The sequence below is a fragment of the Bos indicus x Bos taurus genome, chromosome 17 (assembly GCF_003369695.1).
Source record: "Bos indicus x Bos taurus breed Angus x Brahman F1 hybrid chromosome 17, Bos_hybrid_MaternalHap_v2.0, whole genome shotgun sequence".
Lineage (NCBI taxonomy): Eukaryota > Metazoa > Chordata > Mammalia > Artiodactyla > Bovidae > Bos > Bos indicus x Bos taurus.
The window spans coordinates 5,635,738-5,706,870 of NC_040092.1; the positions used below are offsets into that span (position 1 = coordinate 5,635,738).

At 52.1% G+C, this 71,133-nt stretch overlaps 1 long non-coding RNA gene across 2 annotated transcripts; it reads left to right on the top strand.

Moving 5' to 3' along the window:
- Positions 1 to 21,049: 21,049 nt before the first annotated feature.
- On the top strand, positions 21,050 to 22,982 carry LOC113875109. Of its 2 annotated transcripts, none has more exons than XR_003506162.1 (3): positions 21,050 to 21,130; positions 22,604 to 22,730; positions 22,874 to 22,982. It is a non-coding gene; the product is annotated as an uncharacterized LOC113875109 (long non-coding RNA). The 2 variants fall into 2 exon arrangements; XR_003506161.1 differs by having other exon boundaries at positions 22,604 to 22,686.
- The last annotated feature ends 48,151 nt before the right edge of the window (positions 22,983 to 71,133 follow it).

Here is a 71,133-nt window from a genome sequence, read left to right on the forward strand (position 1 = left end):
CTAAAAAAGAAAAATAAAAAGACCAAAGCCCTAAGTTTTCAAGTCAGGTTGCGTATGTTCAAATCTTTGCTCACTCACTTAGCTGTGTGACCTTGGGGAAATTACTTAACTTCTCTGAAACTCATTTTTCCTTATCTGTAGAATGGGAATAAGAATCATACCTGCTTCACAGCTGTCTTGAAGGAGGTGACCAACCACATCTTCCGAAGGCAGTCACAACGATATCCCTTAGCAAGAGACAGAGTCTAAATCCCCTGTCCTTGAAACTGGGTGGGCATTTGTGATTGCCTCAACCAGGTTTAATCCCTAGGTTGGGAAGATTCCCCTGGAGAAGGGAATGGCAACCCACTCCAGTGTTCTTGCCTGGAGAATGTCATGGACAGAGGAGCCTGGCAGGCTACAGTCCATGGGGCGGCAGAGTCAGACATGACTGAGCTGCTAAAACTTTCACTTTCAACCAACAGAGTACAGTGGAGGTGATGCTATGACTTTCAAGCCTAGGCCATAAAAATGCCATGTACTTGTGCCTGGTTTTCTTTGGATATTTATCCTCAGAACCCAGCCACCGTGTTGTGAGGAAGCCCAGGCAGCCTACAGAGAGGAATGGAGACACACTCCCTCCTGGCTACCCAACTCTGTCTGGGGTACAGCCCCAGCCCATTTGCCAGCAAATGGCTGGGACCAACCTGCCAGCCATGCAAGTAAGCCCCTTTGAAAGTTGCTCCCCCAGAGCACAGCTGAGTTGTCTCAGCTGATGCTATGTGGAGCAGCTGTGGAGTATACGTGTGGAGCCCTGCACAGATCACAGATTCAAGCACACACAAGATGTTCTTGTTTTAAGGCACTACGTTTTGGGGGCATCTGTAATGTAGCAGTAGATCGCTGCAACCAGAGATAGCTGACACCAGACACGCAGGGGCTGAGCCCAGGAACATGTGCATGGGAAGCACTTTTCACAGAGAAGAGAGTGAGCACAGAGACAGTGGTGAGCTGGCCCAGGGTCACACAGCTCCTTGCAGCTTTCCATCTACTGCTTCTTCTCTGCATGTAGAAGACAAGACTGTCTTCCACCTCATCCCAGGGGTGGGGCCGTAGCCCCTCTCCCCAAAGATTTAACTTGCTCCCGTTGCTCAGAGCAGGGTTTATCAACCAGGCTTGGGGACCTCCAGACAGATTTGCTGCAAACCATCTCCTCCTTGGGGCTTCCCTGGTAGCTCAGCTGGTAAAGAATCCGCCTGCAATGCAGGAGATCCCGGTTCGATTCCTGGGTATCTGCTGGAGAAGGAATATACTACCCACTCCAGTATTCTTGGGCTTCCCTGGTAACTCAGCTGGTAAAGAATCTGCTTGCAATGAGGGAGACCTGAGTTTGATCCCTTGTGTTGGGAAGACCCCCTGAAGAAGGGAAAGGCTACCCACTCCAGTATTCTGGCCTGAAGAATTTCATGGACTGTATAGTCCACGGAGTCACAAAGAGTCAGACATGACTGAATGACTTTCACTTTCACTTTTCATCTCCTCCTTGACCCCCGATGGCTGCCCCTGGGAGTCAGAGCCAAGGGTCCAGCTGGGCATTGGCAAGTAAAAGGCCCCACGGGTGGGGAGGAGGGCACCTCTTGGCATCAGCCCTTGCTTCCTGTCTGCCTGCAGCTCATATTCACAAGCACGAGTTGCTATGAGAAAGGATCTGGGTGACTCTTTCCTCTTGGCATTAATAATACTGTTAATTAAGCGGCCAAGAGAAGAACACGGCTGGCGCCAATAAGAGGACAATGGTCTGCAAAGGGAACAGAGAGACGCATCAACAGCTTCCCATGCAGGGCTTTCAAAAGAGCAGCTGTGGGGAGAGGGCGACGGAAAACAGCAGGGACGTCGCCAGAGTGGCGAACACAGTGCGGACAGGCAGTGCTGCAAGGGACCGATGCCAGCTTCCCAGCTGTGCTCCTCCCTGGCACCCCAGCCTGCCCAGCCAGACAAGGGCTTCTCTGGAACTTCTGGAGAGGCTGGGTAAAGCAGGCAGCCAGAGGATACCAGCTGGTCCACATGGACTTCTCCCTGGACCTTCTTTAGCTGCCACTTCCTCATCTGCAAAACAGGCTCAGCTAAATCTCATCTGTTCTTCCATGCTGATGTTGATTGGAGGTGGCTGCCTGGGCTGTTGACTTAAGAATATAGAGACTGAATCAGGGATCCATGGCCTAGCATGCTGGAATTGACTTGTGATGTCTGCCATGGGCACTGGATTGGCAGCTGGGGGCTTGAGTGCTAACCATGAATTGGTTCTCCAGTGCCCATTCATTCATCCAATCAGTAGTTTTAAAAAAGTACTCCCTTTTCTGTGCTAGGTTCTCCAGGGGGAAGTTTGTTCTTTTTCTCTGGGCTATGGAGATAAAGTGAAAAGAACTTTCTTTAAGTAGGAAGAGTTAAGAAAGAGGACACATACTCTTGTCACTCCACATGCCTCTCTCTCTTTTTAAAAAAGTATTTTATTTATTCGGCGCTACCAGCTCTTTGTTGTGGCATGAGAGATCTTTAGTTGTGGTATGTGGGACCTAGTTCCCTGAGCAGGGATTGCACCCTGGCCCCCTGCACTGGGAGCAGGAGTCTCAGCCATTGGACCAAGAGGAGTCCCCCCATACATCTCTAATTTGAAGCACTCTACACAGTCCACAAACATTGTCTCTCCCAGGACTCTGTGAGCTCCTGGTTGGGCCCCACACTCACTTGCACACTTCTTTCACACACATTCCCACACTCAGCCTATTCTATGCACCTACATGCACCCACACGCACAGGGACACCTAGCCCTCCAACACAGGCACACGTACTTACACCTTCAAAGATCCCTCTGGTCCTGCCCCTGCCCCTGCTTGCACACGTGTGCCTGGAGTCACGTATCCTGCACACACACGGGCACGCACCCCATGCTCACACACAGTGGCACACACAGGAGTCAGGACACTTGCTCCCTCTCAGGTGACATGGTCTCATGACCTCCTGCTTTCTAGGTCTGAGTGTCTGGCTCTGGCCCACTTGAGCTTAATGGTGCCACACCTCAAAGGCAGGCTGGTGAGTCTGCTTTTTTTTTAATTTTTAAAATTTAAGTATAGTTGCTTTTACAGTATTTCAGGTATACAGCAAAGTTTTTGTTCAGTTGCTCAATCATGTCCAACTCTTTGCCACCCCATGGATCACAGCATGCCAGGCTTCTCTGTCCTTTACCATCTCTTGGAATTTGCTCAAACTCATGTCCACTGAGTCAGTGATGCCATCCAGCCATGTCATCCTCTGTCGTCCCCTTCTCCTCCTGCCCTCAATCTTTCCCAGCATCAGCGGCTTTTCCAATGAATTGGCTGTTTACATCAAGTGGCCAAAGTGTTGGAGCTTCAGCGTCAACATCAGTCTTCCCAATGAATATTCAGGGTTGATTTCCTTTAGGATTGACTGGTTTGATTGCCTTACTGTTCAAAGGACTCTCCAGAGTCTTCTCCAGCACCACAGTTCAAAAATATCAATTCTTTAGCACTCAGCCTTTTTTATTGTACAGCTCTCATATCTATACATGACTATAGGAAAAACCATACAGCAAAGTAAGTTTTTATTTTTATTTTTTGGCCAAGCTGCACAGCACGTGGGATCCTAGTTCCCTGACCAGGGATTGAAACCACACCCCCTGCAGTGGAAGCATGGGTTCTTAACCACTGGACCACCAGGGAAGTGTCTGGTGGATCTTCTTGAAGCCTTACTTGGAGCCCACCAGGAGCCCTGATGCTGTGGTGCCTCCATAATTGGCAGCACAGGGCGGATCGATCAGCCTCTGTGTACACTGGCCATGGGAAACATAATTAACGGTGTTTGGGATCTGTTAATTGCACTGGTTAGGAATTCCAAACAACCTAATTGGGGACTTGGCTTCTGAGTGTATCTTCACCTCGACAGAGTGCAAGAGACTGAAACTGGCTGCAGAGGGTGATTGAAACGGGTCAGCAGCCAGCAAACCTGGACTCAGGCCACGTTACCGTTATTGCTGTTGCTATTATTTACCTTTGTCGTCAGTCTAGTCAATGCCACCGGTCAGCGGCTATTATAGGCTTATCTTCTTTGTGGAATAGGATTTCATTTGTCCTAAGCTTTTTAAAAGCTCAGGTCTGAGGAAATAAAAAAAATCAATGTGGTGGTCTTAATGGCACTGAGAAAGGTGATCACCGAAAATGTTTTGAGCTTCTTAACCTCTGATACATGACTCTCTCTCTGAAAAAAAAGAAAGAAAAATTGCAACGTGGGTTTTGTAGTCACCTCATGCATAATCAAACCAGTCAGTCCTAAAGGAAATCAGTCCTGAATATTCATTGGAAGGACTGATGCTGAAGCTGAAGCTCCAATACTTTGACCACCTGATGCGAAGAACTGACTCACTGGAAAAGACCCTGATGCTGGGAAAGATTGAAGGCAGGAGGAGAAGGGGACGACAGAGGATGAGATGGTTGGATGGCATCACCGACTTGATGGACATGAGTTTGAGCAAGCTCTGGGAGTCGGTGATGGACAGGGAAGCCTGGTGTGCTGCAGTCCATGGGGTCACAAAGAGTCAGACATGACTGAGCAGCTGAACTGAACTGAACTGAACATGCATGTATGAGTTCCTGCATCTCTAACCTTCTCTAAGATGCTGCTGCTGCTACTCCATGCATGCCACTTGGTGCCACCAGGCCACTGGGCACCTAGGGTGGGCATGGGGCCCACCAGGGCTCACCCAGCTGGGCAGTGCCAGGAGGAGATCCAGGCCTCAGTCCCCAACTCCAGAAGCTACCACAATCCTGGGGTCCTGGTAGCTCCCTCGAAGGCCCCGTTCTCTGCCATCCCCTGCTTTACAGGCTCTGCGAGGGCAGCTCTGGCATTGAGGGGCATCAGCGGGTGCGTTTAATGTGCCTGGGTGATTCTCAGAGGTCTTATACTGGTAGCCATAATTTCCTCGCTAAATTATGGCCATAAATTTCCTCAGAGATGGGTCCCCAGGCAGGTTGGGTGGGTTGATGCTGGTATCACTGAACCGAGTTCAGTCTTCTGTCCTAATTAAACGGCAACTCGGGCCTGAGAGCTGAGCCCTGCTTTCCCTGGAGCCCCATATGCCTGGGCACGAAGGTGGCGGGACGGGCAGCTTGTGATGGCATGGGCAGAGGAGGGAGGCTCTGGTGTGTGTGTGTGTGTGGAGTGGAGGGAACCAGGAGGCTCCATTCTAAGCGTCACTTCTGATCCCACCTGCAGTGAATTGAATGGCGAATCTCTCAAATGTGTCCTTGGAAGCATGCACAGCACTATTTGGAAAAAGAGTCTTTGTAGATGTAATTAGGTTAAGCATCTCCAGATCAGCTTGGATTAAGGTGGTCCCTAAACCCAATGATAAGTGTCCTCAGAAGCAGAAGGAGAAGTGACACAAAGGAGGAGGCCACGGGAAGACAGAAGCAGAGATCGGGGTGTTGCAGCCATGAGCCAAGGAGCTCTGGAGCCCCCAGAAACTACAGAGACAAGAGAGAGATTCCCCCTGGAGCTTGCAGCCCTGCTGACACCATGACTTTAGACTTCTGGCTTCCAGAAGAGTGAGAGCATGAGGCCTGTTGTTTTAAGCCATGGGGCACTGATAGATGGCAGTGTGACTTTGGGCAAGTCCCTTAGCCTCTCTGAGCCTCAGTTTCCTCCTCTGGCAGGTAGGGTTCATGTTATGCCCTTTTCCCAGGCGAGGTGTAGGCCACAGTTCAAGGATACCTGCAAAATGCCCATCAGAGCCTGTGATTGGCAGCTGGGATGCTTCTAGGACATGGCTGTGGGCAAGGGCCTGTGAGGTGGGGTCACTGGGCTTGGGGGGCACCAACCACAGCCATGCTTGTGGGGGGCTTCTGTAAACTGTGACTCAGGCACGTGCTCATGACCAGCTGTCCACAGAGTGTCCCCATTTGCCCCGAACAGAGCCCCTGGGTTGGGGTCTCCCCTATATCCACACTCACCTTCCACTCACAAGTCTCCCCAGTTCCAGTTCCACCAACACCCACATTTATTCAGTGCTTTGCCTTATGTCAACTCATTCTTTCCACTCCAAGGAGTGTATTTACAAAGGACATTTTATACGGCTGCAGTGAATGGGAAGTGCGTTCCACTTGCCCTAAATAGAAGGCGCCCTTCAACCAAAACGCAATGAAAACAGAGCAGAGTGATTCTTTGAGAATTCCGGCCAGGCGTTGCAGGCCACAGAAGGCTCTGAGCCCTGCTGGAGTTTTGTTAAAAAGAGGGTAGCCAAAGGGGAGGCGTTAAAGACACATCCACACCAAACCGAGACTCTCTTCTTAGAAATCCCGGAAGTGATCAGAAAGGAGACAATGTTTCCATTAGGTAATTCTTAATGCTGGATCCACATATACTCCTAAAATAATCTCTCAGGGCGCCCCTCCCCCCTGCCACATACTGTGGGAAACCATGCTCTCCTCCAACACCCTCCCCTGTTTCTTCTCCTGGAAGACTGAGGCCAGGGCAGGTGGTGGGATAGACTTAGTTGAGATCGGAGTTAATAGAAAAATTACCACTAGAATCTTTTAATTCCCGATCCAGTGCTCTTTATTGTTTTTGTTCAGTGGCTCAGTCATGTCCGACTCTTTACGACCCCGTGGACTGTATCACGCCAGGCTTTCCAGGCCTTCACTATTTCCTGGAGTTTGCTCAAACTCATGTGCATTCAATTGGTGATACCATCCAACCATCTCATCCTCTGTCATCCCCTTCTCTGCCTGCCTTCAGTCTTTCCCAGCATCAGGGTCTTTTCCGGTGAGTCAGCTTTTTGCATCAGGTGGCCAAAGCATTGGAAGTTCAGCTTCCGCATCAGTCCTTTCAATGAATATTCAGGGTGGGTTTCCTTTAGGACTTATTGGTTTCATTTCCTTGTTGTCCAAGGGACTCTCCAGAGTCTTCTCCAGCACCACAGTTCGAAGGCATTAGTTCTCTGGCGCTCAGCCTTCTTTATGGTCCAACTCTCACATCCATACATGACTACTGGAAAAAACCATAGCTTTGACTATACAGACCTTTGTTGGCAAAGTAATCTCTGCTTTTTAATACGCTATGTTGGTTATAGCCTCCGTTCTAGATTCCCTTGCTCTGCGCTAAGGAGGCCTTTAGGCAATGGGTTCTTTGATCACAAATGGGTGAGACCAAGGGTGGGATTTTAGGTGCCGAGTGGTAGACAAGTCATACTTCCTGTGCCTCACAACTGGGTCAGTTCCGATGACCAACCACCCTATAGGAGTGCAGACTGGTGTGCCTGGGACTGGGCCTGTGCCTTCACCTCTTGGAGCCTTAGTTTGTCTCCCTATGAAATGGGCAGAGTCACCCCATCTGAGGAGGAGTATTGAGAATCTCAGCAGTGACAAACGGGAAGAGTACCTCTCCAACAGTGTGGCTTACAGAATTCAAGCCACCTTTGTGACGGGCGGTGGCCTGAGCCTGGGGCTGGGCTTTCTGTGTCAGCAAGCATGGTTTACCAGTGAGCCATACTGGTTTGGTGGATTTGCAAATCTCTGCGGTTTTGGCCTGGAGGTAGGAAGCCCCTGCCGTTCCAGGTGGGCTCAAAGGGGCTGGGTCCGGGCAGTGATTGTAGCCAAGACACCCCAGAGGATTTTGTGGCTACCGGAGAAGCAGCTCTGGACACAGGCAGGGCAGCTCCAGTGTCTCTGCTCTACTCCAGACTCTCTGGGATCCTGGGCCCGTCATTCCTCCTCTTGGGCCTTGCTTTGCTCATCTGTGAAATGGGGATGACCCATCACCAGACGTCCAGATTCTCCCTCAGTCACTTGTTCAGGCAACACTGAGTGGAACCCTCCTCCTTGTGGGGTCAGGTGCTGGAGCAGACAGAGAATAACAACCCTATGCCCAAATCCTCACCTTAAGGGACAGGAGTGAGAAATGCCAGGAGCCCTGAGGTGGATGGTGGCCTGATGGGGGTGGCAGAGATCTAAGAGATCTTGGGTCTGGTATCCAGGGACCCCAGGCAGGTCAGTGCTGAACTGGTGGCAAGCTTAGAAATCATTCCAAATCTTCCTTTGTGGGGAGGGGAATGGACAACTGATTTTGAGGGGTTGAGGGTGAAATCCGATATAACTCCAGCCTTGCAGTTGTTCCTGTCATATGAACGACATCTGACCGCTCCAATTTCTGTAGAATGGGAAGAACCTGAAGAATGCTGTCTCTCGTTATAGACCTGAAACACGGCGAGTTGGGACAGCACCTGGGGATTCCAGACGGGCCTGAGCTCCTCCCCAGCCCCAGGCCCACCTGGGTACCACTCCAGCCATGAAACCCCTCTTAGGTGGTGCACAGGGTTCAACTACAGAGGTTCTTCAAGGGAGAAGATGGTTCCACTTGAAATCTACTGTCAGGCCCTCCGTCTACACGAAGGAGAATGTGTGCTCTTGTGTCATCGCAGGAGTTCTCCACTTGCGTCACTGGCTCCTCTCTAGCGTCCACTGAGCCCTTCTCCCCTTACATAAAAGACATGGAGGCAGGCCCCCTGGTTGGGCTCGTGCGGCAGACAGCAGGACTTGTTGTCTGGGATTCAGCGACATTCTTTTGTTTCCTTGGATTTGTCTTGACTTCCTCTTCAGGGTCTGTTATTCTGCGTTTCCAGTTTTCTCTAATGCTGATATAAAGTTTTCTTGAAAAATAAGTTTATTTAAGGGAATCGATATGAAGGAAACATAATGTTCAGACTCTGTTCCTTTGGGCGCCCCGGGGATGAAGCAGGACTTGGGAAGATGGGACTGGAGTGTGGGGGAGGCTTGTCCCGGATAGCAGAGCCCCGGCAGGTCTGGGAGCAAGGGGAGGTGCGGCCCATGACTGTCTCCCTGGAGACGGCAGGGACCTGGAGTCAGGCCCAGGTCTATCTGGAGCCCACGAGGCCCCAGGCCCCGAACTTTGACGGTGATGGAGAAATATAGAGAGACAATAAGTCAGTGAACCGTGGCAGAGGGTTTATGGGGCGGCCATGCTCGAATGGTCGAAAGTTAGGGAAAATGTATTTATTACAACACTTTTCATGGGCAAGTTATCATTTTGTCAAACTTTATTAGAGGGACTAATTAATGGGTTGTAAAGAGTACTAGTGCGTGGCCAGAGAAAGAGCCGGTCCCGGGGACATCGGCAGCACCAGGATTTATGACCCTTTGGTTCCCCATTTATTAATGCAGGGAAGGCGCATGGAGTGGGTTATATATGGGCTCCTGCAGAACTGCTCCCCTCCCGGGAGGCTGGGAGGGGGTGCGGGCAAGGGTCCTCCATCCACTGCCCTCTGAGGAGGTGGAGAGACAGGTGGAGTGGGGCCGGGGCTTGGACCAGGAGGGGGACACATGGCCGTGTGACCTTGGCTGACATTTTCCTCTCTGAGCCTCAGTTTTCCTCATCGACACTCCTCAGGGTAGATGGGAGGAACTGAAAAAGTGTCCTGAGGAGGAACAGGCCTTGTAAACTATGATGCACTTTGCAGTATGAGACCAGCAGCTGAAGGGTGGTGTGGCCACATCGCGGAGGGCCAGGCAGAACTCGAGAGTGACCTTGATGGAGCCCCTGTCTGTGGCAAGGGCTGGGCAAAGCCTTCTCTCGCTCTGCTCGCTGTAACCCATGTTCCTCCCCCAGACTCTTGCAAGGTGGCTCCTCATTTCTGAGCTCTCAGCTCAGGGACCTCCTCCTCCAGGCAGCCTTCCCTGACTTCCCCACAGGCTGTGGTCTCCATGTGGTGTCCTGTTCCTTTCTCCCATGCCCCACGCAATCTTTACTTATTAATATTTAGCAATTGGTTTGCTTATCTGTGTATTGTCTGCCTCCTCCATGAGATGATAGAGTAGGGACTGTGTCCAACTTCTGCCCAGCTCTGTCCTAATGATCAGTGGATGTGCTGTGACGGGCTGATGGGGACATACGGGTATAAAGTCTGGGAGGTGAGATCATGACGGCTACATGCAAGGAAGGGACAAAAAGACCCTCCCTGGGCATGGTGACCACAGTAGGTATTCAATAAATGCAGGTCATGGGGTGGGAAGATGGAGTTGGGCCTCGTCCTGACCCTCCCCAGCCAGCAGCTGAGTGAACTGGGGCTCAGTCTTCTGGCCCCAGTTCCCTCTGTTTGTGAGGGACAGGGATGGCTCGGCTGGGTCCTGAGAGGAGGAGCTCTCGGACCCCCCAACCCCCACTCCCTGGTGGAGACAGACGAACCCCAGGCGCCTTGGGTAAGAACCCACGTCTTCATTTGCCGTTTCTCCCAGGCCTCCTTGCTGTACACACGGAACCACAGTGCGACCCTGGGGGAGGGGAGGGCATGCCCTGGCTGAAAACACCACCAACAGAAGCTGCCAAGGCGAGGAAGCCAGGAGGATGGGGACGGTCACGTCCTGCCCACTGCCCCCCCACCCCCCACCGCCCCGTGGCTGTGAAACCTGGGACCCATCCCTTGACACTCAGCCTCACTTCCCCATCTGTAGAGTGGGGATGCTCAGGGCACACACTGTGGCGGGCTGGGGTGGGCATTTGAGATGACGTTTGGGAACCTTGTGGCACCCTCAGGAACTGGGGTTGCCCGGCCCAGTTCTGTCTCCACTGTGGCCTGGCTAAGGGCAGAAGGCAGGAGCCTCGGTGACTCTTGGGCTCAGCTTTCATTGGTGCCCAGCCTCGTGACGTCCGTGAGGACAGCTGGCCCCGGACTGGGGACAAGTTCTCCTTTCGGTCTCTTGACCTGTGTGGTATGAGGTCGGCGAGTGTTAACCTGGCAGGGACGGGCTCGGCAGGGTCACAGGGAGGATAGAAGGGGAGGAAGGTGGCTCTGAGGATTGCGTGGTCTGCACTTGTGCTGGCTGCCTTTTATCCCAGCAGGAGTCTAATGCACTGTCACCCTCACCCCCTGCCAGGTGGAGGCCGGCCCTGCTCGGTGCTCAGGCTGGGGTGAGGTGTGGCTTCTCTTTCCCTGTTCATCCTCCTTGAGGGGTTCCACATGCCACGTTTGTTTCCTCCTCCCCACGGTGCTGGGAGGTTGGTGTGATGATCCTGTTCTCCAACTGAGGAAGCTGAGACTCAGGACTTTAAGGTGTGTGGTTCCAAAGGAGCTCCTGGTACTGACCGTGACTGACCATGAGGGTGTCACACACAGTCCCCACCCTTGAGAACCTCCCAGGCCAGTGAGGGAGATGGAGCCAGAATGACAGACCAGAATCAGAGACAGACGCTCAGGACAGAGGGACTTCCTGGAGGAAGGGACATTTTAGCTGGGTATTGAGCTTAAATTTTCCAGGGTCAGAAAGAGAGGAATGATATTCCAGGCAGAGGGACCAGCACGTGCAAAGGTGCAGAGGATAAAGAGGAACCACTGACTGGTCTGGAGAGACTGGAATCCAGGAGGGAAGTTGGGATATGAAAGTGGAGACAGGCAAGCTCAGCAGGTGCAAAGTCATGGAAAGCCCTGGAGGGCTGGCTGAGGACCTCTGCTAAGAGGAGAGATCTTCCTGGAGGCCCATCGTCAGGAGTTGGTGACCCCACCCAGTGGCTTAGTCCTACCCACAGAGGTAAGGAAGCCTGATCTGTACTAGCAGCTGTTGGTGGCAGAGGGCACATTTAATCCATTTAGGAGAGCAAACTCCCTGAGGGATTTTGGCACCTCCCATATCTGCATGCAGAGGGATGTTGCAGCTGGAACTTGGGCTCTGTTAAAGCAGCCCACAAGGACCAATTAGGAGGCTTTTGGCAGTGTGAGTGCTTTCTGCTTTCTGGAGGATGCTCTGCTTTATCTAACAGGCTGATTTACTCAGTTGGCCACCAGACAAACATTTATCCAGGGTGCCCAACATGCCAGGCCCTATGCCAGACTCCAGGGACACAAGGTAAAGGACAGGAACACAGCCCTGCCTCCATGGGGCTGACATTTCCAGCAGGAAGACACGGGATTACAGCTGTGTTAGGTGCTGAATGGAGCAGAAGGAGTGGAGGTGGGGAGAAGGGGGACAGTAGGTATGATGTGGGACTGGCCAGTGGGGACCAGGTCACCCAGGAACTTGTGGTTTATTCTGAGCAAGAGGGCAACTGATGGAGCAATTCAAGCAGGGGGGTAATCTGATTTGCATCTTGGGAAGATCTCTCAGGCTGCTGGCTTTAGGATGGACCAGTTGGGTCAGCAGAAGAGCCAGGCGAACTGTGTTCAGAGCAAGGTCTGAGTTGATTTCTGGACAGAGGAGGGATTGGGGGGACAAGGTGGCAGGGCTTGAGGAATATTTAAGTGGAAACAAGAAACTTGGTGATAGATGATGCCAGCAGAGGAATTAAAGTGGGACCTCCCTTCTGTTGGAGGCAATTTTAGGGCATGGACCCTAACTATGCATTTTAGATTAAGTAGCTGATCATGTATATGAAGACATCATTGGCACATAGGAAGGTTCTATGAAGTCCTGTTCTATGAAGCTTTACTAAAGCCAGTGGCCACGGCCATAGTTAGCAAAAGTAGAGTTGGGAAGCGGTCTTGGAGTGGGGGCTGGGGCCACAAAAAGCTATCTTCTCTCCCTTCCTCTTTCCCCATCATTCTCTTGAATCCCTTCCCTTCTTTCCTTTCAACTTAAATATCTCTTACTTTAAAATGGGAAGAAGAAAGCAGCATTAACTCATTTTAACAAACTCAACCTGCTTCAACTTATGTGTTAAGTGAAAAGCCACAGCTTGGCTCCACTTCATCCGTCCACTTACTACTCTTCAAAGGCAACCACTGCCATCAGTTCTCCCTGTGTCTTGCCAGGCATTTTTGTGGTGGTTTGCTTTCTCATATGTTTTACAATTTGGGATTGTGAGCTCATCTTTGGTATGGCTGTTAACTGTGGGAATCCTGGGTGCCATGGCTGACGATGTGTCTGGTACTCTTGGGGCGGGGGGCTTAGCATTCGATTCTGCCTGGTTTGCCACAATACTGTCATCCCCAATCTGTGGATGATAAAGTTCCTACATCATAGAATTCCTGAAAGGATTAGATGAAGCAATAAATGTGATATATGAAGCCCTCAGTCACTGCTGGGAATGACAACAAATGTCCTTTTGTTTTTACCCAGCTGGGAGCATAGGAAGTTTATTGTTCTGCATCTTGCTTTTTCTGCAGATTGTTGCATTTCACTGCAAAGCACTCCAGGTCATTCTTTTTAATAACTGCATAGTACTCCCTTGCATGAATGAACCAAAGTTTATTTAACCCATGCCCCATTGGTAGGAATTTTAGATGTCTTCAGTTTTTCTCTATGACCAGCAGCCATGTAAAGTCCATCTTCACCATTCACTCATTCCAGTTTACTTCCAGATCAAGTCCAGGAAGTTATATTGCTGGGGGAAAGCTAAGCCTCTTTCAGTGACAATTTCCCTCCATCTTCACTTCTTTACTCTCTTCCCTGACCAAGATTCTGGAGATACAATGGCTGAGGGGAAATGCACAATGAGGGACCTGAAAGTTGCATGCATGAACGTTTCCCCTTATCGTCTGTCTAATTTTTTTTCCTAGAGTGAAAGATATCTTCATTAGACAGTAATTAAGAATGTTTTGGACAGCATGAAGCACTAACAGCCTCCCAGGTGCTTAATAAGTGCCAAGGCTGCCAGGAGAAACATTTATTTAGCGTCATAACAGGCTTTGTGGTTGCCAAGTTTGCCTTCAGCCATGGCACAGTAATGCTGGTGAATGGAAACAGGGTCAGGGCTCATATGCCCGCTGGAGAGGGCAACCGAGACCACAGTGTGGGAAAGGCAAGTACGCTAGGTTGGGAGCCAGACGACTCTGGGTTCTAAGCCAGTCACTGCTGCATACTAGTTCTGTAACCATGGTCAAGTTATGGACCTCCTATGAGCCCTGGTGTCCTCACTTGTAAATCAAGGCTTGTAATAGCTACCTTATTGGGTTGTCTGGTGGGGAGGCATGGAGTGTAGCAAGTAAGAAGGTAAACTCTGGGTTCTAATGCAGATACTTCCATTTATTAGCTGATTCAGCTGATTTTATTCCAAGCTAGCAGGCTTCTGAATGTTTTTGCGTGTCAGTTCCCTCATCAATAATTGGGAATAATAGTAATAATAATCCTGTGAGTCCACTTTATAGAACTGTGGTTAAGACAAAGAAGAAAATAGGTGCAAAAGACTTCACCCAGATCACCCCAGATTTGGCACAAATTAAGTGCTCAAAACATTAGAAACTTGTATTATTGGTGTTAGAAGTTTGCTGAGTACAACTGAAAAAATATATATACAGTGTATATGTAATAGTTAATGCAATGCTAGCTGCATGGATATAGTTGATGCTTCTGTGTTTTAACACAGTAAAAGTTGATTTCTCACTAATGTCACAGCCTCCTGCTGGCATTTCTGGTTGGGTGGCCCTCCTCCATGCAGTGATTCAGGAACCCAGGTTCTTTCTATCTGTGGCTCTGTTATCTTCAGCATGTGGCTTGGAGTCTACCCCATTCAGTTAGCAGGTAGGGAAGAAAGGACAGGGAGACACACCCACCTGTTAACTACATCAGTCCTGAAGTAATACACACCACTTCCTCTAACAGACTATTGGCCAGATCTAGTCACATGACCCTAACTAGAGGCAAAAAGTGCTGGGAAATGTAGTCTCAGCATGATCCGCTGCTTCCCAGCAATGACTCTATGATATGGAAAGAGAGCAAGTCTCCTTGGTGGTCACCTCAACTCAGCCCCGCACTCTCATTTCCAGAGGGTGACCTGCAAATGGCCTGAGAGACGGACAGTCTTGCCCAAAGTTATCCAGTGGGGCTGGTACTGGGGCTGTTTAGGGATGTGTCTCCCCTCCTCGACATGGGGTGATGTTAGAACTGGAATCACCATCATCTCCTAGACAGACCGTAAGGAGAGCTCTGATTCCTACTGGAGCCTGCAAGACACAGAGCGCTGTTGTGATCACAATCACCCCTAAACAGCCCATACAGAATATTCTTATTAGTACCATCGCCTCTGTCACAGATGAGAAAGTTGCAGTACACACAGGGCCATGTGCCTTGCCCAAGGTATCACAGTGAGGCAGGGGCAGACTCAGGACTTGAACTCAGATCTTGAGGTGAATATGGTCATCTTGGAGGCCAGGGTCATGCAGAGGGTCCCACTCTCGGGGCTGGGGAAAGAGACCCTCCACCTCCCCCCTCCTGCCAGCAGATTTCAGACACCAAGGCATGATGGACGACGTCTGGTTCCTACGACGCTGAACAAACAAACCAGCAGAAGAACAAAGAGAAAAGATTGTTCATTCCGGAACCTCTAGTTTGTTCTTTGAGCAGGTTAAACATGCCCCTGCGACCTCACTGACCCTTTTCATCGGCTCTGTAAACCCTTGGGTGGCTGTCATGGGTATTTTTGTCCACCCAGCACTTAACCCGGAGCCAGACACACACCAAGAGTCTCGGCATCTATTTGTTGAATTAACGAGAAGAAAGCCTCAAGGGAAAATTTATCCAAATGACAGCTACGGTCCCATTTGTGCGCGTAGCTGTGGGCTGTGGGGGTTGACAGAGCCGCTTCTGGGTGCTGGGCCCCTGAACCCACACTTAGCCCTGGGAAGCGGGCTCCGTGGATGGCAGGGAAACAGGCACATCCTTGCAGCTGGGCTCTTCACGCCTTACCCTGTCAGCTGCTCTGCGCTGCCTCTTGTCATCCACGTCCTGCAGAGCCGTGTGTAAATGGGAGCGGGCCAGCCTGCGGGCAGAGACCATGTGACCGTAGGGAGAGCCTCCCTTGGGTTGGTGTCCTGAGCTGCCTTGGCCCTGGTCCTGAGTCACAGGGACCTGGAAAGTGACCCCTGGCATCTATAATTAGGCCTCGCCTGGCGTCAGGGGTGACGGATTTTCTGTCTTGGCTCATGTTGGCTCAGCACTCACCCCGTGGCAGGCACTGTGTTAAGCCCTTTGCACCCTCACTCTGACCCTCACTCTAAGCCCCTGGCAGATGCTCGAGTCTCTCCATTTTCCAGTGAGGAAGCTGTGGCCTGGCCCGGGGGGAGCCTTGTCTGAGATCACTCAGCTGGGAAGCAGCTGAAGCAGGATTTGAACCCAGACCCCTGTGGTTGTAGCCTGCAGAGGGTGACTAGCAGGCTCTGTCAATAAATGGTAGCTCATTTACAGATCAAAGCAAGGTTTCTGCTGAGCAGACAGGTAAGAGGCCTACCGAGGGCACTGACCGTTCTCCTGTGCTTTTCCGTCAGCCTGGAATGCCCCTCACTTAGATCTGCCTGTTTGGCTCCCTTCCCTTCCACTGGATGTCGGGGTAACTATCACCTCTGCCAGGAAGCCTTCCCTGACTGCATCCATCCCCATTCTGCCTGGATTATTTTCATCTCTGAACTGATCTCCAGGTGAAATGGTCTCTGCTTGCTTATTTCTTATTTCCAACTAGATGGAAACTTCATGAGGGCAGCCTGCATTTCTCTTCTTCCCGGTGATCCTGGGGACCCGAATTGGCACATGGCAGGAGTTCTATGGCACCCCACTCCAGTACTCTTGCCTGGAAAATCCCATGGATGGAGGAGCCTGGTAGGCTGCAGTCCATGGGGCCGCTAAGTAGGACATGACTGAGCGACTTTACTTTCACTTTTCACTTTCATGCACTGGAGAAGGAAATGGCAACCCACTCCAGTGTTCTTGCCTGGAGAATCCCAGGGACAGGGCAGCCTGGTGGGCTGCCGTCTATGGGGTCACACAGAGTAATACACGACTGAGGTGACTCAGCAGCAGCAGCAGCAGGAGTTCTGTGGGCTTTGCTGGTGGCTTGGTGGTGAAGAATCTGTCTACTGGTGCAGGAGACGCAGGTTTGATCCCTGGGTCGGGAAGATCCCCTGGAGGAGGAAATGGCAGTGTTCTTGCCTGGGAAATCCCATGGACAGAGGAGCCTGGCAGCCTACAGTCCCTGGGGTTGCAAAAGAGTTGGACGCGACTGAGCGGCTAAACAACAGCAGCAAAGGTATTCTATAAATAGTTGTTAAGCGAGGGATTGAGGATGAGGGATCCTCAGGTCTGAGAAGTCATCAGGATGGATGGATGGGCAGGTGAATGTTTGCGGGGAAAGAACCTCAGGCCATCTGCAGGCCCTGGAGAGAGGCTTCCTCTGGCTGTGGGGGAACAGGGAGCAGGATCCAGTCTTGGGAGACGGAGTCGGGCAGGCTCAGGGGTGCTGCAGGCAGCCAGGTCCAGGTCAGGGCCAGGGGACCTCTCCTTCCCCAGCTCAGCTGGGGACTTTGGACACCAGTGGCTCCTGATGCAGAGCCAATTCCTGGGTTGGGGGCAGGGTCTCCTGCTGAGCTGCTGGTCTTGGTTGGCACTGGCTGCAGGGACCCGTGTGGTGGAGCAGCAGCCAGGCAGGAGGTGGGTGGGACCTGGGAGTCAGGAGAGAAGGGTGTTTGCTGTGACTTGGCCAGGATGCCCCTTCTCCAGGCCTGGCTTCTCCATCAGTGGAGCTTGTTAAGGGCATCTTTAAGCAGCGAGGAGGTGATCCTAGACAGACTCTAAACTTCTTCTTTAGCAAATGTGAGATGCTTAGTATGGTTCCAAGTGCTGTTCAAGCATGTTCATAACAACCGGTGATGGTCGGGGGGGGGGTCCTATCACTCACCCCATTTTATAGAAGAGGAAACTGAGGCACAAAGAGGGAAAGCCACTGTCTTAACGTCACACAGCTGGAGCTGGGGTTTGAACCCTTCTTCTGCCTCTGGACTCTGTGCTTTTAGCCCTCCACTCTGCTGCTTGCTTTGAGCTAAAATATTCTGACTCCAAAACCAGAAGGCAGTGGTTAACAAACTCTTGAAAAAGAACTTCTATATAGCCACATTCTTACTCACAAACCCTATATCATAATACAGAAGACAGAACCTCCCTGGCCAAAGTGGGACTTGGGGTCCCAGAGACTCCTGTGCCCAGCATCATCCCCCTGTCACCCACAGACCTCCTCCCAGGGGTTCCAGCTCCAAGTCCTGCTTCATATCCCAAAGACTTTCTATCTCCCTAAAACAGTCTAACATTCTCAACAATTTTTAAAAGTGAGAGACAATTTATGCACAGGAAGTACAGTGAAAGTTGCTCAGTTATGTCCAGTTCTTTGCAACCACATGGACTATACAGTCCACGGGATTCTCCAGGCCAAAATATTGGAGTTAGGTGTTTCCCTTCTCCAGGGGATTTTCTCAACCCAGGGATTGAACCCAGGTCTCCCAGATTGCAGGCAGATTCTTTACCAACTAAGCCACAAGTGAAGCCCAAGAATACTGGAGTGGGTAGCCTATCCCTTCTCCAGCAGATCTTCCCAACCCAGGAATTGAACTGGGGTCTCCTGCATTGCAGGTGGATTCTTTACCAACTGAACTATCAGGGAAGCCCATGTGCAGTAAAATGCACAGATATTACATTGTCTCGGTATAACCACCATCTGAATCAAGTAAACACACAGATATTACATTATCCCCATATAACCACTCCCTGAATCAAGATAAGAAATAGTTCCAGTCCCTGACAGCTCCTACATGTCCCTTTCTAGTGTTTTAGATTATTCTAACCTTCTGAGACCCTTAAGTTTTCTGAAGAAGTCATTAAACCGGGAGATAGCGAAGTCTGGCCCACTGCCTGTTTTTTGTAAATAAAGTTTTATTGAAACACAGCACAACCATTTGTTTACTTATTGCCCATGGCTGCTTTTGTGCTACAAAGGTGGCAGGAAGTGAGTGGTTACAACAGAGGCTGTATGGTCCATAAAGTCAAAACTATTGGATTCTTTAGAGAAGTTCTAAAGCAGAATTTTCTAGGAATATTCTAGGCCTGTGCTATCCAATAGGGTAGCCACAAGCCACATGTGGCTTTTGAGCCATTGAAATGAGGCTCATTTGATTGATAAACTATTTTTTTTAATGTAATGCCAATTAATTTACATTGAAATCGCCACTTGTAGCTTTAGGGCTAAGCAGTAAGACACAGGGAAACTAAAGATTCCAACATCCACACATCCTTGGGGAGATGAACATTTTCAGAAGCACAAATGTATCCCCAGTGTTGGGGGTTACCAGGAGTGACCCCACCGTTTCAGGCCAGCAGCTCTGGGGTTAATGGAGAAGCAACTTGGGACTTGCGGTATTTTCCCCAAAGATGTTGTTCATATTGATAGATTTTTGGATGATGCTCTAGGATTAAAAAAGAGAGAGAGAGAAGGGGGGAGAGAGTAAGAAAAAAAAAAATCAATGCTCGGCTGATTGTACTAGGAAGGGCAGTCGATTGGTGAAAAAGCTGCAGCCGCATATTGGGAAATAGATTTTTCTGCCCTCCAGACATTAGCTTGAAATTCTTTGAAATGAGGGACCACAATCTGTGTCAGAAATGAAAGATTAAGGAGGTTAATATGCTGGGCCTCCCCTCCTCCTTTTTAATTTCCACGTCCCGGGTGCCCTTGGCCTCCTGAGGAAGACACACGGGCTCCTTACACGCTTTCCACCCTTTCTCTCATTCCTCGGGGGCTCACGGAAGGACAGACGCCCCTGTCGCCTGCTCCTGGGGCTGCGTGCAGATGGGAAGGCGAGGTTGGCTGGCCTGTGTTCCTGGGGGTGGACTCGGGGTCTCCAGATTCGATGAGCCGGGAGCCGATGGCTGGGCTCTTGTCGGGATTCTAGCTCCTCCCAGTCCTCCAGGGTCCCTGGGCTCTTGGCAGCCCTATAGCAAGCCCTGGGGAGGCCCTGTGCTGAGGACAGGCCTCCCTCCAACCCCCCAATTTTATGCTACAGATGGGCGTGCATGATATGAAATTCAAATGTGTGAAAACTGAGCAATAAACTCGTGTGTTATACAAAGGTGAAGACTTTATTCCCTGAGAGCTAAACTGAATTATTAAATCCCTGAGTGGACCATGTTTAGGCAAAGTCACTGATGGCCCCTTTTCAGGATTTTATACGTGTCCACTTAGCTTTTGCTCCTCACAGTTCAGCACATAGCCAGCCCACTTTTAATCCAGTAAGCAGCTGATGGAGGTGAGAGATTTGTCACTTTAAAAAAAAAATCTTTTTTAAAAAACATTTTTATTTTTTGGCCATGCCACACGGCATGGGAGATTCCTTGACCAGAAGTCGAACCCATGACCCTGCCTTGGAAACTCAGAGTCTTAACTATGGGACTGCCAGGTAAGTCCTGATTTGCCACTTTTGGCCTCTTCCATGGGGTTTCCTTCTGGGGTTTCCAAGAATGCCAGCTTTACAAGATTGTCCCTTCTCAGCCTTCAGACCAGCCCTTTCAGGTGCCTGCCCCCCATTCATTCTAAGACCCTTATAAAGTCAAGGGCAATGTCACAGTCAACCAATCATGCAGAAAGCTTTGCAGAGCACCAGCGAATAGAGAGAGAGAGACGTTTCAGGGAACCCAGGGCCCCAACCGGCCAAGGCAGCCACGTGGGGTGGGCAAAGAGGTACACGAGGAAGAAATTCAGCTCTTGGCGGGCACAGCCAGACACACGGGGGCCGTGCCACTTCTTCCGGTGGCCCAGGGAAAGGGCAATTCTGTCTTGGGTTATAGATCCGGGAAGCACCAAGACCAGCCTTGCTTTTCACTCTGTCCCCTGACCTGCAGCCGCTGCACCTGTCCGGGGTGACTTCTAGTTCAGCAAGTTCCTCGACTCCAGGGTGGCTGTAGCAGCCAGGGGGAGAGGAGGACCAGCCCAAGGATGCTGAAACAGGCTGTAACTGCCAGCTTCAGGCTGGTTCTGGGCAGCCACCGGGATGAAGAGTCCATGCAGGGGAACGTCCCCCCTTCAAGTGTACCCCAGGGCAGACTGAGAAATCAGAGAGACCGAGGCAGAGGACTCTTCCCCTCCACAGGCCAGGTCAAGCCCCCGGGGCTCTCGCTAGTAGCTCTGGCACCTTGTATGCAGCACCTACCGCTTGGCAGCATCTCTTGGTGTCTTTCCTGGGTGGCGTCCAGACCGGAAGCTCCGCCCAGGCAAGGCTGATGTCTGTTGTAACTCTCCACCTGGCTCTCTTGTTCATTGTCATGCAGCGACATGCAGTAGATGTCAGGGGGATGAGCAGACGCATGGAGTCACCATGAGAGTGACAAAGGTAATGCCAGCAGTCATTTATTTAACGCTTACTGTGTACCAGGCTCTCGCCAGCAATCATTTATTTAATGCTTACTGTGTACCAGGCTCTCGCCAGCAATCATTTATTTAATGCTTACTGTGTACCAGGCTCTCACCAGCAATCATTTATTTAATGCTTACTGTGTACCAGGCTCTCGCCAGCAATCATTTATTTAATGCTTACTGTGTACCAGGCTCTCGCCAGCAATCATTTATTTAATGCTTACTGTGTACCAGGCTCTCACCCAGACACTTCCCTGGACTGACCCCTGCAGAAAGGAATCAGCACAGGGAAGGTGCTCAAAGCGTCCTGGTGCCTTAGGGGCTAAACTTCTCTGGGGACCCTGGAGGGACCCCAGGGCTGCCTCCAAACTTCCAGGCCTGCTGGGTTCCAAGTAGAGCCCTGTGTGGGGTCATCCCCAGCAAATGGGTTCAATTTCCCCTTGCTCTGCAGGGGTGAGAGCTGCTCCTGTAAGCACCTCTTGGAGAAGCCCGGGTCTCTGGGGTTACTTTGACCTGGGGTCCAGAGGCCCCAGAAGCTCTGTCTGTCCCTGGGTCTGCCCCATTTCAGCTTGGAGCCCTGGCCTTCTGTCATTCTGGCAGTGTGGATAAAATGGGACAGACAGATTCCCTGGACATGCAGGACTTGGAATTTTATATCAGATCTTGAACTGAAAGGTACATGAAAGATCATTCACTCATTCAGCTGTTCAGTTCTCTTTCTCAGATTCTAGGTAACCGACTGCCCATCTGAAACTTGAATCCTCTTTCAAATGTCTCTGTCAAGTTGGCTTTGCTTGTCTGCCTGCAGTGACAGGGAGCTCACCCCTTAACGAGGCAGGCCTTTGCATCTCTGCACAGTTCTGATGGTTCCAAGTCTTTCCTTAGATTGCTTCCTGGGGACTTTCACTTTCATTTGGTGGCTCTGGGTGTAAGTAAGGAAGTCACTCCCTCTATCTTATGGAAACAGGGTGGCTCCTGGGTTCCAGGTGTCAGGGACAGACAAGAGAATAAAACAGGCCCTTACTGGCAAGTAGCCCAGGATCTTTTAGAAGAAGCGAGACACACTTAGATCTCACATGGCATGTTATCATCACGCTATAAAACGAACTTGTAAATGCCAGGTTGCTTAACACATGGTTTGTTGTTGCTCAGTTGCTAAGTTGTGTATGACTCCTTGCGACCCCATGGACTGCAGCACACCAGGCTCCCTTGTCCTCCACTAATTCCTGGAGTTTGCTCAAATTCATGTCCATTGAATTGATGTTTCTGTCTCATCATCTCATCCTCTGCTGCCTGCTTCTCCTTTTGCTTTCAGTCTTTCCCATCAGAGTCTTTTCCAGTGAGTCAGCTCTTTGCACCAGGTGGCCAAAGTATTGGAGATTCAGCTTCAGCAACAGTCCTTCCAATGAATATTCAGGGTGGACTTCATTTAGGTTTTATCTCCTTGCAGTCCAAGGGACTCTCAAGAGAAGGAAGGAAGTGGAGGAACCATTCTTATTTGGGCAAACCAAGAAGGGCATCATGGAGGAAGAGGTATTTCCGTTGACTGGAGGGCAGAGAAACTCAGATGAACCCAGGTGGGGTGGGGTCTGCTCCCTGAGAGGAGGTGGTGGGCAGGCAGTTTGGTGAGCTCCAGCTCTGTATGGGGACTGTCAGGGTGATGCTTCAATACATTAACCAGTATCTCCCTTGCTCCCCACCCATCCTTCCTGTATTTCAGGCTGCCACAGGGCATTCTGTATTTTCTGCCTAAGTCGTGGATGTAACAGCAAAGAAAAATAAAAGAGTTAAGTTTGTGGCTTAAAAAATTAAAAAAAAATTATTTTTTAGCCGTTCTGGGTCTCTGTTGCTGCGTGGGCTTTTCTCTAGCTGTGGAGGAGGGGCTGCTCTCTGGTTGCGATGCACAGGCTTCTCACTGTGGCGGCTTCTGTTGTCGCAGAGCACAGGCTTGGTAGTTGTGGCCTGTAGGCTTAGTCGCTCCACGGCTTGTGGGATCATACCAGATAAGGGATCGAACCTGTGTCTCTTTCATTGGCAGGCAGATTCTTAACCACTGAGACACCAAGGAAGCCCAAGTCTGTGGCTTTTTGATTTCAAAAGTCTGTCTTAAGTTACTAGAACCTGGCTCTTGAGCTTCAATAGGCTAAGCCTTGAAGGACCCAGGGCACCAAATTCCCAAATGACAACATGGAAGAGTCTTCAGGCAAAAGTGGTTATTGTCGTCCCGGAAGACAGGGTAGGAACTGGGCTGGGGGCAGAGGGAAATGAGATGGTACCCCATGGAGGACAATGGGAACCTTGTCAAGTAAGCACAAGTCATGGGCCTGTAGTCAAACATGTTGTCTTTTGAGAGGATGCAAAGATTGACGAGGGTGAAAAAAGCAATGGCGGATATCTCACAAATACCTTGTTACACGAGTCTGGGAATTTGTTCCCACCTCGTCATAGCCTTGTTGCTAATCAGAATTTTCTCATGTCAGTCCAGGGCATATGGAAAGATCTTTCTCTCTTCCGCTGGATTTGCTAAGCTACCCCAAGGGGAGTTGGCCTGAGAACAAAGTCAATCAAAAGGAAAGTTGACTTGAGAGACAGACAGCAACTTACACAATGTTACATGTCAATGATGTCTCAATAAAACTGGAAAATAGAGAAAAAAGAAAAGAAAGAAGAGAGAGGAAGGTTCTTGTTGGCATTGTTGAAACCCTGGGTCCAACCATACCTGAAGGTGTAGTTTCAGAAAATTTTCAGATGTGTGTGAGAAAACAAATTATTCTCATTTGCTTGTTTCTTAAGTTACGATGAGTTGAGTTTCTGTCACTTGCAACCAGGAGTCCTGGTAATACCATCTATCAGTAGGGATTTGAGTGGAGGGGGAGGGTGGCCCGGTATGGAGCCGGGCAGGACACTTTCTCATTCAAGTTTCCCCTCTGCTCTGTAAACTTGGGGAGGGCTCTTATTTTGTAATCAAGATGGCTGAAACTCAGAGAAGGCATGGCTCAAGACCAGGACTCATGGCACTGTCATGGCACAGCTGAGGTTTGAACACGCTTGGCTTTATAATTCAGATCCTCTCAATACCCAGATGTGACCCTCCTGTGGGCTGCCCCGCTGCTGATGGTGCAGAGAGAAGATGGGGAAAGGGGGTGTCTGGGGTATGCACGGAGTCTTGAAAGTGAGCCACTCTGCTGCTCGCATCTGGATGGGAGAGTGAAGCAGATGGCCCATCTGACTCCACCACATCGTGTAACTTTATGGCGTCGGCAGGTTCTCCTCCCCGCTGCGTTTATAGGGATGTCTTCAGGATTTCCTTTTTGATATATGAGAAAGGCTCATTGGCTGGGTGCTGCCTGCCCCCACCCCCAACCCCATCGGAGGGTAATCTGTGAGTAAATCACATCAAACCAGCAGCAAGTGTTTGCACGGGACCCGTGCCCTGTGCGTGCTTTGGGATAAATCTTCCGAGTAACGTGCTTACATGGATGACCCTGGGGACCAAGTAGCATGAAAAGGTCAAGTGCAAGGGGCAAAAGGGAACTTGTCCTTTGTTCCTGCTCTGAACCAGAAGACAGAGTAGGAAGAAGATGGGAGGAGGGTATGTATATTCGTTTCCCAAGGATGCTGTAGCTGAGTACCCCAAATTGGAGAATGTCAAACAACAGAAATTTATTCTCTTATAATTCTGGAGGCTAGAAGTTTGACCTCAAGGTGCCCACGGGGCTGTGCTCCCTCTGAAGGCTCTAGGGGGAGAATCCTTCCTTATTTCTTCTGGCTTCTGGTGGTTGCTGGCACCCTTCTTTCTTGGCTCATAGATCCATCACTCCAATCTCTGCTTCCTTTGTCACCAGGCATTCCCTCGGAGTGTCTCTGCCTCTGTATCCAAAAAACAACCCCCTGTCTCTTCTCAGGACACTAATCACCAAATAAGAGCCTTGTCTTAACTTGGTTACACCTGCAAAGACTCTATTTCCAAGTACAGCTGCATTCTGAGGTTCTGGGTGGACCTGAATTTTGAGGAGGGGGCACTAGTCAATCCAGTCCAGAGGGTGACAGGGCAGTTCTTGCACAAGGAAGGGGCTTGTCTGGAGGTGGGAGGGGCTTCAGAATGTGCACATGCCCCTTTAAGGGATTTCCTGAAGATAAATCTCATAGCAGCTTCTGTTCATCTGGACAAATAGTTATATAGGCTGAATGAAAGCTCTCTCCATAACCCAGCAACTTCACCCCCAGGAACATCCCCACTCGGGATGAGTCCTGCGGTCATCGGAAGACAAGCACAGAATGTTCACAATGGAATTATTTATCTCGGCTGAAAACTGAAAATGACCAAATGCCTGCTTCAGTAGACTGCAAAAACAGCTTCAGTTCTTGGCAGCCCCTTTCATTAAGAGGCAGAGTCTGTTTCTTCTCCCTCTTTGGGGCTGGTCTTCTTATATGCTGTGGCCAGTAGTGTGTGGCAGAATGTGTGTTTCTTTCAAGCCCAGATTTCCAGGGGCCTTACACATTTCTCCTTGTTCTGTGGTCACCGCGTGAAAAGTCCAGTCTAGTGGTTTGGAGGATGAGAGATGGGTGGAGCAGAGATATTCTTTCCCAGCTGACATCATCCTAGACCTGCCAGCCCCGGCTGCAGATGGCAGACACGTGAGTGAACATGTGAGCGAACCCAGCTGAGATCAGCCCAGCCCAGCCCAGAAGAACAACCCAGCAGATTCCAGTCCAAATCAACCAACAGAAGCGTTTGCTAGTCAGGTGGCTGTTGTTTTAAGACACTAAGCTTTGGGATGCTTTGTTACACAGCAATAGCTAATTGATACATTGACCTGTGGTGTTGGAGAGGACTCTCCAGAGTCCCTTGGACTGCAAGGAGATCCAACCAGTACATTCTGAAGGAGATCAGCCCTGGGTGTTCTTTGGAACGACTGATGCTAAAGCTGAAACTCCAGTACTTTGGCCACCTCATGCGAAGAGCTGACTCATTGGAAAAGACCCTGACGCTGGGAGGGATTGGGGGCAGGAGGAGAAGGGGTCGACAGAGGATGAGATGGCTGGATGGCATCACCGACTCGATGGACATGGGTTCGGGTGAACTCCGGGAGTTGGTGATGGACAGGGAGGCCCGGTGTGCTGCAATTCATGGGGTCGCAAAGAGTCAGACACGACTGAGCGACTGAACTGAACGCAGGATGCAGAGAGACCTCAGATACCATGCAGAGCAAAAGCAGCTCAGCCAAGAAGAATGCATGCTATATGATTCCATCAATACATAAAGTACAGAAATAGGTAAAAGTAATCTATGATGAGATAAGTCGGGAAAGTGCTCGCCCTCGGGGGACAGTGACTAGCAGGGGGTGTGAGGGGGCCTTCTGGGGCTGGTCACCTGGGAATGCCCACCAGGGGAAACTTTGTTGAGCTGTGTGCCTGCAATGTGTGCATTGCTATGTAGGTTATACCTTGGTAGAGATGAAAAAAAATGCCAATTCTCTTGTTTCTTTTCTCACTGCCAGTGAGCCAGTGGGATTTCGTCTTATGTAGAGGACAAGTATGCAAGGGGAAAATCACGCATAGTTTCGATGCCCTTGAAAGTTCCTTGGGAAATCATCATGTTGGAGCCCATCGCCATCTCTCAATAAATCCGGCACGGCTAGTTTTTCCTCCTGTGTGAAGACAGATCACACGTTTTCCTCGTTCAGACTCCACATAAAGAAGAAGTTTGTGAGGGTCACAGAGAGCTAGAGTCATTGGTGCTCACACCCAGAGGGACATGTGATACTGCAGGTGAGATCACAGCTTACGGAAGACACACCTCAAAGCCAGGGGTGCGGGGAATCCCTCATCCTATAAACCTCCCCTGCCTTGGGAGGAAGGGCGGCCACTGTGTTTCGGTATGTTGACCCTAACCAAGCTGAACTAAAATCAGTTAAATGTACGTAGGATGCAAGGCCAAGCACAGGAAGGACTTAACTCTTGGTTAACCGATTCTTCATTTATACTCCCAACACCCGCTGCACCATCCAGAGCATCGGGGTTGTGTCAAAAAAATCTGAATGGTGGTCCTAATGTGATTCCAGGCAGGTCATCTTATTTTTCTGGGTTTTGGGTTGTCATCTGTAGTCATCATCTGTAACATCATCTGTAGGGGAGGGGCATGGACTTGAATAAAATGGATGCCCTTTGAGGGTCTGGGGTTCTAGGCTGCCTTTGAGAGAGAAAACCACCCATGATCCAGGTCAAAAGGGCTGCCGTAGACTTTCAGGGTGGTTCTGGGCCAGTGCTCCCTTCGCTGCCCGTCTCCCTATCTGTGCAGTGGGTGGCTGGGTCCTGTGGATTTTTGTGTGTGTGTGTGTGGCTGCAGTGGGTGGCTCGGTCCTGTGGGTGCTTTTTTTGTGGCAGTGGACAGGAGTGGGGGCCAGGGCTCAGAAAACGATGGCTGATGGCCAGGTCCACGGGAGGGATTGGTTGGAATGAAGACAGTGGCTGTGCTTCTGCAAGGTGGAAGCCCAGGTGCAGGCAGCGTGCTAACGGCTTCAGGGTGGGGGCGGGAGGGGGCAGCTTCTCCAGCAGGTCGGCTTTCTCCTCGGCCCCGACATTCCTTTCTGACCCCACTGTTGTTGTTGTTCAGTCGCTCAGTCGTGTCCGACTCTTTGCCATCCCATGGACCGCAGCACGCCAGGCCTCCCTGTCCATCACCAACTCCCGGAGTTTACTCAGATTCATGTCCATTGAGTCAGTTATGCCATCCAGCCATCTCATACTCTGTTATCCCCTTCTCCTCCCACCTTCAATCTTTCCCAGCATCAGGGTCTTTTACAATGAGTCAGTTCTTTGCATCAGGTGGCCAAAGTATTGGAGTTTCAGCTTCAGCATCAGTCCTCCCAGTGAATCTTCAGGACTGATTTCCTTTAGGTTTGACTGGTTTGATCTCCTGGCTGTCCAAGGGACTCTCATAGTAGCCCAAACATGGCTGGAGATGGAGTACTGGTCCCAACTACCGCTGGTGAACTCAAGCGGGGCTCCCAAGCCTGGCTGCTCACCCCAAGTGCCTGGGAGACCCTCGAGGAGAACTGCCAAGTCCTGGGCCCCATCTCTGGCAATTCAGTTGCAAGGCTGTAGTCTGGGGACCGGGAAATGGTATTTAAGCAGTTGTGGCCTCTGGGACTGAGCAGACGTGGGAGCCCAGGTGGTGGACACGTGTCCCCGGGGGGCCTCCCCAGGGGCTCCTGCTGCTGTCACAGCTACACACGTCCTTCAGCAAACACACACGGCCCATGATTGATTCTCTGCCGTTTCCCTCACAGCCCAGCGGGTCTGACTGAATGGCTGACATGCTGCCCAAACACCCCACTGGAACCGCTTCCCTGCCCTCTGCCCCGGAAGTCGTTTGTTTGTTTTTAGACACAGCCTTTATGTCCAGCTGAAAGGCCCCCGGGGGCCTCCCCGTAGCCGCCCATCCAAGCTGGAGGCAGGCTAAAGGTTGTCCTGGGGCTGGGGGTGCTGCCTGGGGGACTGTGACCCCCAGGCAGGGCTGCTCACACTCACACGTGGGCACTCTGGAGCCCAGGGGTCCACCCCATGCTCCTGCATCAAGGCAGCCCTGGACTTGTCCGAGTGAAGGTCCTTCCATCCACCCTCCACTGTGAACAACTCATGGGCAGCCGTCTCACCCTTTCTCCTCCCTTCCTTCCTCTAACCACCGTGTATTAAGAACCTACCACAAGCCAGGTGCTTGCAATGCCACTGTCTTTGTTCTCTATGGGCATCCTTTTGTTGTTAAAAGACCAGGCTCTGAAATTCAGCAGACTTGGGGTTGAATCCCAGTCCCACTCCTGCCCTAGCGCCTCAGCTTCCTTATCTACTAAATGGGGATGATAAAACCAGCCTCCAGAGGTGGCTGGGAGAGGTCTCAACATCCTGGATGAGAGAGAAATAGCTGGCCCTGGCCTGGCATGCAGCAGGTGCTTAGAACCTCTTCCTCTCTTCCCTGATCCATCTCCGTCTCTCCTGGTCTCTGTCACTCAGGCTTCTCCCCACCTGGACCTGTGCTGTAGAGAAGGGAGCACAGGGTCAGGAGTCTAGAACCCTGGGTCCTCATTCTCACTTTGCTGTGCCCTGCTGTGTGACCTTGGGCGAGTATCTGTCCCTCTCTAATCTGACCAGATCATCTCAAAGACCCGTTCTTGAGCTGCGGGTCCAGGTTGTGAGTTCTTGGGAAAACTGGACTCAGTTCTATCTTTCTATCTTGTCTAATATATAGAAGGTATTCCAGAAAGGATCGTGGAAATGAGGTGAGTGGATTGTTAGTCAGCTATGTCTGCATCCCAAACTGCAGATCTGGTTGGAGGGCTCTGGCTATCCCAGTGGAACTCATTCTCCTGGGAGAGCTGGGCCAGGGTCAGGGGTGGAAGGGGAGAGATTGTTGCACTTCTTATTTTCATGGAAACACTTTGGCCTCAGAATCTGTCACCAGTGAGGCAAAAATGGAGATAGGGTGGGACTGGGGGGCCAGTTCTGCTTCAGAGACCTCCCCTGACAACCTTCTGGTGCATTGGAGAGGTAACCAGCCCTGCCCTTCCCTTCCCACCCATGGGACTCAAACCACTGCTTTACTGCCTTCCTTCCTTCTCAGGAAATAGGGTCCTGCAATTCACCTGTTACTTCATCCACTCATCCATCCATCCATCCACCCACGTATTCACCATCCACCCATCCATCCATCCACGCCATCCACTCATCCACCTGCCCACCCATCCATCTGTCCATTCATTTATCTATCCACCCATCCGCTCATCCATCCATTCATCCATCCACCCATCCATTTATCCATTCATCCATCCATCTACCCATCTGTCCATCCATCCATCCATCTGTCCATCCATCCATCCATCCATCCATCCACCCACCCACCCATCCACTCATCCACCCACCCATCCATCTGTCCATCCATCTATCGATCCATCCATTTACCCATCCACCCATCCACTCATCCATCCATCTACCCATTCACCCATCCATCCATCCCCCCTCCATCCATCCATCCATCTGTCCATCCATCCATCCATCTATCCACTCGTCCACCCATCCACCCATCTACTCATCTACCCACCCACCCATCATGTATCCACCCACCCATCTATTCATCCATTTGCCCATCCATTTATTCATCCATTCATATATCCATCCATCCAACCACACCCCATCTACCTCACAACACTGACAGAGCTGGGCCAGGCCGGTGCCAGGTTCTGGGAATTGAACAGGGAACAAAACAGTTGTGTTTTTGCCCTTGAGAGCCTGGTGGGGGTGACAGTATGTCCACAGATACGATAATTCAGGGCGCTGGGGCTGTGTTGGGGATGCACAGGGCATGTGGGAGCCCACAGGAGGCCCCTAAATGTCAGGACAGGCTGCCTGGAGGAGGGGGTGTCTAGGGAAACACCTGCGGGAGTGAAGCGGGGGAGGGTGGAAGGGCAGAAGGGAATGGATATGCAAAGCTCTGAGAGTGGACAGAAACCAGCTTAGAAGTGAGTGGAGATGGGAAATCAGTAATAACAACAATAATCCCTTTTCCCGCACGCATCATCTCTCCAAGCCCTCCCAGACATCCACCCCCATTTTACAGACAAGGCACCAGAGGCCCAGAGGGGAAGAGACCTGTGGAGGGACCCAGGCCTCAGCTGCGTGAGCCCAGCCCCTCACCAGGCTGACCAGTGCAGCCCTAGTGGGGGCAGAGGAGGCCCGAGGCCCTGGACAGGCTTCCTCCTAGACCTCCCCCGGGCTAGGCTGGAGGCCCCGGGGAGGCCCCGCGGAGGCCCCGCGGGTGGGGGCAGGGCGTGGGAAGGCTGCAAACTGGTTTGGGGCGGTAGGGCTTTCCTGTCACTGCCGGTGGCCCCCGCCTTTGTCCTCATGTGTCACTGAGGAATGCAGCTACAGTCTGGATAAAGGCAGCTTTGTTTGGAGGCCTCAGAGGGGGGAGGGAGGGGAGGGTGGGAGGGAGGAGCGTGGCCAGGAAAGGGTTACTGTCCCTCCCTTCTGGCTGGCCCTGGCCTCAGCCCTGGGCAGGAAGCACCTATGCCCTGTGGACACCCACATCCTCTGCTGTGCCCTGAATGCACTTCCTGACCTCGGGCGAGTAGCTTCCCTTTCTCTGAGCCTCAGTTTCCACATCTGGATAATGGGAATCATCACCCACCAACCTTTACAGATGGTTTTGAGGCTCCATCTAGATGAGTCACATGGCTGACGGCATCTGCAAGCCTGTTGATGAAGGAGAAAAGGGCAGCCCAGAGAGGCAGAGTGACTTGCCCAAGGCCACACAGCTTAACCTTGAAGTGGGGAAGAAATCAGGTGCTCGCGAACGGCTGGCCAGGCAGGGAGATAGGCACCCATTTGTCTCCATCTACAAGGGCCTGGGTCGAGGCAGGCCCTTTGCCTTGGTGAGGAAGAGTGACCGGTCACTTGCATGGGTGCACTGACTTCTGGACGCCTTCTGAGGCTGGTGGGTGCTGCGTCTGCCCTGGGTCCCCTCTCCCCTGCCAGTGTCTGCACAAGGTGGGCAGCGAAGCCCAGTGGTTCCAGCTGCAGCCTCTGTCTGACCTCGGAATGGTCCCAACCCCTCTGCACGTTTCAGTTTGCCCCCTCTGTGAAATGGGTCTAAGATGAGCACGCACATCCCAAGATTGGGTTGGGGTGGGGGGCGGAGTTCAAGGAGGTAACACACACAGCTCTGGCTAAGAACCTGGCATCGGCCAGCGGGATGAGAGGAACAACAGGTACCTGATGACTGGCCGCACTGAGGACTCTCTCCAGGTCCTGGCCGAGGGTGATCTGGGACCAGCCCAGGGCGCCTCCTGGCCCTTCCTGCCCAGGAAGGAAGGATGGGAGCCCTGGAGGGGCTGTGGTCGTGCGGTGGGATGGCTGAGAAGCCAGCAGCCTGAACCACTCAGCTCTACCCTCTTGGGAGGAGGTGTCCTGCAGGGCTGGAGCTCAGGGATGCCACCCTCCACCCCTCCCTGCGGTGACGGATGGGGACAGACAGATGGGACAGGGCTGGGCACGCTTAGTCATGGCCCAGATATAACCTTGGCCCCAGGAGGCAGTATCTCTGTCTAGCTTCCTCCCAAGCAGCTGTGGCCAATCCCAGTGAATCTGAGGCTTCGCTTTGCTCAGTGAGGGGTTCTGAGCTCACCCTCTTTGGACGTGAGAGGAAATGGAAACCCAGAGATGGGCAGTGACTTACCCAAAGCTACACAGCTAACAAGGGGAGGAATCATTTACCCACCATTTTGGCAAATATTGTTGGGCAGGTTAAGTCTTTCAGGAAGGGCATTTCCAGAGGAAGGCTTGACTGGTTCTAAGGTACCTGGGAGGAGTTCTATGATGGTTAAGGGAGTGCGTGCTGGAGCTGATGTATGGGGTCAAATCCTGGCTGTGCCGCTTGCTGTGTGACCTGGAGCACGTGGAGGAGCTGCTCTGTGCCTGCGTTTCCTCACCTGTAAGTTGAAGATACCATGGTGCTTATATCCTGAGATGACAACGAGGTAATCCATGTAGGGGGCTTAAATAATCCACAAGACCTGGTACACAGTAGATGCTCAATAAAACATGCACTGTTGAGAGGGTGTGGGGAGTAAAAGACACGTGGAGCTTGGCACCTACCAGCCGGTGGTTGGCGGGGAGTGTCTACAGCCCAGAGTGGGAGGTGGTGGGCCTGGTTTGGGAGCCTGGGGAGCCAGGGAAGGGTCTGGGGGGGTTGACTTGCCCCTGGGAGGTGAGTATGTGGGGATGGGTGCAGTCAGGTGGAAACCATCCAGGGGTGTGATACTGGGGGACTAGATCCAAGCAGAGGCAGCGGCGAGGAAAGGAGAGGGCAGCACGGAAGGGCTCCGTTCTGGTCTAGATGTGGCCAGAGAAGAGGGGGCGTTGTCTGGAATGATACGGTCCCGATGAAGGTGAGGAGCCAAATCAAATGAGGAAGGGGGAGATGGGGGCCTTGCCTGGTGCAGCGAGCCTTGTAGGTACAAGAGAAACCTGGGAGAGATTGTCATGCTCAGGGCCAGCTAAGTAATTTGCAGGGCCCAGTGGAAAATAAAAATGTAGGGCTTGGAATTCCCTGGTGATCCAGTGGCTAAGAATCTGACTTTCAATGCAGGGGGCACAAGTTCTATCCCTAGTCGGGAAACTAAGATTCCATATGCCACGGAGCAACGAAGCCCTCATGCAGCAGCAAAGAGAGAAAACCCATGTGCCGATGTAGCCAGAGAAATAAATAAATATTTTTCAAAAAAAGGCAGGGCTCCTTGTTCAAACAGCAGGAATTGTCCCCATCAAATCAGATCAGATCAGATCAGTCGCTCAGTCGTGTCCAACTCTTTGCGACCCCATGAATTGCAGCACGCCAGGCCTCCCTATCCATCACCAACTCCCGGAGTTCACTCAGACTCACGTCCATCGAGTCAGTGATGCCATCCAGCCATCTCATCCTCTGTCGTCCCCTTCTCTTCCTGCCCCCAATCTCTCCCAGCATCAGAGTCTTTTCCAATGAGTCAACTCTTCGCATGAGGTGCCCAAAGTACTGGAGTTTCAGCTTCAGCATCAGTCCTTCCAAAGAAATCCCAGGGCTGATCTCCTTCAGAATGGACTGGTTGGATGTCCTTGCAGTCCAAGGGACTCTCAAGAGTCTTCTCCAACACCACAGTTCAAAAGCATCAATTCTTCGGCGCTCAGCCATCTTCACAGTCCAACTCTCACATCCATACATGACCACAGGAAAAACCATAGCCTTGACTAGACGGACCTTTGTTGGCAAAGTAATGTCTCTGCTTTTGAATATGCTATCTAGGTTGGTCATAACTTTCCTTCCAAGGAGTAAGCGTCTTTTAATTTCATGGCTGCAGTCACCATCTGCAGTGATTTTGGAGCCCAGAAAAATAAAGTCTGACACTGTTTCCACTGTTTCCCCATCTATTTCCCATGAAGTGGTGGGACCAGATGCCATGATCTTCGTTTTCTGAACGTTGAGCTTTAAGCCAACTTTTTAGAGGTACTAAAATAGAAAACCTTCCTTTTCTTTTGCTCATGCCTACCCTCTACTGTCTCATTGGACTTCACTTTCAAAACACAGGTTCTAAGATAAAACTGTAATGAATTCCGAGACAATGTGAGCAAAATGTGACAGCCGGTGTGGAGCCCTTCTGACCACAGAGACGGCACATGCCTAAAGCAGATCCTGATCATGCCCATTTCACAGATGAGAAAAAGTGAGGCTCCAGGGAGTGAGATGGCAGGGACTAGAGCCCTGGTATGCTCACTCCAGAGCACTCTCTATTTTTCCCCACCTATGTCCACTCAGCTGGTTTTTAGCTGCCAAACTCCAAAACGTGTTTGAGGCCGTGCTCCCCACGGGGGGCTGTTAACACGGACGCAGACCTGACCTGGGAGCTCTGTGACCTTGGACAGGATACGTAGGAACTCTCTGTGCCCACGTCTATTGGCAGAGACAGGCGTAGAGCCCAGAACTCCTGCCCGCTACCCTCAACCAGCAAGGCCTGTATCCCCCTCCGTGTCTGAGGCTTGACGCTGCCATAAAAAATTAAACCGCAGTCCCCCAATGTTCTTGCCGGCTTCTCGGGTCTTATTTTTTTTGGCCGCTAAGGAGACTAATAGATGGCTTGCCACTTGACGTAATCATTAAGGGCTCCGCTGAGCTGTGGGCAGCATTTCCTCCCCTCCTTGGCCGGGCCTGGGGCGTCCAGCCTCTGAGGGTGACAGTGATGGATGGTGTCATCACGGGGCTTGCCCAGGGGGGGAATGAGGGCAGGGGGCGGGCACGGCTCTCTCTCCTGCAGGCTCCTGAGCTATTCATTATGGGAAGGAGGAGCTGATGTGTGGGGATGACGGCTGGTTACCAGAAGGGGCGTGAGCAGGACTTCCAAGGGGACCATGGTCCAAGGTGGATGTAAAGACTAGTGTTTGGGTGCAAGGAATCAATCTCCCCCCAATAAGCAGATGGGAGGGGGAAGAAAAGGTCATCACAGTAGTAGGTGATCCAAAAATACACCTTAAAACAAAAAATTTTTAAGTTACAAAATTGGTAGAAATTAAAAAATTTAAATGATTAAAAAAATATGATAAATTGGTTGCAAAAATATTCTCACTTCTCTGGTCCTCCCTGTATCTATCCCCTTGGCAATGAGCTTTGTAGTTCTTCCCATCAAGAGACAGAGTCTATGTCTCACCCTCTGAATCAGACTCGGTCATGTGACTTGTTTGGGCCAATAGGATGTGGCAGGCATGATGCAGAGCCCACTCTGAGCCCAGGCCTCAGGAGGCCTTGCAACTTCTGCTTGGTCTCTCGGAACCCTGCTGGCATGCTGTGAACAAGCCTGGGCTGCCTCCTGGAGGATGAGGGACCATGTGGAGCAGAACCAAGCTCCAGACATGTGAGAGTGACCAGTTAAAGCTAATAGAGCCAACCAATGGTGCGGAAGTGGGCCTGGCAGAGCTGCCTAGCTGACCTCTAGGTACAAGAGCAGTAGGGATGCTTACTGTTTTGAGCCGTGGAGTTTTGTGGTGGTTTGTTACACAGCAGTAGCTAACTGACACACATCGTGATGCCCAACACTGGCAATGGGTAAGCAGTGGGCAATGGTGGGGCAAAGAGGCTTTATCATGCAACTGTCAGGGGAGCAGTTAGCTAATCTACCCATTAAAGTAACTAAATGTGAACAGGCTTTATAAGTGCAAGGTGATGTTATAATCTTGTGGGCTTGTTATAATCCAGTTTCCTAGTCTGGAAAATGGGGGTGTTAGTCAGTCAGTCGTGTCCAATTCTTTGTGACCTCATGGACTGTAGTCTACCAGGCCTCTCTGTCCATAGGAGTTTCCAGGCAAGAATACTGGAGTGTGTTTCCATTTCCCTCTCCAGGGCATCTTCCTGACCCAGGGGTTGAACCTGGGTTTCCTGCATTGCAGGCAGATTCTTTACCATCTGAGCCACTAGGGAAGCTTGAAAATGGGGAGAATGGGGGTAAGAGTACCCATCTCACAGGTTATTATGGAGACTCGATGACTGGTCAGATGCAAAACATACCACTTGCTACCTAAAAAATGACCCAAAAGATTGGTTGCCTTCTCTGTTAGCATATCCTGGGGACAACACTCAGGAAAGCTTATCTGTGGTCTCAGCTCTGAGGATGCGTTATCTCTGGAAATCCTAAAGCCTTTCTTTCTTGTAGACAAAGATTTATCAACAAGTAGCCCATTGTTTATAATGAACAGGTAGAAACAAATTAAAAGATGAACACAAAGGAAACCGTGGCTGCGTATTTGCTGCTTATTTACTATTTCTCACCGTTGAGTAATTTTGACTAGGGCTGCCTGAATGCATTATGATGTGGCTGCATGCTGAAATGTTGTTCAGCGGTGGAAATCAGCTTTCACAGAGAGTGTATTGACACGATAACCTCCAGGTTGTTAAATGAAAACAGGACCCAGTGACGGAACAGAACTATCACATGATCCCGATTGTTGTACAGCTTCACTTTATATCTCTATAAATCTGTGCAGAGAAAACATATCTGGAAGGAAGCAGACCAAAGTGTTGTCCAGATTTGTCCCTGAGAGTGAAGCTGTGTCTCTCTTTTGTCTTCTTCACATTAACACATTTATTTTGAGTTTCTTCAGTGCCCTGGTGGCTCAGATGGTGATAGCATCTGCCTACAACTCAGGAGACCAGGTTTGACCCGTGGGTCGGGAAGATCCCCTGGAGAAGGCAATGGCACCCCACTCCAGTACTCTTGCCTTGAAAATCCCATGGATGGAGGAGCCCCCTTTTTTTTCAATTCCTCACTGCCTTTTCTAGACCTGGAGGAACCTTGAGACATTATCTAGCTCTACATCCTCAGATGATTTTTTAGAGTTTTCCTTTAAATAATCTTTTATCTCTGAGAAACAAAGAACTATTCATTGTGGGAAAATGAAAAAGTGATCAAAGTACGAAGGAAGAGAAACCACTACCCCCATATTTCTACCATCAGGATAATCAACATTGGCATTTGGGTGTATTTTGCACTCCATATTTCTCTTTACATGGTTGGCCTTGTCCTGAATGTACAGTCTGGTACTGTGCTAGTTTTAGTCATATCGATTAAAGTCCGTGTGGTTCTTAACTTGCCACTGGGATATTCCAAGTGTGGGGATCTCTAATGGATGTGACCCATCCCAGAGGTTTGAGAAGTCCCACGGTTTTGTAGGGAAGGATGGCAAAGGAGGGACTGGGCACCTGAGGCCCCAGACCGACCCCACTCTGAGCCCAAACAATTGTCTCTGACTGCTTTTGATGTTGTGGGGCCCCCTAGAATTTTGATCAAAAGGGAGATTTCCTTGGCTTCAAAAAGGCCAGGCCTGTCATCTAGAGAGGAGGTGTGACTTGCTCAAAGTCTTTCAGCAAATCAGGAGCAGCCCTGAGGCTGGGACCCAGGCTGCCTGCTTCACACGTTCTTTGGACAATCATTAGTGGGCACCAGCTGTATGCCAGCAACTGGGCTGGGTCCTGCAGGATCAGGGCTGAACCAGACTCGGTCTCTGCTCTCCTGAAGCTTCTGTTCCACAAGGGCGGCTGCAAAACCCCGGTTATCAGACGAAGGCCTGAGCAGTTGGAGTTTGTGATTGGAGGGAGGGGAGCTGAAGACAGAGTCAGGTGGAGAAGAGAGAGTGCGGGGGGGAGACGGTCTCGCTGGGAGGTGACCCCTGAGCTGGGGCAGAGGGATGGAAGCAGTGAGAAAGTTGGAGGGGGCGGCAAGGGTGAAGGCCTGGAGGCTGGCTTGGCTGGGTAAGGGCAAGGGCTGGAGGAGACAGGGTCAGATTGCTGGGCACGGCCAGGACACGCAGGCTGCCATCAGAGGTGAGCAAAGGGTTTCAGTAGGGGAGGGACGTGACCAGATCCACGTTCTGAAAGGTCCTTGGCTGCCGTGGGGCTGTGGCTGGCAGTCTGCCAGCCTCCTGATGCAAGGACCTTCCCCCGCGCCCTCCCTTCTGGCATCCTTGGGGTGGGGGGCGTGACCCCCTAGGTGGGTCCATCAGCTGGGCCACAGGCCAAGGGCCCTGAGCACTTGTTGGGGTGGGGGACCGCCTGCCCCCACTGCAGGGAGTTGGGAACAGCAAATCCCTTCCCTGGCCAAACCAACGCCCTGCCCGCCTGCGAGGCCCTGTGTCACCCCCGCTTCTGGGCATCACCCAGAGCCGGGCTGGCCGTATCCTGCTTTGCTTGGCCTCCCAGCGACCCTGTGACCTCAGCGCCAAGCAGGAGGCCTGAGGACCACTGCTCACTGGGCACTCCGGTGAGGCCAGAGCCTGGTCCGTGAGCCTTCTTCTCACCAACTCACATGTGCCCCCCATGCTCAGACTCAGCAGACCCTCGGGGCTGCGAGGTCACTCACCCAGGACCTCACACAGCCCAGCAGCTGGTCGTCACAACAGGTCTCTACAGACCCCACATGCCCTACCTGAGGCTCTGCTTCTCAGTCCCCAGGGAATATTACTATTGGTCAGAGGAAGGGAGATGGGGAAGGGTGTTTCCACCAGTGGGGATGGCATATGCGAAGTCCTAGGCAGGAGAGGACATAAATGCGTGGGTTTTTACATTTGTGTTGTTTATTTGGCTGTGTTGAGTCTCAGTTGCGTCATGTGGGGTGTTTCGTTGCGGACTCGGTGCACAGACTTAGTTGCTCCGTGGCATGTAGGATCTTAGTTCCACCACCAGGGATCAAATCCAGGTCCCCTGCATTGCAAGGTGGATTCTTAACCACCGAACCATCAGGCAAGATCTAACGTGTGGTTTTTATTGTAATTTCTTGATTGAGATATAACTCACAAACCACGCAGTTCACCCATTTGAAGCATACAATTCAACAGCTTTTGGTATGTTCATTTCCCTCGTGGCTCAGATAGTAAAGAGTCCACTCACAAGGAGACCTGCGTTCAGTCTCTGGGTCAGGAAGATCCCCTGGAGAAAGGAATAGCAACCCACTCCAGTATTCTCACCTGGAGAATTCCATGGACAGGGGAGTCTGGCGGGCTACAGTCCGTGGGGTCGCATAGAGTCAGACACAACTGAGTGAGTAATACTTGGTGTGCTCAAGAATGATGCAGTCATTGGCCCAGTGAACTTCAGAACATTTTCATCACCTCAAGAAGAAACTGTACCCCTAGCTCTCCCTACTCCATTCATTCCTTCCTCCCCCAACCCCTGGCAACTGGTCACCGACTTTGTCTCTATAGACTCACCTCTTCTGGATATTTCCTATAAATGAAACCATGCAACGTGATCTTCTGTGTCTGGTTACATTCACACAGCATAAGGTTTTCACGGTTCATCCAAATTGTAGCATGCATCAGTACATCCTTCCTGTTTGTGGCTGAATAATATTCCATCCTATGAATCCGCATCACGTTTGGTTTAGTATTCCTTCAGTGATGGACATACGGCTTATTTCTACCTTCTGACTATTATGAGTAATGCTGCCTTCAACATTCATGTGCATTTTTCTACGTCCACGTGTTTTCATTTCCCTTGGGTGGATGCCCAGTCGGGGAACTGCTGGGTCCTATGGTAAATCTAAGTTGAACTTTTTGTGGATTGTTTTCTGACTTTTGGACTGTATGAGAGAAGTGAGGATGGGATGATTTGAGAGAATAGCATTGAGACATGTATATTTACCATATGTTTTCTGAACTTTCTTTAAAAAGATTTTTTTTTGACGTGGATCATTTTTAAAGTGTTTTTAATTGAATTTTTATAATATTACTTCTGTTGTATGTTTTGGTGTTTTGGCCTCCAGGCATGTGAGATCCTAGCTTCTCTACCAGGGATTGGACTCTCGCCCCCCTACATTGAAAGGTGAAGTCTTAACCACTGGACTCCCAGGGAAGCTCCTGAACTTTGTTTGTAATGGTAGTAAATGTGTGTTTGTGCATGGACATTTGCATTTGTACATGCGTGCTACCTATATAAATACATTTGTTTAGGTGTCTGAGAAGTCCTTGTGTGTATGTGCTGAGTCACTTCAGTTATCTCTGACTCTTTGTGGTCCTATGGACTGTAGCCGCCTAGCATCTTCTGTCCATGGGATTCTCCAGGCAAGAATACTGGAATGGGTTGCCATACCGTCCTCTAAGGGATCTTCCCGACCTGCGTCTCTTGAGTCTCCTGCATTTGCAGGCTGGTTCTTTACCACCAGCATCACCCGGGATGGCAGCTAGTGTGATACTTTCTGTCCTCTGTCCACAGCGGTGTGTGGGTTGGGCGTTCCTGGCAAGGGGATCAAATGGGCACAAGCTGGGAGGTGGGAGTGAGAGAAGTGAGTCCTCTCTTTGCAAAGTGCTGGGAAGGGGCTGGGTCTATTCACGGCAGTCCCCAACACTGGATCACCCTCCCAGCCAGGACCGCCAGATCCATGGCGGCTGATACAAACCTTATGCAAACCTACCCCCTGCTCCCATCAGCCCTGCGGCCCCCAGAGGAGTGGGAAATATTCTCGCTTGGATCTTTGCCTTCATTAATTTCTGAGCCGTAGTACATTACTCATGGATAATTAAGAGTGAGCTATTAATACAACATTTAATATTCAAGTGCAGCGAAGAGGAGAGAACTGTAAGTCATAGAATCCTGTTCGACGAGACACTGCATTTTCACGAGGAGTTTTTTTTTTTTCTTCCACCTTCCAGGGGCTCAGGAGTGCTTACATCAAAATGTGGGCCCGAGAACTTCGTTTATTGATAGAATACGAACAAGACTTTAAATCACCGGGAGATCCACTGGAAGGGCCTAGTGATGGTCGGGCAGTAATTCCACCCAGAAGTGTAACTGTCTCCGTGAGGCACGTCCAGAGGCAGGGCAGGGCACGCCCGTGCTGTCCTATGCCTGGCAGGGGGATTGATGGCACGAGGGCTGGGCAGAGACAGAGACAAAGGAGGAAACATGTGTCCCTCCACTCGTGGGCAGGGGAGGGAGTGGGACGTGGAGCAGCTGCCTTCTGGCCACCTGCAAACCTTCTTCATCCTGGCCGGAGGCTAAGGCAGCCTGGACTGTCGCTACTCCCTTCCTGCATGTGACCTTGAGGATAAATCTCCTGTGTTTCCAGGACCTGGACTGGCGCTCAGTGCAGATGCTTCAGGAGGGCTTGTTGGATAACTGGAGGAATATCAGGGAAGGATGTGAGGCTTCCGCATCCACCCACCCATCCATCCACCCATCCACCTGTGGACTGAACGCTTGTATCCCCACAAATCCATACACTGAAGCTCTAAACTCCAGTGTGGCTGTATTTGGAGATGGGGCCTCTAAGGAAGTAACACGGGGGTTCCCTGGTGGCTCAGATGGTAAAGAATCTGCCTGCAATGTGGGAAACCTGAGTTCGATCCCTGGGTTGAGAAGATCCCCTGGAGGAGGGCGTGGCAACTCACTCCAGTATTCTTGCCAGGAGAATCCCCATGGACAGAGGAGCCTGGTGGGCTATAGTCCATGGGGTTGCAAAGAGTCAGATACGACTGAGTGCCTAAGCACAGCACAGCAAGGAAGTAATAAGATTAAATGAGATCACGAGGATAGGGCCTGATTCAATAGGACTGGAGTCCTTCTAAGACGAGAGCCCAGAGACCTCTCTCTGCCCCTGTATGCACAGAGGAAAGGTCCTCCGAGTGCACAGTGAGGAGAAGGGTATAAACCAAGGCCTCACCAGATGCTAAATTGGCTGGAACCTTGATCTTAGACTTCTGGCTTCCAGAGTGATGAGGAAATACATTTCTGTTGTTCAAGGCACCCAGTCTGCAGTATTTTGTCATGGCAGCCCAAGCTGACGGTGCACCTTCCAATCCCTTTTCCTTCTTTCCTCTTTTCTTTCTTTCTCTCCACCTACCTATCCTCCCATCATTTCATTCTTCCATCCATCATCCATCCATCATCTACCCATCCATCTATCTATATCATCCATCCATCCATCCATCTGTCCACCTATTATCCATCCATCCATATCTGTCCACGTATTATCCATCCATCCATCCACTCATTATCCATCCATGCATCCATTACCGTTATTCTTTCCTCCCTCCTTCCTTCCTTTCCCTTTCCTTCCTCCATCCAGGAATATCTTGTTAAATCATCCCAAACTTACACTCCAAACTTGATTAAAAAAAAAAAGTTAAACCAGCTATGTGTTTGCACCAAGATATAGCAAACAAAAATTTAATTTCATTTACCCAAAGAGAACCGATTAAACCCCAACAGTTGTCCAGGTATCTCGCGCTGCAGAGGCCGGGCCATTGAGGGAGACCTTCCCAATGGGGAGGTGGGCCTGGAGAAGCCTGGTACCTGGGGGAAGGGCCCCCAGGAGGTCTTCCCCACAGCCTCTCCCACCTGCTCCACCTCAGCCCCGCCCTGGCTGCCTCTATGCAGATCACCCAGGAGCCTCATTTGCATACCCACCAGCTCATTTCCATATCCCCCAGCTCTGGGTGACAGCAGCCACTTTTGTTTTCAGATGCCATCCTGGGAGTTGCTCCTTCATCCTTCTAACTGGGGAGGGTGGAGGTGGAAAAGAAAGCGGAGTAAAAAAAGAAAAAGGAAGGGAGAAAACCCCTCAAGACAAAGGAAAGGCACCATCTGGGTAGCAGGAAGAAAATGGCACTGTCTGGGGTTGGAACCTGGGGCGGGGGGCTGGGAGCAGGAACGGGGCACGGGGCCTCGGGGCTGGTTGGAGCCAGAGATGCTAGACCTACCAGCCTCCTTGTTTACTTGGCTCTGGCACCCTGGGCGGGTGACTCTGAGGCTCATGCTTTTGTTTCCCCGTCAGAGAAATGACAGCCTCACACCAGTGTGTTGATGTGGCAGTATGTAGCGGTACTGATCAGCGGCCTGGGGGTTGAGGACCCCGGTCCTAGAGGACTTTTCCCTCCCCGCCTGCAGAGCTGCCCCTGGAGCCCCCTGTCATGACTTACTGGGAGCCAGTGGGACCCCAGCAGTGCCAAGGGCTGGGCGCTGGGGCTGCCCTTTCTCAGTGAGGGGGGCCATGCCCATAGGAGGCCTTGTTTAGGTAGGGCAGGCCTGGTGGGCTACAGTCCGTGGAGTCAAAAAGAACAGGGGCATGCTATGGGGAATGGTATTTGGTCCATGTGAAAGTTAAAGTGTTAGTCACTCTTAGGGGTGTCTGAATCTTTGTGACCCCATGGGCTATATAGCCTGCCAGGCTTCTGTCCATGGAATTCTCCAGGCAAGAAAACTAGAGTGGGTAGCCACTCAATTCTCTAGGGGATCTTCCCAACCCAGGGCTTGAACCTGCATCTCCTGCATTGCAGGCAGATTCTTTACTGTCTGAGCCACCAGGGAAGCCCATTTGGTCCACAGTTAGCTCTACCTGAATTACCTATGATGTTGATGGAGAGAGGGAGAGAGAGAATGTGCGCGCGCGCATGTGTGTGTGTGTGTGTGTGTGCAGCAAATTGGGTCCAGAATCCTATGTGAGTCCATATGTTGTGCTTATCGCCTTTGCATGTTCATGTGGGTCATGTGGGTGAGTGTCTGTACACACATAAGCAAGACACACACGGGCACGTCCTTTTTTTATGTATGTGGGCATTGCATGTGAAATGTATGTTCATGATGAGTAGGTCAAACCATCACTTCATGGGAAATAGATGGGGAAACAGTAGAAACAGTGTCAGACTTTCTTTTTTTGGGCTCCAAAATCACTGCAGATGGTGACTGCAGCCATGAAATTAAAAGACGCTTACTCCTTGGAAGGAAAGTTATGACCAACCTAGATAGCATATTCAAAAGCAGAGACATTACTTTGCCAACAAAGGTTCGTCTAGTCAAGGCTATGGTTTTTCCAGTGGTCATGTATGGATGTGAGATTTGGACTGTGAAGAAAGTTGAGTGCTGAAGAATGGATGCTTTTGAACTGTGGTGTTGCAGAAGACTCTTGAGAGTCCCTTGGACTGCAAGGAGATCCAACCAGTCCATTCTGAAGGAGATCAGCCCTGGGATTTCTTTGGAAGGAATGATGCTGAAGCTGAAACTCCAGTACTTTGGGCACCTCATGCGAAGAGTTGACTCACTGGAAAAGACTCTGATGCTGGGAGGGATTGGGGGCAGGAGGAGAAGGGGACGACAGAGGATGAGATGGCTGGATGGCATCACTGACTCGATGGACCTGAGTCTGGGTGAACTCCAGGAGTTGGTGATGGACAGGGAGGCCTGGCATGCTGCGATCCATGGGGTTGCAAGGAGTCGGATACGACTCAGAGACTGAACTGAACTAAGTAGGTATTTGTAAGGTATAGATTTGTGCTTTCTCTGAACATTTCATATCAGTACTCGTGAACTTAATATCTTAATTCGTGTGGAGATGTTTGTAGGGAGAGATGCTCCTTTTACAAAAAATTATTTGCTTAAAGGGCCAGTAAAGAGGGTCTTTCTCTCTCAGCTTCCCTCTTGGAATCAGGAACAAGGCCCTCCAGGCAGGAGCCAGAGAGCAGAGAGTAGCTCCAGTGACCAGGGCAGGATTGCAAAGCCCTTCGGGCTGGGCGGGCTGGTAACTCTCCAACTGTCTGCAAGGCTGGCTTTGAGAGCCTCTCTCCGGGCCCACCTGGGAACTGCCTTGGTCTGCCGGACTCAGAGGGCCTGGAGAGGTGTCTGAAGTTCTCCCTTTGGCCCCAGTTTTCCTCCCAAGTGTTTTTACTCTGTCCTGAGGTTCACATTGCAGTTGTAAATTTAGCAACAGGCAAAGCCTTGTGTAACCCTGACCGATTCATCTTTCCAACCCTGGCTCTCGTGTGGGACCTGGGGAGTTCTCAGATCCTTTTTGGAAGGGATAGAATTGACATGGTCAGGAGGGGGGTTTCAGAGGAGGTAAGAGACCCTCAAGTCCTCCATCAGATACCCCCAGAACACATTCCATTTCTTAGTCTATTCTCTGCCCACAAGCCTCCAGGTCACATGGTCACTTGCCTCTCTCATGGTCAGATAAAGCTGATACCAAGCCGGACACTTCAGGAGCAGCTGTAAGAGGCAGGTGTGATATGTATGCAACCTGGGAAGGAACTTCCAGCTCTGAGGACCTCGATTTCCCCACATCTCCCTGGTTGCTCTCGGGTAACGTGAAAGTGAGGTGGAAGAAGGGATGTGTGTGATCTGTGATGATCCATGCCTTCTCTTGGGTTTCCCCAGAAGCCCTCGCTCTGGAAATCTTTCTTGATTCATCTGTTTCTGGGTAGGATGTTGTGCAGGGGGTGGCCGTCCAACAAGAAGGGTCTCTTTTGTTCCCAGTGAGCCTGGCGCACAGAAGGTGCTGTGTGAACACGGGTCAACAGATGACACCTTCTAAGGGTGATCTTTCCTGGAACATGGCCCGCCCAAGGTCACGCAGTTGGCGAGGGCCAGCTGGGTAGCTGTTGTCTCTTCTCTGAGGGCGTGACCTCTGGGGGTGACCCGGGCCACCATTGTGTAAGTCCCGGGTGTTGCCCGTCCAGGAGGAGGCGTGGAGGGGGCAGGGATTAGCACCCAGGGCACCGGCCACTCGGGAAGGTCGCCTGCACTCTGAGCGGCCTGGCGCCATGAACAGGGGGCCAGCTGGTTGCTGGAGGGGAGGGACTGGGGGAATCTGACACCGCCGGACACTTGGTCCTGTCACTCCCAGGGGATTTGGTGAGCTGGTGGGAACTTGGTCGGGTACATGATGTGCTGGGTGGCCGGGAGGTGGGGGAGTTGGTACATTCCCTCTGTGAGTCCAGTGCATGACCAGGCACATAGTAGGTGCCTCATCGAGCATTTCTCTACGGATGGAGGAAGAGGAGAGCGCTGGGCGTCCCATCTACAATCCCAGCCAGGCTTCCCCAGCTCCATCTCGGCTCCCACCGCGCTCTCAGAGCTGAAATCCAGAAGACTTGAGAGTCACCCCTGCTTCCTGCACTGGCCACTCTCCACAGGCCACCCATTGCCAAGACCTGACGGGTCCCCCTCCAAACACGCCCGAGCCCGCGCTGGGCTGCCTCCCTGCCTCGCCACCCTCTCTGTCCTCTGCCTCTCTTGTTCCCACCCCTGCCCCTCCTCCCCCGGGAGCAACAGTGAGCCAGGTGCCGTGTCGGTGGTCGGGTCAGCCCCCTGTCTGAAACCTGTGGCATCAAGCCCAGTGCAAACTCTGCCCGCGAGGCCCTCTTCTTCCTGCAGAGCCTCAGTCCCACGGCTCTCAGTTCTGTTCCTTAAATACTCCGAGTGCCACTGAGTTCCTGCTTCAGGTCTATGCTTAAGCCGTTCATTCCTCTGTACGTTCTCAGGGCTGGTTTCCTCTCGTCTGGCAGGTCTCACCAGTATTTGAAGCTTTGTTCTTATCTCCTTGCAGTTCTTTCTTGCAGTCATTAGCTTGACGTTATGTTATAGGGACGTGTCTTGGACAGGATCTGGATGAAGAAGCTGGTGGATGACTGGACGCTTTTCTAAGAGGGGAGAGGCACTCTTCATGAAAACGGTTTGCCAAGTGGTCATCCATTAAACTATCCTGTCTCTCTCCTTCTTGTTCTTCCATCTGCTCACTCATCCATCCACTCATCCATCTGCCCATCCTTCCATCCACCAATCCGTCCATTCACTGCCCACCACCCTTCCATCCATCTACCTGTCTGTCCATCCAGTCTTACACTCATCCATCCATCATCCATCCATCCACATTCTTAGAGTCTCCGAGCAACTGTGTACACTTCTGAGCCACCAAAGGCCTTAGGGACAGAGAAGCCTGGCATCAGAGAACCACAGAACCAAGATCCTGGGTTCCCCGCACCCTAGGACTCTAGAATCTGAGTCCGTTAAATCCCAGACAACAACAGAATATCAGGATTGGAGGGTTTTAAAATTGCACAGAAAGGGGCTGGCTGTGCATGGTTCAGTACCCCACTCCTGTATGGCCACTGCCTTCATTTCACAGTTATTTATTGAGCATCTACTGAGCGCTGAGCACTAGGCCACTCGGGAGAGACCCCTGAACTAAGCCGGCAGCAATCCCTGCCCCAGGGAGGAGGCAGTGGCAATGCACAAGGAGCTGACGTGGCAGGAGAGGAGGCGAGGTCTGCGGATTTAACTCATTACCACCTGTATTACTTACCTAACATTTTCTTTAAGTTGACTCACTTCAAACACACACAGAGATTTCTTAAAAGGGAAGCTTTATCTCGCTGAACATAACAGGAAACCGATATCAGTGGCTGCCAACAGAAGGTGTCTTCAAAAATAAATGCAGTGGGAAGAAAACGCTGTCGTGAGAAACCTGTCTGGATGGCGCTCCCTGCTCTTCCTCGAGATCTCTCAGGCTCTGCACCCCCGTTGTGGGAGCTGCCAAAGACAGGAAGTTGTAAGGATATAGAGAGGGTGGAGAGGAAAAAGTTACTGTTCAAACTTCCTCTCCCCATACCAGACCATCCTCAGGCCTGGCCTCCGTCCGCCTCTTCTGCCCTGTTCAGCTGTGTGACATGGGCCAGGGTCCTGAACTTCTCTGAGCCTCAAATCTGGAAACAGTCATGATGAAGGCACTTTCCTCCTGGGGCTGTTGCAGGGATTAATTAAAATAGGTGCTTCAGAGGGGCTGAAGGCTTAAACGGTTCGTAACTCCTCCCCCTGCCCCGCCCCCACCGGAAATGTTCCAGGCCTATTCTATCTGGACAGTCTTCTATGCTGCTTGGGAGAGGGTCCGCCTCCCCCTGACCCCTGCCATGGGAGTGGCTCAGGAAGCCTCCTCTGGGCTGAGCCTCTAGGGCAGCAGCTTCAGGCAATTTATGAGGCTACAGCTCCCTGCTCCCTGGTTCCTCCCAGCAGCATGGCTCTCGCCCACCCCCAGCTGTATTTCATGCCCATCAAGATTTAGGGTTCCACCATTTTCCTGTAGGGAAATCAGGCCAAGGGGAATGTTAATGCAGTTTTATCAGCTATATCATGCTCACTTTACTTGGCGGGGGAATTACAGGTGGGGTTGGACAAGTGCTCGGAACAGGCGATAAACTCCTTACGTCTTTATTCCCTGCAAGAAGGGGCTGTGGGGCCAGGCAGACCCCCCGGAGGCCTCGAGTTCAGATGGCTTTGAATCCCTGCGACTCGACCTTCCAAAGGATCCTGAGGCTTAAATCCAGGTGTGACAGATATGGTTTGTTCATTTGTTTATTCATCCACCCATTCATCCATTCATTCATTCATTCAGCAGGTATGTAACCAATGACTTCCCCAGGCCCAGTACTGGGGGTGCAGTGATGCTCAGAACATGGTTTCTGCCCCACTGCAGCTCACTCTTCTGAGGGCAACGGGAAACCCAGGGTGCTGGCAGAGTCCCAAAGAGGGCCTTCACCTAGGCTGGGAAGTCTAGGAAGGCTTCCTGATGGAGGCGGTGGGGCATGTGCTTATAAGCTGAGTTATTGAAGGAGAAGGAGGAACATTCGGGGTTGGTGGCTGGGGGTTTGGTTGGGGGTGTGTAGTGGGGAAGGAGGGATGGGGCCGGTGTGTACAAAGTGGGAGGGGACCTTGGGGGAAGCGGCTGGAGCAGAGTGTGGGTGGGGGTGGTGGGGATGACTCTGGGGAGCTGCAGGCAGGGCCTCTGGCTGTGGCGGAGACCGTGTCCCGAGTTCTGTGGGGGCCGTGGAGGCAGGGCCAGGAGAGGGGACGTGGTCAACTGCGAGGAGAGGGCTGGGAGGGGTCAGAGGGGGTCTTAGGGAGATGAGCCAGGAGGCCTCAGTAGGGTCCGGCAGAGAGGGGGACCAGGGATGGAGAAAGCCGGACACACCTGGTGAAAACTCTTAGAGGGTGGGACCCTGGGGACCTGGGCTTGGGAGCACAGGGTGTCGGGCTTGGCGGGTCTAAGTCTGGTGGGAGGTCTTGACCTCAGGCTATCGAGGGAGGCCACAGTCGTTCAGGGCATCTGTATTTCTTGGGCCACCCTGACTCGGAGATGGCGAATGTCTTCTACGCCAGACAGGCAGACTCCCTGTGGCTCAGTGGGCCCTGCCTCCTATCTACTTTCCCGACAGAGGAGAGAGAGGGTTCACTTCAAAGCACAGGCTCCCGTCCCCCAGCTCCAGGGCGAATGTCAGGTGCGTGGGGGCCCCTGAGCCGCGGGCTGGGGTGGCTGGAATCCCCGAAGGCAGAGGTAACAAAGGGGGTGGTCTTTCTCCATTTTCTCAAGCCACCCTCTGATTTCACCTGGGGTCCTGATGTTTTCCTTTGTATAAGGAAGTTGTTGTGTGTGTGTGTTAGTTGCTCAGTCGTGTCCGACTCTTTGCGACTCGGTGGACTATAGCCCATCAGGCTACTCTGCCATGGGATTTCCCAGGCAAGAATACTCGAGTGGGTTTCCATTCCCTTCTCCAGGGGATCTTCCCGACCCAGGGATCAAACCCAGGTCTCCTGCACTGCAGGCAGATTCTTTACTGTCTGAGCCTGCAGGGGAGTCTTGTATAGGGAAGGCCTTGTTTCTCTCTGTAATGTTTATTCCTTCTTGTGCTTCTTTTCTTTTCTCCATCTTTCCCTCCCTCCTTCCCCACTGAATACACATTTACAAAGCCTATATTCCAGGCACCATTCTAGGCTCTGGGGACGCAGCACAGACCTAATCAGGCCAAGATCCCTGGCCTCATGGAGCTTACATTCTAGTAAGGAACACTAAGGAGAAACAAAAAGGTTACAATACATACCATGTCAGATAATCATAAAAATACAGCAGAGGATGCTAGAAGGGAGCCTTGGGGTTTGGCCAGTCCCCCAGCGCCGCCCCCCCCCCGCCCCGCCACCGCAGGAGAACTGCTCTCCTGAGTCGGTTTCATCACTCCCCCACCCCGTTTGCTTCCCCACCACCTACGTGCATATCCACACGTGGTCTACAACGCCGCTTGGCATGTTTTAAAACTTTCTCTACATGCAAGCATCCCATATGTATATTCCGTGATTGCTTTTTTGGCTCGACATCCTCGTTTGAGACTGATCCTTGTTGATACGTGACGCTCCAGTTGCCACGCTGTCACTGCGATAGACTCGTCCACGGTATGAGAATGTCAGTATTCATTGAGTCATCCTCCTGCTGATGGACATTTAGGCTGTTTCCAATTTTTTTTTTTTCCTTCCTCTTACCACCCAAGCTGTAGGAACTCTCTCGTACCCGTCGACATCCCTGGCCTCCGGTGTTCTCTAAAAGAGAAGCACCCGGCGACAGAAAGCCGATATGATCTGTCAAAGCGCTCAGCGTGCTGCACAATGGTGAGGATGACGATGATACGAAACAGCTCCCAGATCCCGAGTGTTTGTTTCATGCAAGGCCGTTCTGAGCCCTTTAGCCCGCCGCCTCTTTTCCTCCTCGTACTCCACGAGGCAGATCCCAGTGTGGAGCTCAAGGAACAGACAGAGCTGTGGAGACCAGAGAGGCCAAGCAGCTTCCCAGAGACACCCAGAAAAGCCAGTCCCTTTGCACTGCCTGGTACGCCTCCCTCCATCACTCCCCTCCACCATATCCCTCAAACACCAATCCCCCCTCCCCTAGCTTGATCCTAACTCTGAGCATCTGCACCGGCTGTTCCCTCTGCCCAGAATGCTCTTCCAGGCTTATCTCCAACCCTGCCTCTCAGGACCCTTCCTGGACTCTTCACTCTTTTTCCTTCCCAGGAATTAACTAGTCATTTGGCTGATGGTCTGTGTCTGTAAGATTCAGGCCAGGCCCCTGGGCCGAGTGTTTTACAATGATGATCTCATTTCAGAGAAGTGAGTGCATGGTCTTCAATTTATAGGCAAGAAGGAGAAGGTGGATCGCAAGCACTGATTACCTTGCCTGGGGTCACACCTCAGGGGCAAGCGGACATGGGATTTGATATAAGATCATCCAGCTCACACCATTCCCACCTTCACTTGTCTCCCCAAACCCTTGAGCACCACAGAATTCATCCACTGAAGCTGGGATGTGACACTTTCATTTCACAAAAGGGAAAACTGAGGCCCCGAGAGGGATCAAGACTTGCCCAGGGTCACACAGGGGGCTGGCATCAAGCAAGGCCAAGCTCTGGTCATCGCCTGGACTCCCAGGCCCCTGGCCACACCAGCCCAGGCTGCATAGCCCCGTCAGAATGTCACATCTCTCTCTTCACACGGGGGGCTGGTGGCCAGGGCTGTGGCTGAGACAGTAACGCTCAGTGGCAGAGTGTGAGAGGTCTGGATCAGAGATGTGTCTGTCACTGTGGCTGGACGCTCAAGGCGGCTCCATTATTCAGGTCATCAGACTGGAGCCACTGGGCGGGAGGGGGTGGGGGTGGCCCGTGCAGCCGGGATGGTCAGCTGGCTGGGCTGCAGGGGGCCGCGGGGCCCTGGGAGCTGTCACCGCTGACTGATGGATGGGGACAGCTTCCAGTTGCCGGCCATCCCCGCCACGAGCCCCGTGGCCATCTCTGCGGCCGCCCACGCCGGCCTCCCGCCCGGTTCCTTGCTTTGAACGTCCACAAGGCCTTTTGTTCTCGCAGCGGGGGCTGGGCCGGCAGTGTTGAGGGGCCCCTTTCAGAGGAAGGAGCCGCCTGCTGGGGCTTCCCCCTGCCCTCGACCCCCACTGTGTTCCTCTAATTACCTGTGGGCAGGAGGGGTCGGCGAGGGGGTCCAGCTGAGCTGTTAGGAATCTGCTCGGAGGTAGGGGGGTGGTGGCAGCTGGAGAAGTCTCAAATTCCAGCCCCCAGATCACAGATGGGAAACTGAGGCTCAGAGAGGGCAACAGCCTTGCTCGAGGTCACACAGCGAGTTAGATGTAGGGCTTGGGCTTGACCTGGGCTTCCCTGGTATCTCAGACAGTAAAGAATACGCCTGCAATGCAGGAGACCTGGATTCAATCCCTGGGTCAGGAAGATCCCCTGGAGAAGGGAATGGCTACCCACTCCAGTATTCTTGCCTACAGAAGTCCATGGACAGAGGAGCCTGGCAGGCTATAGTCCATGGGGTTGTAAAGAGTTGGACATGACTGAGCGACTAACACACACTTGGGTTGGACCCAGGGGCATTTAGGCTTCCAAGGCAAGGGATGGGAAGGAAACTGGCACTTAATATGTTTTGAACACCAGTTATGTGCCAGGCACTTGACACCCGCTCTCTTCTTGAATTAGAAGTTAACCCATTTCGGGTTACCCTCGCTTCCCAGCTCGGTGTCCTCAGGCAGGTCAATTTCCCTCTCTGAGCCCCCTTTCTTCATCTGTGAAATATACTTATTTGTTGAGCGCCTCCAACACTCAGGACCATGAGGAGACGTGGACAGGTGAATCAGTAGGAAGCCCAGGGCACCTGATCAGTGCTGTGGTGGTGTAGATGCAAAGGTGGGACATTGAGGGGGAACCCCGCCCAGCCTGGAGTCAGGAGGGCTCCATGAAAGGCACCACGTCCGAAGATTTTACCCAGAGAGCCATGGGGAGCCACGTGTGGGTTCCGAGAGTTTGGAGAGGATCTCTCAGGCAGGAGGAGCTGAGGCAGGGGTAGCAAGGAGCCTCCTGGGAGGTCCAGACGAGCGGTGACCGCCCTGGGCCCCGGTCCCTCCGTCTTTGTACGGGCTGGACTCCAAGCCAGGGGGCTGCGGACTCCTGGCACAGCCGTAGTTTGGCAGGTCCTCAAAAGCGAACATGGAGTCACCCTGGGACCCAGCAATTCCTTGCCTGGGGACTCGCTCACCCAAAGGACTCGTAAACAGAGACTCCAGCGGGGTTCACTCACATTCACAGCAGCATTATTCACAGGAGCCAAGAGGCGGAAGCAGCCCAAGTGCCCATCACAGATGAAAACAGCACAATACGGGCTGTTCTTCCAGCGGAGTTTGATTCAGCCTTCAAAAGGAATGAAGTACTGACAGAGGTGACAACGTGGATGAGCATGGAAAACCCAAAGTAAAAGAAGCCAGACCCAGAAGGACAGGTACCGTGTGCTTCCACTTAAATGTGCTCATCCATAGAGAGAGAGGGTAGACGGTAATAGGGGATGCTGGGAGGAGGGGTGCGGCTAATCGCTCCATGGGAAGTTTCTGTCTGGGGTGTTGAAAACATTTTGGAATTAGCGGTGATGGTTGCACAAGATTATGACATTGTGAATGTACTTAATGTTACTGAATTGCTCACTGAAAATGGTTTTAAATGGTGATCTTAACACTATATATATTTTACAGCAATTTAAAAAATTAATCATACCAAAACTTGTTGAGTTTACACTTCAAATGGGTGAACTGTGTCATATGTGAATGAAAAGCGAAACAAAACGGGTGGGCGCCTTTCTGGGTGGGGGGTCCCCGGACTCCCAGTGAAATAGGTGGCAGGAAGAGCTGCCCACGGGGAGATAAAGGCCACTCAAACCGCACCCAGTTTGGCAAACGGTGGCCGGCCACCACCTCTGAGCCCTTCCCTGTGGACGTATCGTTTTCCCAGAGCCTTCTGAGTGATTCCAGCACCGCTCCTGTGCTGTGTGCCCTTTGGCAAGCCACACAACCTCTCTGTGCCTCAGCTGCCTCAGCTCCATATCAACCCCGTCTGCTGGGGGCTGACTGTGTGCTGGGCACAGGGTCAGGTACGGCTATGAGCTATCTCTTGCAGTCCTCTCTGTCTTTGCAAGGAGGATGTGGAGACCCAGACAGGGTGGGAGCCTTGCCCGGGGGCTCCCAGCCTTGGAGCCTGGTCTGGGGCTGGCCCAGAGCTGGCCCCGGCCCCTTTCTCATTGGCTGCCCCCCCCACCTCGTGCTCCCCGGCCAGCCCACCCCCCACTCCACGTTCCCTCCCCTCTGCTGGTCACGGATTCGGTCCCGTCTGCAAATGATCTCCATGTGTCCAGGATTGGGTTTCCCCTCGTCTGGCCCTGTCCCTCTGGGGACTGAGGCCCCCCGCGGTCCGATGCTGCCGGGGCGGGGCCTCCGCAGCAGCCCCATGGCTCCTCCTGACCCGGGATGGGGCCCAGGCGGGACGAGGTCTGGGCATCTGGTTTAACCATCAGAGCGGGGGCTTGTTTCGGTTTCAGTGACCCATGGAGCCCCCGGGAGAGGGAGAGAGAGCCGACTGGCAAACGGGGGAGCCAGGAGGCAGCAGGGGGCTGGGGAGGGCCGGAACCAAGCAAACAAATACTGGAGCGCTGATGGGGGATCCGGGGCAGGGAGAACGCACTCAGGCTCACACGCGCGCACAGGCACAGATGAAAAGCCAGCTTTCACACACCTCTTTGCACACCTTCACACACCCATAGCTCCAGCCGTCCAAACACCTTGCTGTTCTCTATGCACGCCCCTCCCCGCAGTCCAACCTCCAGCCTCCACCCTACCGCTCCTTTCTAATGCCTTCTTTCTTTAAAAAAAATTTATTTGTTTATTTTTGGCTGTGCTGGGTCTTCGTTGCTGTGCGTGGGCTTTCTCTAGCTGTAGCAAGTGGGGGCTACTCTTTGATGCCGTGCGCAGGCTTCTCATTGAGGTGGCTTCTCTTGTGAATCGCGGGCTTCAGAGCCGGGGCTTCAGTAGTTGTGGCACAGGGGCTTAGTTTCTCCACAGCGTGTGGAATCTCAGTTCCCGGGCCAGAGACAGAACCTGCGTCCCCTGCATTGGCAGGCGGGTTCTTAACCGCTGGACCACCAGGGAAGTCCCCTCCAGGCCTTTGCCTGTCCGGCTCCCTCCACCCAAATGCCCTTCTGGGTCATTCCTGCAAATGCCAGCCCTGCAATTTCCAGCACCCAGGCTTCTGGGGACCCTTCCTTGATCTTCATCTTCCCTACCCCGTCCTCCTGAGACCCATGGGCTGGGCGTGTTAGTCACTCAGAAGTGTCTGACTCCTTGCAAACCCATGGACTGTAACCCACCAGGCTCCTGTGTCCATGGAATTTCCCAGGCAAGAATACTGGAATGGGGTGCCATTTCCTTGACTCCCCCTTAATTGTCACTCTGACAATGGCATATAAAGATCTGTAAGGCCCACTTGGTCCCTGCCCAGGTGGGGGCCTCGGGCGTCTCCCAGCCCCTCTCTGCTCTGCAGCCTGGGAAGTGTTTTCCCGCTTGCTTGATCCAGTCCTCTATGCTGGGGGGGGGGTATATTGGGTGGGAAGAGACACTCCCACTTCTCAGAAGGGGAAACGGAGGCTCAGAAAGGCCAGAAATCTTTCTCTTTTTTCTGTTTTCTTCTTTTTTCTTGTTGTGGACCTTTTTAAAGTCTTTATTGAATGTGTTGCAATATTACTTCTGTTTTATGTTTTGGTTTTTTGGCCACGAGGCATGTGGGATCTTAGCCCCCCAACCAGGGATCGAACCTGCACCCCTTGCATTGGAAGGTGAAGTCTTAACCACGAGACTGCCACGGGAAGTCCCAAGGCCAGAGACCTTTCTAAAGGAGCAACAGCCAGGCCAGAGCAGGGCTAGGATTCACACTCAGGCTTCCAGTTTTGCCTATTGACCCCACTGCCAGCTGCCACACGGCAGGTATAGCCAAGGCCTGGAGGGTGTTGTGGAGCTCGTGCCTTGTTAACCTACTCTCGGGCCTCGGCCTCCAGGACCCATCAGAGGAGGCATTAGGGCCGGGAGGGAAAGGGTCACGGAAACTCAGGGATCCATAGACCCTCTGCCTGACTTCCAAGCTGGGTGGTGGCTTTATTTCATCTATCAAATGGGCATCCTATCAGTACCTGCTTTGTAGGTGGTTAGGAGGATGAAAACAAGGTACTAACAAAATGTACTCAGTGCTTAGAACAAGGCCATGGAAACTCTGGCTGTCACAATTATTAGTAATCACCAGCTCGGAGTGGTGTTAGTTAGGCACCGATGCTGCTTTTTAAGCAAAAATCTAGTTCACTGTCACAGGATTTAGGGTTGAGTGTGCCTAAGATGCTGGCCTTGGACTCTCCAAGCCTCAGTTTCTACATCTGTGAAATGGGGACGATGTCACCTGCCTCCCCATTCTTTGGCAACCTAGGAGTCTCAAGTTATTTGGAACCCCAGGTGACAGGTCTGACCTGACATGGGCTCTTCTGGTCCATCGCTCACCAGAAAGCCCCCACCCCAGGCTTAGGGGGACCAACTTCTCCAGGGAGGGTAAAGGGTGGGGAGTCGTATTCGATTTCAGCATGTGGTTTCTCTTCTTGCAGGGCTGGCCAGCTAGGACCAGCCTGACCCTCCATCTGGACTGAAAATACCCGTGCAAATCCCCCTTGTAGAACATCCAACCTCCTCCCGTTGGGCCTCCCAGGGACACACCAGAGGCTAAAATAAGGCCTGAAGTCAGCAGGAGCCAGTCCTGCCTGCCAGCAGGTCAGCTCAGCCCCTCGGGGGCTCAGTGCTCCCGGCATGGTGGGTTCTGAAATGACAGTCGGCAGGCTAGTGCCATGCTGAGCCCTCTCCCACCTCCGAGGGGTTTTAGGATCCAGGTTCTCTGCTCTGACCCTGAGAGGCAGAGTCAGTGACCCAAGGCGGGGCCTGGCAGTCTGTTCGTTTCAAGGCTCCAAGTGATTCTGTGACCAGCTAGCACTGGGTGTCCACCCTCTATCACCCTGGACACCGATTTGCATTTGTTTATGCTCACCTGTCTCCTTTGCAGCAGCATGGAGACAGGTGAGTGCTGGGCTGGGTCTGAGTTACCTCTACCTGTCTTTCCACTTGGGAGAATGAGTGAATGAATAGATGAATGAGAATATCCAGCTTACCAGAGAAATCTGGACTCTCCTTGCCCTTGACAGCAGGGAGAACTTTGGGACAAATATTGCCCTTGACACCCGAGCTCAGTTTAGAAGTACAAGGAAGCATTTTCTAGATTTGCTTGGAGCCCCCTCCTCCAGGCAGTCTTCCCTAACGCCTTTCCCACTGGCTCCCCCCGTGACCCCTGGGCTTCCCTCTCCTGACTCATGTGTTTCTTTGTTTGTTTCCCTGTCTCCAGCTCCCATTCGGGTCTGGCAGGGAGTAGATAAGCAGTAACTGTTGAATGACCAAGAGGGTGAATGAATGAATGACCACATGACCAAGTTCCTCCCTGCTTTGGCTTCTAATGTGGGAAGTCTTGGAAAAGGCTGCCCTCTCTTGCTTCTTTCTCTCTGCTCCAGTTCTGAGTTCTTGGCACTTTTTCCAGGTTGGGGGCCTTTGCATGTGCTGTTCCTCCTACCTGAGACTCCTTCCTTCTAGTTAGTTTCTCCACCTCCTTCAGAGCGTGGCTTCAGTTCCTCTGCCATGAGTGTACCTGACGGTACCCTCAAAGCCCCTTGTTCTAACTGAAGCCACTATCTTCGCATCTGAAGTGTGAGCTCTTTTAGGAGATGCCTGTATCTCATGTTTGTTGAACGAATGCACGACTTTGTAGAAAAATCTCAACTGTGGCTCCTTTTAATGTTGGTTCTAAACCATAATATGGCTGAGGGGCCTGGGCCGGGGCCCCTGGCAGGGGGGTGAGTCACGAGGGAAGCAGGTGTAGTCTTGCCAGGCCCAGGAATGCCAGCTGTCAGCCCAGGGCCTCAGGCCGTTTGTCTGCTGAGCAGTGGTTCCGTGGTCTGGGGCTGCACCGGCACTCCCCGAAGCTGAGCTGCCCACCCCTCCCAAGTTCAGAGAGGCACTGCGCTGGCCAGGAGTTGCACAGCACAGGGTGGAGAAGCAGTGGTAAGCTTGCCGAGCGTGGCCTCACAGTCGTGCTGGACACAGCTCTGGGCTCCCACGTCCCCTCCAGACTCTGAGGAGGAAGTGGAACAGCATCTGGGAAAGCTCCCGGTAGCTTTACAAACCCACGTGAAAGTCAGGGGTTATTGTCATCATCAAGATGAGCGGCTCCCACTGCCAAGAATGGCCTGACCCATCTTTCTGAGTAATGACGGTGGTGATGACGGTGATGATGGTGGTGATGACGGTGGTGATGGTGGTGGTGATGGTGGTGACGGTGATGACAGTGGTGATGGTGGTGGTGATGGTGATGGTGATGATGGTGGTGATGGTGGTGATGGGGATGATGGTGATGATGGTGATGATAGGGATGATGGTGATGATGGCGGTGATGGCGGTGATGGTGGTGATTATGGTGATGATGGTAGTGGTGATGGTGATGATGGTGATGATGGTGGTGGTGATGGTGATGGTGGTGATGGTGATGATGGTGATGAGAGGGATGATGGTGATGGTGGTGGTGATGATGGTGATGATGGTGATTATGGTGATGGTGGTGGTGGTGATGGTGATGACAGTGGTGATGGTGGTGATGATGATGGTGATGGTGATGATAGGGATGATGGTGATGATGATGACAGTGGTGGTGATGGTGGTGATGGTGATGGTGATGGTGGTGGTGGTGGTGATGGTGATGATGGTGATGAGAGGGATGATGGTGATGAGAGGGATGATGGTGATGAGAGGGATGATGGTGATGATGATGGTGATTATGGTGATGGTGATGGTGGTGATGGTGATGACAGTGGTGGTGGTGATGGTGATGATGGTGATGATGACGGTGGTAATGGTGAGGATGATGGTCATGGTGGTGGTGGTGTCGGTGATGATAGTGATGATGGTGATGTTGATGGTGATGACGGTGATGATCTTGATGTTGATGATGGTGATGGTGATGATGATGGTGGTGATGGTGGTGGTGATGGTGGTGATGGTGGTAATGATCGTGATGTTGAAGGTGTTGATGGTGATGATGGTGATGATGGTGACGTTGATAGTGATGATGGTGATGACGATAGTGATGATGGTGATGATGATGGTGATGATGGTGATGTTGATTGTGATGACGATGATGGTGATGTTGATGGTGATGATGATGATGGTGATGATGATGGTGATGACAATGGTGCTGATGGTGATGATGATGGTGATGATGGTGATGATGATGTGCTTGCTTGTGCTAAGTCGCTTCAGTCATGTCCAACTCTCTGAGACCCCATGGACTGTAGCCCGCCAGGCTCCTCTGTCCTTGTGGGTTCTCCAGGCAAGAATACTGGAGTGGATTGCCATGCCCTCCTCCAGGGGATCTTCCTGACCCAGAGATTGAACCCAGGTGTCTTGCATTGCAGGCAGATGATGGTATATCAGTTGATTAGAACACATGTGTCCCTGGCCAGGTGCTGAGTGCTTGGGAGGAGGAGAAAAACAATATTATAAGGATCATACTCCTGGGCATCTGCGATGTGCCAGACACTCTCCTAATTGTACGTCCTGTATTAACTCACTTAACCCTCTGCATAACCCATTTTACAGATGAGGCAACTGAGGCCCAGAGAGACTAAGGGAGTCTCTTGAGGTCGGCGAGCCAGTAGAGGGTGGAGACGGGATCTGACTCAGGGCCTCTGTGTCCCCGGCAACAGCCCTGGACATCTGGCTCAGCCCACGGTCCCTGCCTTGAGGGGGTGGGGCTCACAGATGCTAAATTCCAGCTCTGTCCCCTCTCCAGTCGTCCTGCTTCCCACTCAGCCGCTGAGGCCGACAACACCCACTTCTCTCGGCCTCACCATCTTCTCCTGAAGCCCAGCCCGACTGGAGATCAGCAGGCCGCCTGGCCGGCGAGGGGCTGGGGGGAGTGGTTCTCTGGCTGGGAGCAGGTGGAGGGCCCGTGCGCAGGGCCTGCTGGCCGCCTGGTTTGTATTTTTAACACCCGGCTCTCGGGCGGTGACAAGGTGTCTGCTAAGTGAGGTAATAGGCAATTGAGTGGGTTCCGCTCTGCCGAGGGCCCTCATAAATCACGTCTGTCAGGGGCCCGTGTCATGGACCAGGGCAGCGGCCGCGCGTCGGCAATTAGGCAGCCTGCGCTGGTGGCTGGACCGTAGCCCGTTCACCCGGCACCATGTCCCTGGCCGGGGAGGGGAGCTTCCTCCCAACCCCTCTCTAGCTTCCCCGCCCACCCGGCTAGGACTCAAACAGACAAGGATGGGCGGACAATGGAAGGACCAGCCCCAGGGTGACAGCAGCCCTGAGGCTCAGGGTCCGGAGGTGACCTGGGCCTGTAGTTTCATCTGCCTGGCCTCAATTTCCGCATCTGTCAAATGGGTGAGCTCTTTCCTGACTGAGGACTAGTAAGTGGAAGGGACAAGGAGGAGGATGCCTCTGAACACAGGGCAGGGTTTTATGAGCGATCACAGTAACGAGCACTTTGATGGCCCTCAGTCAGTGCCCAAGACTATTCATCCCTGCACCGTCCTACTCCACCTTGAAAGCATCCTTTTTTTTGCAGGGAGTGTGTGGGTGCAGGAAAGATGCACAGCAGTTCAAATAGCATTAAGGCAGCTGCTGAGGCAGTCTGGCTTTCCTGAAATCATCTGAAGCCCTGTGAGTGAAATACCCCCATCTTATAGATGGGAGAACTGAGGCACTGCTGGGTTAGTAACACAGCTGGTATGATGAGGGGCAAGTCTAGAACCCGGGCAGTTGGGCTTCTGAGTCCATGTGCCTCTCTGTGTGGCTCAGCTGGCCAACTGTACAACCTGGTGCTTCTTGAGCGAGTGAGCTCCCCCTTGGGGGAGGTGTGTGAGCAGTGGCTGGGCAGACTTCTCATGGATTAAGGGGAAGGAGGTGGGGGGTCTATATTAGGAAGGAGAATAGAATAGGCCCTCCCTGAGTTCTAAGCTGTCGGAGGCAGCGGTGCTGATGCGGAAACAGACCAGAGAGGGTAAGGAACTTTCCCAAGGTCACACAGCCAGTTGGTAGCAGGTGTGAGATGGAAAGCCTGCTGGAGTTTCTCAATTCCACACTGTTGTGCTGGGCAACTGACTTATCAAATTCAGCCCCAAAGGGCACCAAGCCCTCAGGAAACCTAAGTTCCCTCCTGTCTGCAAGGCAGAGTTCTCCTCAAGGCCTGACTGTATTCTGGTCTGGGCACCCCACCTTGGCAGCTCAGTCCTGACCCCTAGCCTCCCCCAGCTTCACGCTGCTCATCTGTGAAGTGGACTTTTAGCAGAAACTGCCCCGCAGGGCTGCGAGGTGAGCACTTCTGCTCAGGCACGTTTCTAAGTGGTGTCATGAGAGGTGGTTTTTATTTTATTCTTTTTACGTCACTTGTTTTTCCAAATTTGCATTTCACCCACACAGCAGGTGGCTGGGGTGCTCTGGGGCCTGGAGTATCCCAGAGGAAACAAATCCTTGAGTCTTGTCTTAGGTATGCACACTGGCCCAGGGGGAGGGAGGAAAAATGCCACGTGGACACACAATTACACACACACAGTCACATACTCTTTTTTTATTTTATTTTATTTTTAAAATTTACATAATAGTCACATACTCTTATACATAGTCATATACACTTGCACACATTCTGTCTCACACACACACACACGCACACTCCCTCCCTCACAGGCCCATTCACACGAGTTCAGCAAATAGTTCTTAACGCCTCCTGTGTGTCCTCACAGGGGATAACAGGGTAATCCCAGAGAAGTCCCTGCCCTCAGGCAATGTTCCCCCCCAACCTCAACAATATCCCTCGACACCCTTACCCCCACCCCTATCTATGCAGGAGGTTCCCCCCTAGTCCCGTCATCTCCCCAAGCTTCCACACCCCTCCCGGGGTCCAAAGCTTCCACCCCTGTTTCCTGGGGTGATGGCAGTTGGGTGGGGGATGAGGCAGCATCCCGGGTGGAAACCATGGCAGAGACCCCCATGCAGGCTTCCTCGTGGTCCCCAGATGGGAATCCCATGGCCCCCTCCCCCATGCCCCCTGCCAGTTTGAACCAACCTTTGTGGCGGGAAGGGAGCCCAGGAGGCCCTGGAGAAGGTTCTTCAAAGAAAGCTCCGGCCCGTCTCGGTCTGACCGCATCTGCAGGGGCTCCCCTGGGAGGCAGCACTGGGTCTGGTCAGCATGGGTGCTGTCGGGGGCATCCAGTGGTTCTGAGGGATGAAAGATGCTCCAGTTTGGGGGTGGGTGGGCACTGAGACCCCAGCAAGGCAGTATTTCCTGAATATTTCTCATTCTTTTTGGAGACCAAACACCAAAGTCCAGCGTCCCAGGCTTGTCAGGGGGTCCACCCGGAGCAGAAGCCCCTCCATCCATCCGCCGAGTAGCCCCGGGTTGGGGTGGGGGCAGAGGGCCCTGGAGACCACCATCTGCGGGCCTGTCTTGGCTGCCTCGCCTCCCTGGGGGTCACCGGCAGCCGGGATCGATGCCGGGCCCAGCTGCCCAGCAGTGCCCCATTATGCACCCGGCCTGGCCTGGCTCTAATTGATTACACTGGGGCGTCTGTGCGGGCCCAGGTGGCAAGGCCTGCACAGCCTCTGGCTCCCTCAAGGCGCAGCCTGGCTGGGGACGGGGGAGTGGGGGAAGAAAGGAGGCACGGGCCAGGGGCGTCTGTGAGCCCCAATTAAGCCAGGAGTGGCGCGGCCCAGGCTGCTCCTAATTTGGTTTGGGATAATGAGCTGGGGAAATTGGCTCCTGTCGGCTGGAGTGTAAGCCCCAGCTGGGCTGGGCCCTGGGAATAACCGCTCCCATCCCTGCCCGGTGCGTTGGTAAGGGGCTGGTGGTGGAGCAGGCTCCTGGGGTGGGCACTTCTCTCCACAGTGAGTGAACACTTTCTTCTTTGTGCTGTCCACATTGTCTGTTTTGGGGGGGTGGTGGAAGGTTGCCATTACATCCCCACTTTATAGATGGACAAACTGAGGCTCAGAGAAGGGACATGAAGGAGCCCCTGGCTAGAACTAAGACTTAGACCCAGAGCCTCCCATACAGGTATATATTACCTTACAGTCCCTCATAGCTCAGTTGGTAAGGAATCTGCTTTCAATGGAGGAGACCCGGGTTTGATTCCTGGGTTGGGAAGATCCCCTGGAGAAGGAAATGGCAACCCGTCCCAGTATTCTTGCCTGGAAAATCCCATGGACAGAGAAGCCTGGCAGGCTACAGTCCATGGGGTCGCAAGAGTTGGACACGACTTAGCGACTAAATCACCACCACCACAGTTCTAGAGGTCAGAATTCCAAAATGAGTTGTAGTCACTCAGTCGTGTCCAACTCTCTGTGACCCCATGGACTGCAGCACACCAGGCTTCCCTGTCCTTCACTATCTCCCGGAGTTTGTTCAAACTCTTGTACATCAAGTCAGTAATGCCATCCAGCCATCTCACCCTCTGTTGCCCTCTTCTTCTCCTGCCCTAAATCTTTACTAGCATCAGGGTTTTTTCCAATGAGTTGGCTCTTCGCATTAAGTGGCCAAAGTATTAGAGCTTCAGCCTCAGCATCAGTCCTCCCAGTGAATATTCTGGGTTGATTTTCTTTAGGATTGACTGATTTGGTCTCCTTGCTGTCCAAGGAACTCTCGAGTCTTCTCCAGCACCACAGTTCGAAAGCATCAACTCTTTGGTGCTCAGCCTTCTTTATGATCCAACTCTGATCCAACATGACTACTGGAAAAACCATAGCTTTGACAATACAGACTTTTGTTGGCAAAATGATGTGGCTGCTTTTTAATTCACTGTCCGTCACAGCTTTTCTCCAAGAAGCAAGCATCTTTTAATTTCATGGCTGCAGTCACTGTCCGCAGTGCGCCAGCCACAGTGATTTTGGAGCCCAAGAAAATAAAGTCTGTCCCTGTTTCCATGGAGCTGAGATCATGGCATCATCAGGGCTGCATTCATTCAGGACATTTTAGGAGAGAATGGCCTTCCTGGCCTTGTCCAGCTTCTGCAGGTCACTACATTCCTTGGCTTGTGGCTCCTTGTTGCATTTCCAAAGCGCATCACTCTGACCTCCTTCTCTGTTTGACCCTCCCAACTTCCTCTTATGAAGACGCTCATGATGACATTGGGCCCACCCAGATAATCCAGGATAGTCTTCCCAACTCACGATCCTTAACTTCAAAGTCTCTTTTGACATGTAAGGTAACATATTACAGTTCCCAGGGATTAAGACATGGACATCTCGGGGACGTGGGTAGGGGGCATTATACTGCCTTCCACAACCGCAAGGAAGAAAATAACCACACCACTTTGAACCCAGGTCTGACTTGCTCCAAAATTTGTTTCCACTACTCCCAGACTTCACAAGTCCCTTTTGCATAATTTCTTTCTGAGACTTGGTATCCCTGGATATATATATATGTGGAGGATCATCTTCTAAGCTGACGTCATTTTGGAGAGTGTGGTACTGTGTTCTGGGAACACAAGTGACTTTGAGTCTCCAAAGGCGTTTGCAAGAAGGAAGTTGTCCCCGTGGCAGTGATGGGGTTTCCTCATCCTTCACTTCACTCCCCGTCTCCTGCCTCTTGGAAAATGGCCTTTAACCCATGCCTCCAAGGTCTTGGGAACGATCTCATACTTTGGTTTCTTAAGACTGAGGAACTCTGGACTTCCCTGATGGTCCAGTGGTTAAGAACCTGCCTGCCAATGCAGGGGACCTGGGTTCGATCCCTGGTCCGGGAACATCCCACGTGCCTCGGGGCAACGAAGGCTGTGTGCCACAACTACTGAGCCTGTGCTCTAGAACCCGGGAACCGCAACTGCTGAGCCCATGTGCCTAGAGACCGTGCTCGGCAACAAGAGAAGTCAGTCAGTGAGAAGCCCACGTAGTGCACCTGGAGAGTAGCCCCCACTCGCCACAGTGAGACAAAGGCTGTGCTCAGCAACGAAGACCCAGCACAGCCCAAAATGAATAAATAAATAAAAGACTGAGAAGCTCCTTAACTTTCTCCTGTCTAGTCTAAATAAATCCACTTGTACCACGTACCCTCCTTCCTTGCTTGGCAAGCGTCCACATGGATAGAATTTATTTCGGAGGGCAATTTGGAAGCAGACATCCAAAGCAGTGTATGTAAACAGGTGGTTATTTATCTCTCTGCTCAGCCCTTTCATCTTTAGGGCTCCCTCTTTAAGAAATCAATGATCACAGTGTCTCAGAAAGATTCAGCTATAAAAGCATGTTCATCTCATCAAGAGAAGAAGCAACCTAACTGCCCAACCACAGGGGACTGGTTAAATGAATAATGCTACATCTTCACGGTGGAATATCATACGACCAACTTGTTGGTTAGCAGAATGTAACAGAAGAAAGTTCCAAGCGGACAAGGTTTTAGTTCTCCCATTCATTTATTTAAATTTTTTTTAAAAAGTTATTTACTTGACTGTTCCAGGTCTTAACTATGGCACGCAGGATTGTCTACCTTCATTGTGGTATGGGGAATCTTCACGCGAGCCCTTAGGTGCGGCGTGCGGGATCTAGTTCCCTGACCCCCTGCATTGGGAGCATGGAGTCTTAGCCACTGGACCACCAGAGAAGTCCCTACCCATTCACTTTTAAACTGTTGCATTTCCAGGATCTAAGACAGTGCCTGGCATACAGTAGGCATTCGATAATTTGTCAGAGGATGAACAAATGGATGAATGCTTAACAACATGGAAAGATCATTTTACGGATGTTAAATTATCCACGTGATCTCATTTTGAATAAATATATAGCACAAATGTATGGAGAACAAGTTTAAAGGTAATAATATGATAAGCTTGGTGATTTCCAGACTTGATAATTTTAGGTGATTTTCTTTCATGACTTCACAGTTGTAGGTATTTTCTAAAGTGTATTCAATAAGTGTATTACATCTGATATTAGAAATAACACATGTTATTTCTTGATGACACTGTGAAATCACATGTGGGTGATGACGAGGCAGCCCTCCAACCCTTCTGATGAAAGGTCTCTACTGCCTAGATTCAAAGTTCTCCAAAGTGAAGAGCTCACATCTTCCAAAACTTAGAGATGACAGCTCCTTGAGAACACGTGGTTTCAAGCCTTAGGAGCCCAGGAACCGTCCAGCTCTGGGTTAATGCTTTGACCGTCAATTCAAAGCTCCATGACCAAGATGTCAAATCTGGAATTTTAATCCATGACAAAGTGGGAGCTTTCTCCTGTTTCACTGTGGAAATTCTGGACTCTGAGTATCAAGGAGCCCGGCCACCCTCGCCTGGATGCAGCGTTTAGGATTCATATGGTCCTGGCCTGCATACCCTCTGTGCTGCTGTCAAACCCAGCTTCTCCAAAGGCTGGGACGTCGCAAAGACCCCTGATGTCCTCAAGGGCCCTCCAGGACCCATAGGAGAAGATGCTCTGGGTGGCAGGGATAGGGGGTGGTGGGAAGGGTTAGACCTGGTAATGGCCAGTGGCGCTTTGTAAACAAACAACCTTACTAGTGAAAGGACTTTCGGCCATCAGTGCTTAAAGGGGAGGGGAGGGGAAGGCTTTGTGGGTAGGGGATGGGATGCCGAGGAAATGAAAGAAGTGCTCCCGAGCCCACCCCAGATGAAGGAGTTTTTTTTCCTGTTTGTGGGTATGATCAACTTCATCAGACACACTAGAAATTGTTAAGAAGTCGGAAAAGTCCCTGTCATTGTCTTATTTACTCACTTCTTTATTTTTTGGCCGTGCTGGGTCTCTGTGACTGCGCTGGCTTTTCTCTGGTTCCGGTGAGCGGGTTTCTCATTGCGGTGGCGTCTCTTGTTGCTGAGCACAGGTTCTAGGGTGCTCGTGGGCTTCAGTACTTTCAGCTCCCGGGCTCTAGAGCGCAGGCTGGTAGTTGGGACACTCCGGGCTTCGTTGGTCTGCAGCACGTAGGATCTTCCCGGATCAGGGATTGAAGCCGTGTGTCCTGCATTGGTAGGCAGATTCTTTACCACGGAGCCACTGGGGAAGCCCTGCCCTTGCCTTTTTATTCTTTTCTTTTTTCCTCCCGCTTCTTTCCCACCTTGCAATTAGAATGAACTGCAGTGGTGTCTCCTCCAACTCAGGTTTAACTAAACGGCACGTGGGTCCCGTCACGGGGCCTTCGTAGGAAATCCTCGAGGGCCTTTGGACGATTTACAACAATGTCAGAAACTGGCCCCCGTTTCTAACAGGGGGCCCACACGGTGGCTCCATGGTGACCCTCAGTGAGCCTGCGGGTCCTTGGTGACAGGGTCACAGAAGCGGCATCATCGATTACAGTGCAACAGTTTGCTCTGAGGCCCGAGTGCCAGGGTGGCATGGGAAGAACGTGATTTGGGGTTGGGGAGGCACTCGAGGAAGCCTGAGGGTCACTTCTGTGCATGTGGTTGGGTCCAGAATGCCAGGCTGCCCTCAGGAAGAATCCCAGACATCAGAGACCACCCAGCTGGCCGCCTGTGATGGGGGACACCTGGGTACCTCTGTGGATATCCCCTAGCTGTTCCTGGAATTCTGGGTCCCTGGCTCAGCCAGTGTGTGTAGGGTGATACCCACCCTCCCAGTCAGGGTTCAAGTGGTCACCCTCGACCCTTCCATCCCAGCGCTGGGCGCCCTTCCCACTCCTGAGGAGGGGAAGGAGATAGCTCTCCAGCTTGTCTGTCAGGTTTCAGCAGCGCCAGAGCCTGATTTATTGGGTTGGAATGGGATGGACTGGTTTCTCTCTAGGAACCAGGAAATTCAAGCCTTGATGCATTGAACGCCAGCGGTGGCTCCACTGCATTTCCTCGCAGAAACACACATTTCCTGTCCTGCTCTCCCCTTCCTCCCATTCTGCCTGGCTTGGTTGTTACTCTGATTTTTTTTCTACTTAGCCATGATGCGAAGAAGGCAATGGCACCCCACTCCAGTACTCTGGCCTGGAAAATCCCATGGATGGAGGAGCCTGGAAGGCTGCAGTCCATGGGGTCGCTGAGGGTCGGACACGACTGAGCGACTTCACTTTCACTTTTCACTTTCATGCATTGGAGACGGAAATGGCAACCCGCTCCAGTGTTCTTGCCTGGAGAATCCCAGGGATGGGGGAGCCTGCTGGGCTGCCATCTATGGGGTCGCACAGAGTTGGATACAACTGAAGAGACTTAGCATAGCATAGCCATGATGCGGTGGTTCAAGAAAACGCTTCCAGGACCCCCGAGATCAGACAAGAAGGACTGCCCAGACTTGTGGACACAGTAGGGGAAGGAGACGGTTGGATGGACTGAGAGAGTAGCGGGGAAACACATACACTACCATGTGTAAAAATTAGATAGCTGGTGGGAATCTGCCATACAACTCAGGAAGCTCAAACCCGTGCTTGGTGACAGCCTAAAGGGGGCGGGATGCCTAAGCCTGATTCACGTTGATGTATGGCAGAAACCAACACAATATTGTAAAGCAATTATCCTCCAATTAACAATAAAGAAAAAGAAAAAGAAAAAGAAGGATGGTCCGGTCTTGGGCGGGGAACAGAGCGGGGCCTGGAACTGTGCTCTACTTCCTCTCATCTGTACCCTCCGGGGAGGCTGGAGGGACCTTCAGGGTCTGAGGGGAGTCTCATACAGGGAGGAATTACTCTCTCAAACCTCAACAAAGACAACCTTCACCCCTAAATAGAGAAAGCTTAGGAGGAGACCAACCTCCTCGTTGGAGCTGCAGATCATACGTGGCAGGGTTGAAAACCCCTTTGAAGGCCATTCAGCTCATCCTTTGCACCCCCATTGAGCAGATGAAGAAACTGAGGCCACCGGCTCGCAGCCCCCTGGCAGTTGCACGGCCTCACGGGGACCTGGCCCACAGACGGGTGCTGTCACTTCTTAGCCGGGAGGCCTGAGGTCGGGGGGCTCCAGAGGCATCCGACAGCAGCGAGCCGTGGCGGATTTCTGTCATGCTACATAATGGCGGGCAGGTAATAACCCCTCCATCTCTGACATCTCGGCGCATAATGGGGAGGAAAATGAATTCAAATGTCATTCGCTACAATAAAAGAAAGTATTCTTAGTGCTCACAGCGTTCAGCAGGGCCGAGGCGAGGGCGAAGTGCGTTCTCAATGAATCACCTGGTAAAGCAGGAGCGAGGGGATCTCAATTATTTCTTGCCAGCGTCAGCCCGATGCAGCGTAATCACCGAGATTATTTTTACAAGTGAAGCGGAGGACTGCGTGCGTGTGTGCACGTGTGCAACGGTGATGGGGGCCAGGCGTGTGCAAACGGGCGCCTGGGGCACACACGCCTGTGTACGTGTGTGCCCAGGAGAGAGGGTGAGAGTGGGCTTGTGCACGTGTGCAAGTGCACATGTGACACTCACAGGTATGTGCGTATCTTGTGATGTCTCCCCCTCCCCCGGACAGCCAGCCCCACGAGGACCAGATTCCTTCCCAGTGTCACTCACTGAGGTTTCCTTGGTGCCCAGCCTGAGGTCTGGTACACAGTAGGTGCTTAATAAATACCTGTCAACTGCATACACAAGTCACCCAACCCCGCTGCTCCTTCCTCCAGTATCACCCTCAGGTCTGACTGCTTTCTGGCACCTGCTGGCACCCCCCAACCCCCACAGACAAAGCCCCCTCATCTCAACCTCCCTTTCTCCATGGTGGCCCCTGCAAGTCCATGATCCGAACACTGGCTAGGGGGTCTGCTTAAAACTCAAACAGGAGCAAGCCACTCTCCTGATTAAGAAAACAAAACAAAATAAAAACAACCCTGGGGTTCTCCATTATACTTAGAAGTGAAGTGAAATGTCAGTCGCTCAGTCGTGTCTGACTCTCTGCAACCCCATGGACTGCAGCCCACCAGGCTCCTCTGTCCATGGGATTCTCCAGGCAGGAATACTGGAGTGGGTTGCCGTGCCCTCCTCCAGGGGATCTTCCCAAACCAGGGATCCGACCCAGGTGTCCTGATCAAACTTCAGGTAGATTCTTTACTGTCTGAGCCACCAGGGAAGCCCAAATAATACCCAGAACAAAGCCCCAAATCCTCTCTGGAAACTTCCAGGTCTTGAATGGGCTGGGACCTGCCTACCTTATCTCTCACTGCCCCACCCCCTCCCCTCTTCAATTCTTCTGGGGGAGAGGGTGGTGGTGGTTTTTCCTGCCTCAGGACCTTTGTATCTGCTGTTTCCTCTGCTCTCAGCATACCCTGCACCTTCTCGTCCCTTGGGTCCCCCTTAAGTATGGCAAAGCTTCCTGTCCATCCGCCTGCCACGTCCCACCCACCCTTTGCTTTTCTCTAGCACAGCTTGGGGTCCTCAGGACATTCATCAGCATCCACGAGGATCTGATGCACTGGTTTCTCTGCTGGACTGTAAGGTCCAGAGGGCAGGGCCTCGTCTGTTTGCAGAGTGTCATGAGCAGCCGGCTCAGCACTGGGCACGTGGCTGGTATGTGTTACCTGTTAGCTGATGACTGGTGAATGGGCTGGGTGTGGGTGCCCTCCTGGGGGTCGGGGGAGGGCAGGCCTGGAAGCCGCCCATCTATTGAGCTGGGAAGAAACACGCTTCCCCAGCTGCCTCGCGTGCTTCCCCACGGCGCCCGTTCCACCACTGCGTCTGCACTGTTTCTTACTTCATGTATATTTAAAGGGACTTGCTTTTCATTTCAATTCGAAACTTTCTAACACTGCTTTGAATTGACGACTTGCCGAAAGTGAAAACTCACTCCTGAGTTAGAAGTGCAAGCACATTTCAGACTAGCTGGCCAGGGGTCTTGTCCTCTGGGCCCGGGTTGACAAGTCCCTGTGTTAGATGTTTAAGACCCGGCAGCCTTCGGGTGCAGTTTTCTGTGCCGTTATCAGGAGAGCTGGAAGATGACCACGAGGACTGGCATCGTCCTGCCCTTCAGTGGTGTTTGCCTCGCTGTCTGTGAACAGCCCCCAGCCAGGGGCATCTGAATCCACAGTCCAGTCCCCAGGAAGGCTCTCAGCACATTTCAGCTCCCTCCTGGTCACCCTTGCGACCCCTCAGCATCCTTACATCACACTCCAGGGGGCAACTCTGGGTCTTCGGGGCCAGACTAGGGGCTGCTGGCTCTGGTCTCAGGGCCTCACTTTTCTCTTCCAACTAATGGGGGTTCCCCACCCTGAACCATTTTGCCTGGCTCTCCACCAGCTGTGAGGATGAACGGGGGTCCTGAAGGCCCAGCCCCCATGCCCTGGGGGAGGAGGGGTCTCGGCTGGGGTCTTTCCTGAACCTCCAGCTGCCTCCTGGGACAATGTGGAATTTTTATTTTTCAGTCTTTGTCTGCAAGGGAGAAGTATGGGCCTCTTTACATAATTTTCATTCCATGGGGCCGGGGAAGGGGATCTGCACAGGTGTTCTCAAGAGGGAG